Raw genomic sequence first — 72089 nt, forward strand, 5'->3', positions numbered from 1 at the left:
GAAAATACTCTTTATAAAAATAATAAGAGACAAATAATCAGAAATGTATTATTTACATTTGTGTCATACCAATGTAATAAATATGTTACTATGTAAATTAACTTTAAAATATAATGCCATACCCATCAAAATAATAGATTTATTTTTAAAAATGGAGGGGTAATCTGAAGAAACAAATGGTTAAGAATATTGAGGGAAATAATTTGGTGGAGAGAGGAGAAATGATGTGGTTCTAGAAAGAACAGATCTCAAAGTATATTATTAGGCAATTAACACTGAAACTATTTGGTGCTCGAATAGAACAGTTGATCAACTTAACAAAGTAGTTTAAAAAAAATCCAATCTAACATACTAGCTTAGTGTTCAATAAACCCAAGGATACTAATTTCTGTAGTAAGTAAATTCTTTTAAAATTTCTGAGAAATCTGGAGAGTAGTTTAGCAAAAATTGGATTTAAGTCAACATTTCAAGCCCTAAAAGTCAAAAGAGCTTTGTGAATGGTTAAGTGACTGCTGAATCAGAAATGAATGACTTAATGGACCTTTAAAAAGGGTATGTCTGTCCCTGACTTTCTTTCTTCAACTCATCTGGTGGCATCATATTGAGGCATCACCTCAATACCCTCAGCTACACATTGGTTCTCAGGATTAAGCCTCCACCTCTGGCTTCTGCTTTGTGTTCCTTTTCTTGAGACTAGGCAAATGAACATTAAGCTTGGAGAAAATCTTGTGGATTCAAGAGGTCTAGAGAATTGCTACCTCCCCGTCAGCTCCTCCAGAGTTTCTGAAAGCAAATGACAACTGGCATGAAGAGGGGCCTGAATTGGCATTGTACATCTACCATGAGAATTACAATGCAAAGCTGAGGTGAAATACAAACTATTCGGGAGTTCTAGAACTGTTGCCATCAGTGTAAAATTAAATTTCATCTTCCTTCTTACTGATCCAAGAATCGTATGAATGTCTCTAAGCTTCACTTTTGATGAAATTAAATGCTGCCTTCTTAGAGACAGATAAATTTTCCTGTAGTAAACCCTGTGGATTTCTCACTTTTTTTGTTTACTGGCTTCTGAATATCCCCATCATTTTCATCAATCCAATCCCGATGTTTGCAAGTATTCTGGACCAAAAGAGCAAATGCAGTGCTGTACACGAAATCTCTGAAAGCTACACGCCCCTTTTCTATTCCACTATTACTGTATGTGGACTCAGCTTTCTCAACAAGTCAGCAGTAAACTGTTTACCCACAGGAGAAGTGTTCTGATCTGTTGATATTGAGGTTCCTGATATTTATCTTGATTTTGGGCTTCCTTTTTTTGTTGAACATGAATGTTTAGCTTGGAGAGGATAAGTCTGTGATTAGTGCGGCACTCTGCACCACACATCACCTCTCACTCTCAATCCTTTTTGTCTCTTTTACTTACAATGATGTAGTCTATTAAATGCCAGTCCTTTCTGTGAAGGTGCATTCACAATTTTTGTTGCTTTTAGGTAAATGGAAGGCAATGTTGGGGGTGAGAAGGTCATGAGACACAGAAGTCTTCAATAGAAAGTCACTGTTACTGTTACTGTTTCTGACTTCATTCCTCCCAAGGACTTCCTGCCATGTCTGATAGTTTGTGTCAGCTCTGGAGTTAAAGTGACCCAAAATCACAGACTTGTCCTCTTTTGGCACATTGATGATGAGGGCCTCCAGTTCTTCATAAAATTTTTCTTAGGGTTTGCTATGGTAAGAGAATACACACTGATGATGGCTGCAGGGTAATTTCCTGCAAGTAGCATTTGCATTGTCATGACCCTATCATTCACTCCTTTGGGGACATATACAGTCTTATTGACAAGATTAAATTTGGTTGCAAAACCTGCACAAGCTTAATGGTACACCTCATCATAGCAGCCACCCCAAAGAAAAGGTATATCTGGTTCTCATTTTGGCAGGTGACCAACATTAGCCAGCTTTATTTCACTCAGGACTGCTATTTGTATCCCAGACCTTCTGAGTTCTCTCACAAAGAGCTATTTGTCTTTCAGGTCTACTGGATTTTATGTTGTCCATGACCATGGGTGCCTTCCATGTACCAATACTGAGTGGAGTCATCCTGGCAAAACTTCTCGTACATTTTTGTGTTTCAACTGCCAGGTGGAATCCCTGCTTGCAATGGCAAGCAGACCAGTTGGGTAAAGCAGATAATTTTTAGGGCACCTTTTCTAGCCCTTCCCTGATTCCAGGAAGAAAGTAGCATAGTCCTCTGAAAAAGCTGCTCAGATACCCATGGAGTTACCGAACCCCACTGCTGCTCTAGTTCAATGAGATGAACCTATGCCCTGTACCATCTGTGTAGAGGGTTATGACTACACCTCCCAGTGCATTCACTTTGTCACCCAGCTCTTCACATCACTCACTCAGCACCACAGGACTTCAAGGCAGGCAAAATAGTAAAATTATAACATAATAAAGTAATAAATTAGTAAAAATTGTGCAGGTGATGTCTTGACTCATACATAAATTGGATTTAGGTGAGGCAAAGTTGTGCAAAGTAATCAGCCTCATTCCTCTCTACCAGAGCCATCAAAGTCCAGAGGCAAGTCAAAAGTCAAAATGGCTGGCAATTGTCTGGGGTGCAGTCAATGACATTGGCATCTTCAGAGTCTAACCAAATTCTCAGCATTCCATAGCACCTGCTTCCATTGCCTTCATGGTGATTGGGACAAATTGTTCTCACCCATCCATTCCACCAGATGAAGTTTTCACATTCTTGAGGCAGACATCCCCATAACTTGCTGACAAGTTTGAGGACCATCAGTTACTCTCAGCTTGGTTAGGAACATCTGTTGAGATGGTTTCACTGGGATGTGGCCACTGTACAAGCTACAGCTTCTTAGAGCCACAGGTGAGTGTTGAGTAATGGGTGAATACCTGTATCATCAAGGCAATATTCACAGCACTGGTGGTGACTATGAATATGCCGGCATAGCTTTCAATTGCAAAGTATAGATTACTCTCCCTATAGAAGTCAGAAGATAAACATTTATTTAGACACCAGAAAGCCAAATCCCAGAACCAGAAAGGTAAATCTGTCATGGTGACCAAGAAGTTAATAAACATAATCACTGCAGGAGACAAAGCTATTCCCAAGCCTCCTCCCTCCCTCCCCATTACCTCCTCTCAAGCAAACACTCACGACCCTGAGTCTTGCTATGCTTACCTGCCTGCCTGTATCCTCTCTCCTTTGCCCTGACCTCACTCACTCACTTCCTCCCAGTTCTGCTCTACCCCTCCTGTTCCACCTGTTCAGCAAGTTCCCCCCACTACATGTGTCTTAGACTTCCAGGTGATTCAAGCAGGTCACATGGGCCTATTAATGAATTAGAAAGATTATTCCATTTAAATTGCTATTACAACACCAAACGTGGATGAACAACACCAAAAAAAGCTTGGCAAGCCCTCACACCAGAGGTGCTAGTCTTCCCTGAATGCTCCACAAAGCCCACCCTATCATTTTGCAGGTTAGAAAGCTAATATTCAGGGAAGTTAAGTGATTTACCTAAAGTCAAAAAGTAGAAGATATCATGTGTAGAATTTTAATCGTGTCCTCTGACACTAGAACTGGTGTTCTTTTCACAGTGTCATATTGATGATGATGATAACTCACATTTATACAATTACTAAATTAGTTTGCATATATGATTCACCCAAAAATATGTATCCCTAAAATGAAATATCTTTAAAGGAAAAGAAATTAAGACATTTACTGAAAACTATTCCATCCATAGATCAAGATCATTCAGGATTCCTTGGAACATGTAACAACAGAAATAAACCAGTGCAATAACTCTGATTATCAATATCAGGCAAGGCATAAACCTGGAAAATACTAGTTTTGTGGAAGTTTTTGACACTGTGATGGAGGAGATTTGATTCAGAGCAAACAGTGAAAAAAGATTCCCTTCTGGATATGGATTGTGAAAACAATATGTTATTTACATCAAGCCCTACAACACTGAAAAATTTCATGGAAGAGATTTGCAATCAAACAAATTTGGCCTGTCTATCTGCATATGGAAGGTCAAATAGATGAAGGATGTATATTGCTTAGATTACAGCATGCATCTGAATGGAAATCTCATAAAGTTTATCCAACAGTATGTATATCTGGAAGAATCACTATAAATAAGCAATGTGCTTGTCCCAGAGTCTACAAGGAGAAGAGTAACCTGGATTACTTTTCAAAAGCAGTTTTGATCTGCATCACTGGACAGAACTCACAAATCAGTGATATCCCAGATCTATTTGTATATTTGAGTATACCAAAAAATAGCCTATATCACAAGTCACATTCAGTATATATATATTTTCCAAATTATTTTTTCAATGATTTCCTGAATACTATGACAAAATGTACTGTCTTGAAACACATCTTAATGAATTATTATATAGGATGGAACCAGTTCTTACATTAGTCCTAGAACCATGGTCACTGTTTTAATTCTTCCCTAAACATTAGTTTGTTATTGCAAAGATCTGAGATAAATTAGAAGTAGCCAAAGGACAAGGAGAAGAAAGGAAAGGAGAAATTAGAAGTAGTCAAAGGAAAAAGAGAAGAAAGAAAAAGAGAGGACAGGAGAAGGGAAAGGGAGGAGAGGGAGAAGGACAAAGAGAAGAAAAATAAAAGGGGAAGAGATGGAAGGGAAAGAAAGGACAGTATAATGGGCCAGTCAGGAGACAGAGTTATTGTGAGGTACAAATATTTGCAGTCTTAAAGCACTAAATACAAGTTGTTATTTCATTTATAATATACCCCTTCCTTTAAAAGTTCCATGGATTTTTTTCTCCTTCCAGGAGCCAAGATGGTGGAGCAAAAAGGAAGCTGCTCTCACCCCTCTTTATTGATCTCCAAAAGCTCAAAAAATGCCACCCCAGGAAAAAAAATCCGGGAAGAGCTGAGTCAACAGAAAGATGTAGTCTTTCAGCAGTCTTGTAGCCCAGGAAGCTTGGGAGATTAATAGGAAAGGCTCCTCTTGCTCTGGAGTTGGGGGAGCAGAACAGGACAGGAGGCATCCCAAAAAGCCAGAAGCAAGCCCATCTCAGCAAACCAGGGGGAGATCCTGAGCCCACGGTGCTCAAGACCAGCAAGCAAGCACCAACAGGAAGACACCCAAGTGCCTCAGAACAGACAGGAGACCTGGTAGACTCAGAAAACCACTATGTGTACTAGTGTTCTCCAGCAGTCAAATCTCCCAGTGCTTCAGCACAACTCCAAGAAATGCAATTCCAGGAGGCACAGCTCCAAGTTGGCAGACATCCTCCAGCAGTCAAACAGTCAAGTGCTTTAAAGAAGCTCAGGTGAGCAGGCAACCCCTAGGGGTCAGACTCCCCACCCCCACCACAAGAGTACCAGTGTTGCTGACCCCAGCTCAACACCAGGTGAACTGCCAGACCTCTACAGCCTCCAGCTGCCAGCACCTGATGCCATAGCACACAAAACCAGTGACCAGGTCCTAGACTCCCAGCACAAGAAGCTTAAGTCAGTACCCCCTGTGCTCCAGCAGAAAAGTTCAATTTTAAAAGCCAAGAAATAGGCAAACATCCTGAGTAAAATGCAGATAATGAGCATAGATTTTTATTAAGGAGACAGGGAAGATTAAGACACAAATTCAGAAGAGGATAATTGTCACTATATCTACATCAGAAACCTCATATGGACTGTTCTTGAGCCCAAAAAGCCTTCTTGGAAGAGCTCAAGGAGGGTTTTAAAAGTCAAATAAGAGAGATAGAAGAAAAATTGGGGAAAGAAATGAGAAGTATAGAAGAGAGTATTAATGGCTTGGAAAAGGAAGGACAAAAATTGACTATAGAAAACAAGTCCTTAAAAAATACAATTGACCAAATAGAAAAAAGTACACTGAAGTAAACAAGTCCCTTAAAAGTAGAATTGGCCAAATGGGAAGAAAGGACACTAAAAAAAAACAAGTCCCTAAAAAGTAAACTGGACAAATAGAAAAGGAGGTACAAAAACTCACTGAAAAGGAGAGCTTAAAAAGTAAAATGGATCAAGTGGAAAAGGAGGTACAAAATCTAATAGAATATCTATTACATGTTGTATATCTAATACAAAATCTAAAAATCAGAATCAGTTGAACAGAAATGAAAGAATGGAAAAATAAAAGAAAACATAAAATACCTTATTTGTAATACAACTGACCTAGAAAATAGATCGAGGAGAAACAATTTTAAAAATATTGGTTTACCTGAAAACTGTGAGGAAAAAAGAGCCAGAACAGCAACTTTCAGGAAATCATCAAGGAAAAATGCCTTGAGATCCTAGAATCAGAAGGTAAAATAGTCATCAAGAGAATCCACCTATCACGTCCTATAAGAGATTGATCCCAAATTGAAAATGCCAAGGAATACTCTAGGCAAATTCCAAAATTACCGGGTCAAAGAGAAAATACTAAAAGGAACCAAAAAGAAACAATTTAAATATCGTTTAATATTTAATTCCTGAACCCCAGTCAGGATTGTGAAGGACCTTGGCAGCTTTTACATTAAAAGATTAGAGGGTGTGGAATGCAATACTACATAAGACAAAGGAGCTTGAATTACAATCAACAATCAACTACCCAGCAAAATTAAGGATAATCTTTCAGGGGAAGAAATGGATATTCAGTGAAATAGGGGACTTCCAAACCTTCCTGATGAAAAGACCAGAGCTCAACAGAAAATTTGATCTTACTCAAGAGAGGCATAAAAAGGAAAGCAGGAGAGAAAAAAAAAAAACCATGTTATTAATAAGGGCAAATTGTTTACATCCCTGCAAGGAAAAAGGGTACTTGCAACTCTTGAGAACTGTGCCTTTATCATGACATTTAAAAGAGGTATACATAGATAGAGGACATGGGTATAAGTTGACTTTCATGTGATGATAAAAAACCTAATTAAGTGGTGAAAAGGGATTGTACCAGGAGAAGAGGAAAGGAGGAGGCATACAAAGGTAAATTACATCACATGAAAAAACACAAAAACCTATTACAGTAGAGGGAAAGAAGGGAGGGAGATTAACATTGTTTGAACCTTACTTTCATCAGATTTGGCTGAAAGAGGAAATAACATAATCAGTTAGGTATGGAAATCTAACTTACCCTATAGGAAGTAGGAGGGGAAAGGGGGAAAAAGGGAGGAGGTGGATGAAAGGGAAAGCAGACTGAGGGAGGTGGTGGGTTAAAGCAAAACCCTAATGAGGAAGGAAAGGGAGAAAAGAGAGAGAAAAGCATAAATGGGGAGGGGAATAGGATGGAGAGAAATACACAGATAGTAACCATAACTGTGAAAGTGAATGGGACGAATTCTCTCATAAAACAGAAGTGGATGGCAGAGTGGATTAAGAAGTACAATCCTACAATAAGTTGTTTACAAGAAACACATTTGAAGCAGAGAGTAAAGGTAAAAGGCCAGAGCAGGATATATTATGCTTTTAAAAAAAATAGGGAGAGCAATCCTAATTTCAGACAAAGCAAAATCAAAAATAGACCTAATTAAGAGATAAGGAAGGAAATTTCATGCTCCTAAAAAGGTACCATCTACAATAAAGTAATATAATTCCTAAACATATATATATATACACTAAGTGGTATAGCATCCAAATTCTTAGAAGTTAAGGGAGTTACAGGAAGAAATAGATAGTAAAATTATACTAGTTGGGGACCTCAACCTTCCCCTCTCAGAACTAGATAAATCTAACTACAAAATAAACAGGAAAGAAGTTAAGGAGATGAATAAAATTTAGAAAACTTAGATATGGTTTTCTGGAGAAAACTGAGTAGGCACAAGAAGGAATATATATTTTGCTTAGTGGTACAAGGCACCTACACAAAAATTGACCATGTATTAGGGCATAAAACTTCACAGTCTATTGCAGAAATGCAGAAATATTAAATGCATCCTTTTCAAATCATGATAAAATAAAAATTAAATGTGATAAAGGGCCATGGAAAAATAGATTAAAAATTAACTGGAATCTAAATAGTCTAATCCTAAATAATGAGTGTCAAACAATAAATCATGGAAGCAATCAATAGCTTCATTCAAGAGAATGGCAATAGAGACAACATACCAAAACTTATGGGATACAGTGAAAATGGTTCTTAGGGGAAGTTTTATATCTCTAAATGATTATATGAATAAAATAGAGAAAGAAGCAATCAATGAACTATGCATGCAACTTAAAAAACTAGGAAAAGAACAAATTAAAAATCCCCAATTAAATACCAGATTAGAAATTCTGAAAACCAAAGAGAGATTAATAAAATTGAAATTAAGAAAACTATTGCACTAATAAATAAAACTAAGAGCTGGTCTTATGAAAAAACCAATAAAATAGATTAACTTTTGGTAAATTTGTTTAAAAAAAAAAGAAAACAAAATTTCCACCATCAAAAATGAAAAGGGTGAATTGATTACCCATGAAGAAAAAATCAAAACAACAATTAGGAGCTATTTTGCCCAGCTATATGCTAATAAATTTGACAATCAGTGAAATGGATGAATAGACACAATAGTTACTGACTACAGTAATCTACTATTTGATAAATCCAAAAGACTCCAGTTTCTGGGAGAAGAACTCACTATTTAACAAAAACTGCTGGGAAAAGTGGAAAATAATATGGCAAAAACTAGGCATAGACTAACGTGTTACACCATATACCAAGATAAAGTCAAAATGGGTACATGATCTAGATATAAAAACTGATACTATAAACAAAATGGAAGAACAAGAAATAGTTTACCTGTCAAATCAATGGGGAAGGGAAGAATTTATGACCAAACAAGAGATAGGGAACATTATGAAATGCAAAATAGAGGATTTTGGTTACATTGAATTGAAAAGTTTTTGTATGAACAAAGTCAATGCAACCAAGATTGGAAGGGAAGCAGAAAGCTGGGAAGCATTTTTTTTTCACTCGGGGTCTCTGACAAAGGCCTCATTTCTAATATATAGAGAGAACTGGGCTGAATTTATAAAAAAAAAAAATACAAGTCATTTCCCAATTGATAAATGGTCAAAGGATATGAACAGCAGTTTGCAGAGGAAGAAATTAAAAATATCTATGGTCATATGAAAAAATGCTCTAAGTCACTATTGGTTAGAGAAATGCAAATCAAAACAACTGTGAGGTACCTATCAGATTGGATAACATGACAAAACAGGAAAATGATAAATGATGGCAAAGACTGGGAAAATTGGGACACTAATGTGTTGCTGGTAGAGTCGTGAACTGATCCAACCACTCTGGAAGGCAATTTGAAACTATGTCCAAAGGACTATAAAAATGTGCATACCCTTTGACCCAGCAATATAACTCCTAGGTCTATATCCCAAAGAGATCATAAAAATGGGGAAAATATGTACAAAAATATTTATAGAAATTCTTTTTGTGGTGACCAAGAATTGGAAATTGAGGGCATGTCTATCAACTGTGAATTGAAATAATCATTGGAATGGCTGAACAAGTTGTGATATATGAATGCAGTGGAATACTATTGTGCTATAAGAAATGGTGAGCAGGCAGACTTCAGAAAAATCAGGAAAGACATATGAACTGATCGTGAGTGAAATGAGCAGAACCAGAACACTGTGCACAGTAACATTCACTTTGTGTGAAGACTGATTTTGATAGATTTATCTCTTATCAGCAACGCAAGGATCTAAGACAACTCCAAAAGATCCATGATGGAAAAAGCTAACCATATCCTGAGAAACAACTTTGAAGTCTGAATGCAGAGGGAAGCATACTATTTGTTCTCCTTTGCTTTTGTTGTTTTGTTTCTTCTTTCTCATGGTTCCTCCTATTAGTTCTAATTCTTCTTTACATTATAACTAATGCAAAAATGTGTTTGATATGAATGTATAAGTAGAGCCCATGTCAGACTGCATGCCATCTTTGGGAGGGGGAGGAGAGGAAAGGGGAGAAAATTTAAAGCTCAAAATCTTATGGAAGTGATTGTAGAAAACTAAAAATTAATTAATTCATTCATTTTTAAAAATGAAAAAAAAGCTCTATGCTCTATCTCCATGCACTATTAACAGAAATTCTCAATAATTAACCACAAGAAGCACTATATTAGAGATATTTAGAAGGATAAAAGATAAAAGTCAAATAAGTGTTAATATTAGGAACCTAAATTTCTAGCATACTGTTGCCATACAATGTTTATATCTTTATTCTAGGTACTATTTAGATATTTATATAGACAATACAGACAAATTTTGTTTTGAAAGATCAGTGACAGCTAGTTTGCTTTATGATAGCAATTTTAGATGAGAGGTCAAATTGTCACATCTGGATCATAAAGGAAGTGAGTACTCAAGGCTCATATAACCTCTATGATTAAATGGTCACAGAGTTCTTATGGCAGTACAAAATAAACCCCTAGCAAAATTAAAATATTTCCAATAAGATTCATTTCTTCCAAATTGAGTCATTATAAAGCATGGATTATTCAATAGTTTTTAGGTTTCTTATTTTGTATTGTTTAATTCTACAGTCTAAAATAAAATGAAAATTGGATATGTTAGTATAAATAAATCATGTGTGAATGGTAGACATACCCTAACATCATTGCATCAAAAGTTAACAGTTTCCTGTTTCCAAAGCATATAGTTTTTAAAATTGAGTTTACCAACTTCTAGGCAATTCTTTTCTCCTAAAGTGCAGTTAAATATCTACCAATATCAGAAGACTTTTAATTTCTTTTTCCCCTTGCACAGAGGAAGAATTGAGGAAATTATGGTGGTTTCTGAATTAATCTTCTCATTTAAAAATGAATGGGCACAAATTGATTAATAAATGTCATACATAAATATGATTATTTGTTGACTTAGAAAAAAAAGATATTCCAGAAATAATTCAATCTGCAAAATAGAAGCAATGATTATTTTCTTCCTAAAGGCAGATGGCTAGATGAGATAATCTTGTGAGATTCCTTATAGTTTTACGATTCTTAATCTTCCCCCCCATGAGATTTTTGTCTCAGACTATTACAGAATAATGGTTTTAGCAGCACACAAAAGAGTTTTCAATTTAGGAGAGTTATGAGGTACCCTGTGGTCTAAATAAGAGAAGGGAAAACAAACTAAGATAGGCATAATGTGTCAAAGATTACAAAGCTAGTTCATGGCAGAATCAGGACTACACTCCAAGTCTCCTAACTCCCATTCTTGGGTTCTTTGCACTACCTCATTTTGCCTCATATTTGGTCTATGGAAACTTTCTCCTCAATAAAGTACTTCTAGCCTATAAAAGTTTTTGCTGTCAAATAATTTTAAGACAATTCATACATGCCATTCAGAATATAAGAGGCCCAAAATTACATGTCTGTATTTCATGTTCTATTGTGGTAGTTGATTTTGTTTTGTCTTTTGTAATTGGTAATTTCTATAGCTTTTTGAGGAAGATTGTCTTAAATTCCACTGGAAAACCATTCCAAATGCAGATAGTAAAAACCTCGTTTAAAGTAAATACTATATCAGACAAAAACAAGGCAGTTGGTGTCTGATAGTATGTAATGCTCTTTGTTGTTAGAAAGTGACAAATGAAGGTCTTTACCTGGTAGATAGCACTTGGAGAATACTTTATTCTGATCTGCTCCTCATTTGCTCTCCTTTTGGGTGATTTCTATACTATATATGGTTTGAACTGGTATACACCAGCTTCTGTCCCTTAACACTAAAGAAGAAAAGTAGTTGATGGAATTAAGTCAATTTCACAGGGGACAGTTGAGAAAGGGGAAGGAGTGAAATAGTTACCTCAGCTAAACTTGCTCTGCTTTTCCTTTGTTTACCCAAGAAGGACTTTTTTTTCAAGTAGGCTTTGAAGATTGAGGGATCTAATTTAGATATTCTAAAGGGTCTGCTTATTTTTCCATTCTTGTATATATGAAAGGGAACAATGAGATTAGATATAGCAATAAAGATAGAAGAGCAGTGTAACCATCTCCCAATAGATAACAAGAGGAAGGAATAGACTTGTGGTTTAGGGATTTTGGTGCAATATGTTTATGTCTTTCATGCCATATTAAAAAGTGAAAAAAAACGCCAGACTGTGAGAATTTAAGTTCTCTCTCTCTCTCTCTCTCTCTCTCTCTCTCTCTCTCTCTCTCTCTCTCTCTCTCTCTCTCTCTCTCTCTCCCTCCCTCCCTCCTTTCCTTCCTCCCTTCCTTCCTCCTTTCTCCTTCTCCTCCTCCCTCCCCTACCCACCCACCTTACTTACACATGTAACCTTATGCAGGCACATGTGAGAGCCTAGTGGGGAGACAGGCTACTTGAATAGCTTTGCGCAAAATCCACCGTCCTTCCTTTTCCTTCCTCTTCACTCAGTCTCATACCCCTCCTACCCCCCTTCCTGAGCTGAGCTGTGTGTGCACGGGATGGGAGGGGGCTACTAGCAGAAGACAATGTCAGACATTTAGAGCTCCCCTTTTCTTTGGCTTGGCTCTCTTCTCCCTGCTGCAATCGGTTTTCTCCACAAGCAGCAAGAAGAACCGTGTCGGCAGTAGCAGCAGCCTGGTGAGACTAGAACCGCGGTTTTTATCTCGGGAACTTGGACTCTTATACCTCCATCAGAACCATGGACAGCAGTACATTTCCAGCCAATTCCAGTGGCTGCTCTGATCCCGTCTCTCTCGCCTCCAGTTGCTCCTCAACACCGCCATCCGGTGCATGGATGAACTTGTCCCGCCTGGATGGCAACCTGTCCGACCCATGCAGCGGTCCCAATCGCACCGAGTCGGGGGTTGGGGGCGGCAGCCTGTGTCCACCGACTGGAAGTCCTTCCATGGTCACCGCCATCACCATAATGGCCCTGTATTCAATCGTATGTGTTGTGGGGCTCTTTGGAAACTTCCTGGTTATGTACGTGATTATCAGGTAAGAAAGCATCCAGTGGCTCAAGCTACGGGTTCATTGGCCGCAAAGGCAAAAGGAGCACGCTTGAGACACTCTATCCCATTAGTCAACAGCAAGTCGGGGCGGAGGATAGATTTGGTGGTAGGTAGGAAGAAAATATACTGAGAAAGTAGGAGAAAGCAAGGTGGGGTGGGAGATGGGAGGAAACGGTGCACAGTAAAAGGCAAAGCTCGCTTTTCTGTTTCTCTGCCCACTTAAGTGAGAACCAAAATTTGGTGAAAGTCAAAGGTGTACTGGCAAAGGACGAACAGTGACTTTAAAACATAGCCTAGGACAGCGCCTTCTCTTCAGAGTCCAATGAAAGCAGAGTGCTGGTGAGGAGGGAGAGAAGTAGCTTTCGTCTCCCTGAGAAAAGTGACTTGAAGATAATGGTAGTTGAATTCCAGTTGTTCTTCCTTAACTGGAGAGTAGGAGAGGTTTAGATTTTCCAGGTGTGATCCTGGAAGGTGTCACCTTTCCCACAGACAGCCCTTACTACCTTCCATTCCATTGTCAACCTTCCATCATGACCCATAGCCCCTTACCTTTCAAGTTCGTGGGAAGACACTTTGTATTAAAGTTTGTCCTAGAGAGCTTTATCTCAAATATTGATTTTTGTTGTGGACAAGCATGTTAGGGTGTTGTTGTGAGCAACACTGATGCTGGAGAAAGAGGCAGCTAGCAGCTGCAGGGATACTGGAAAACTCTACCTGAAAGTATCATGGAATAAGGAAATATTACAGAGGTTTCAGTGGTATAATTAAAATTATTTTATTTATTTTTGAGTTTCTGAAAGAGATGAAACCTTTTAGAAATAACAAATCAGTGCCAAATTTTTGCTGCTTAAAGTGCCAAAAAGTATTATTAGAGAGAAAATTCCAAATTATACTTTTAAAATTAAGTGCATTTGTTCAATGACCTCATCTTGAGATATGTCTTATCAACTTTCAGAGAAATTCCAGATATACTAAGAGTAGACCACAGTAGTGTGTATGTGAATATTCAGTGCTTAGAATTGCACTGTGGTTGGGAGGAGTGATGAAAATATTTTACAGTTTACAAAGATTTAATGTTAAATATTTCTCTTAAATGAACATTTGAATACCAGTTCCTGATTTGGTGTTTACCATATTGCATGTATGTATTGGCAATGAGTATGACATTTCTGATTTACTTCTAATGTTTGCTTTAACCTTTCAACAGATGATGATTTCCTTCATTGAGGATCTCTAATCACCTAAAAGTGATTAAAGAACACTTTCATCTCCACAATGTTAGAAACTGCCTAGAATAGTTCTTTCTGTACTTATAGATCACATTTCTTTAATTAATGATTGGCTAAGCACAAAATTGATTTCTCTGATCTTCTAAAGAGAAATAAGATGACAGTAACGTCTCCAAGAAAAGAGCACCATCTATTGAAAGTAATACAAACAACAGATGGAATGATGCAAAGAACTGAATCCATCTTTTTTTTTTTTAGAAATTTTTTAAAATGATTTTAATTGAATCCATCTTTTAAAAAGTTAAAATAACATAAATAGAATAAATAAAATAAAATAATAATAATTTTGCATACTACAAAGTAAAACTACATATCAAAGATAAGAACCAAGGAACTTTTACCATCTACACTAACAAAAACCACAAATTGCAAATAGAAATGAGAGATATTTGGCAATTAAATTAAATTCTATTAGCTTTATAATAGAATTAAAAAATTTTAGAGTTGGAAAGTACATTAAAGTTCATTTTACAGTTGAAAATCTTTCTGAAGCACAGAAAGATTAAGTAACTAGCACAAGGGTACATAGCTGATTGGTACGGTGGCACTGAATTATTCTGAGCTATCTAAAATCACTCTCAGTTCACTTTCTCTTTATTGGGAACAGTAACTGTTTTTGTCCAAAAAGTAGAATGATCAGTGAGGATCAAATATTAGGAATGATGTAGAAAGGAATTATCCATATTAAATATCACAGGAGCTGAACAGAGAAAACCTCAAAGCAGCTGACTGAATATATGGAAATTCTCATCCCAAATATGAAATCTCCCTTTTTTGTGACTCTCCCTGGTCATTTCTTAACTCCCCTTTCTCCATTCTCAACTATTCTTTAAATTCTAAAGATAAATTCTACAGAGAAGGAAATCTCTGTGAAACAGCTACAGTAATTCTTTCCCAGTTTGTAACAGTTGAGTAAGTTTGTTTTACCAGAATCACCTCAGAATGTTTGTTGCCTAGGGGGAGAGGGGGAATCAGTACAGCTTATTAAGAAAGTGATATTAAGCTCTATTCCACACAACCCTCGATAACTGAATAGCTTTTTTGGAAGAATCACCTCATACAAAAACCTTCAATAATAAAGTTTAATTGTAAGAATAGATATTTTTACTTTGTTCAATTGATATTTAAGAGAACATACATACAAGTATTTTCATCAAATATTACATTTTATAAGATTAGACAAATATCTGACAATAGTAAGAGCACAATATAAAATCAAAAGAAATAAACATTACGTGTATACACTTAAATCATAAAGTAAGCGACTGGAAAACATCAAAGAACACTGTATATAAATCAATAAGGAAACAAAGTAGCACACTGGTCATTCTGTTATGCAGGAGAGATACAACTAGCACTTTGACAAGTAAATGTAATTTTAAAATACTGACTCGAGGATTAAGGGAGTATGCAGATGCAGGTTTGGATATTTTACTGATAGTTAGCCAGGTCTAGGATACTGAGTGGTAGAAGTGTTACACACACCAAAATGATAATAATCATAATAAAAGGTTCACATATTTCATTCTTTTGGTGAAATATTCATTTTTTGCTAGTATTTTTAATTGTGTAAATAGTTCTGAATGACCCAATAGCTCATCTTCTGGTTCATGTGCAACTAGACCATCTCAGTATATTTGAGTCAATTCTTCTGAGAAAAAGAAAGTATAAGGAACAAATGTAACTCAAATGGCTGCAAGGATGAAATATGGTGGTGTCCTTTTTCATATCTGTCCTAATTCCCTACATTATACTGATTATGACCAAAATCGATGTAGTGGGAAAAGCACTAGACTTGGAGTCAAGAGGCCTGAGCTTTAATTCCAACTCTGCCACTAATTCTCTGTTGTGATCTTGCTCATATCATTTCCTATCCTCAGGACTCAGTTTCCCCACTACAAAAGAGGTAGAGAAGATTGGGCTAGATGAACCCTGGGTTCCTTTACAGTCCAAAAGTTTCTTTATACTCTTTTTCAAAGATCTTAATTAAGCAAACAAAATTAAGTTTTTTAAAAAGTGAAATAAAAGAGACATCACTCCTGACCTCAAGGTGATTACAAACCACAAGTCAAAATTGAGTCATAACATTCCTTGTCCTTGAAATATTTAATAAACAGATGCTCCCCCTCCTGCAACAAAATAAAGAGCATATGTTCAGAGAAGAAGCATCACAATAATAATATCATCTAGATCAGAGTTTCTTGATCCAAACTATATTTAAGTCAGCAAAATTCCCTACCATAGATCCATGCCATCCTCCATGACCTCGAGGGCTATTAGAGGGCAGAGGATAGAGGCTACAAGTTAGAGATTAAGAGAAATCCAGAACTGGGAGAAAGCTCTACTTCAGAAGCATCAGGGAATAAGTGGAGAACAATGCAATTTTTTAAGTTCGGAGGATTCAAGAAGGTCTAATGGTGGTAAAAGTTTTACAGATTAATAAAAAAAATTAATGATGGTGCTGCTGGTCTATGTTGGGCTATAGAACAGCAGTTGAGAAAAATTGATCTGGGTCCATATCAATACAGACAAGAAGAGTATTTGAAAGAGGAATGAACATTTCAGCAGAATCTAAACTTTAGAACTTGAGAGTTTATCTTTAAAATTTAAATTCTATGGAAGTGGAACTTAACAGACAAAATGATGTATTAAAATGTCTCTTCTCAGAAATGCTTCATTTCTTCTGGAAGATATCTAGCTGTCATATCAGGTCAAAGCAAAACCTTGGCTGTTACCACAATCATTTTAAATATTGATACAGTTCCCCACACATTTTAACTAATGACAACAATTAACCCATAGATAATCCACATGTATGAATATCCTGAGGAAAGGTCATTTATTCTGCGATTTATTTTTTTTTCCCAGAAGATTTGTCTGATTGGCTGAAGACAAAGGAATCGAATGGAGATATATTATGAAAATAAGAAAGCAGACCCTTTCTAAATTTATTAGGAGTCCAAAATTTCCAGTTACATTTGAAGATTGAAGATTAGAATAGGGTACCATATACTTCTAGTTATGACAATGACCATTATTAAGTAATCCAGACAGAATACTAGTAGTCATTTGTGAAGGGAATAAAAGCCGAAAGAGGCAAAGCCTATATCTACAATTCATTTATTCTCTCAATTATTCATTTATATTTCTTCATGCATCTCCCCTTACACTTCTCCCACCCAGCACTCACACACAGATACACACACACACACACACACACACACACACACACACACACACAATAGACTGCAAACGCCTCAGGGCAAGACATGGGTCATATTTTTAACTTTAACTTTGTATTCCCTGTACATAACACAGTACCTTGCACATTGTAAGTACTTAACAAATAATTTGCTTTTGAATACACATAACCTCTGAGAAACTGATTATATAGTCAATGAAGAGTGGAAAAGCCACATAACTATCGATTTAACATAAACAGCCAAAATTAAAGAATCAAATAGTTATCTAGTCCAGGTAGTTTAAGGACTAAAATGTAAATTTACATTGCCGTAATTTCTCAGATAACTATTTAAGTTTACTTTAGTTGCATAGAACTGACCAGTTGCTATCATCATTGTGTGCATATATGTGTATGTGTATGCATATATTTGCATATATGCATTCACATATATACATGTACATGTGTGAACATACACACTCATATACTGTATATATGACGCAATTTATCAAAGTAGAACATTTTAAAGAGTTCTTCAGGAAAGTTACATGCCAGAATTATAAAGACTGAGGATTTTATTTCCAGAAAATATAGAAAGCATAGAGAATTTTATCATGACCTCCATAGAACTTATGAAAGAGGTTGAAATAGTTGTGTTGATATAGTGACACTAAAAAGAGTTTGAGGGTGCATGACAAATACTAAAGAGGTTTTCAGTTGATCTATCTCAGATAGACTTCATCTGGTATCAATGGCACCAATGTAAAATAATCGAAACATAAATGTGATACTTACTTTGTACATATATTCATTCAATATATATGCCCTTGCTTTTTTATTATATCTGTGTGTGTATATACGTATTTATATATGCAATTTATTTAGACAATGTATGAATTAGTTAATTTTATTTTGCAAATCAAAGCTTCAAAATATACTGATTATAGTATAAGGCAATCCTAAGTACAATTTGGCACTTGATAATGAATTCAACTGTTTTGATATTGTCACCAAATTTGTATTTGCCTTATATTTTATTGAATCATTATTAATATACAGTATGAAATATGTCATTATACAAGATTCTACAATGAATACAAAAATGAATAAGACACAACATTGGCAGCAAGGATTTTACAACCTAGTAGATAAAATAAGTTCATAAATAAATATAATACCCATCAGCATTAGAGATTTTTTAATAAAAGATGTGTGTTGGAGTTGATGTTAGAAGGTGAAATTGAGATGACTTAGGGAAAACTTCATAAATATGCAAACACAACAGTTTAGGATTTTGGTAAAATAGCATTTGAATTGGACCTTTTGGATAGGCTTTGACAGTTGGTGATATGAATGAAAGACTTCAGATGGAGAGAAGTAAAATCTTGGTGTGTCAGGAAAGTGTAGGCCTTGTTCAGTGTTAATTATTTTAGTGAGATCATGGGGTGTATGTGGGGAGCAGTAGGGAAGAAGATAACAAAAAAAACCTGGGACAGGATGTCATATTCCATAGCCTTAAAGAAATAGATTGAGGAGTTTGGGTTTTATTTTTAAGCAATTAGAAGTAATTTTGAGAAATCTGTGTCTTTCTTTTCTGTTTTCTAAAATAAGAGCGTCAGACTAAGTTATCGCTAAGATCCCTTCATTTCCTAACTTACTAGTATTCATAAGCAGTCATTAAAATGTAAATGTCGATTATTACTTCAACTAAGTTTCTGCCACTTATTTTGAGTTTTAATTCCCCCCCCCAAAAAAAAAATAATTCAGTTTATCCATTAACTTTCCTGCTACTTGACAACTCAAGCCTCTGATGACTTTTCTATTTTTTTTCTGGACTGAAGTATAAAATCATCTGACTTCATTGGTTCTGAAATGCCTTTTAAAAGAAATGCATGCAGACTTGGGTTGATGCTATCTCTTCTCAGCACCAAAAAATGGATTATTAAATTTGTAGTATGGGCATTTACACCTGGAAATCAGCAAACACAACAAATCAAAGGAAGATTTATTGTTTAATTGATTGTCTAGATTTTTAAAAGTGATAGATAAAATGTTAATTATTTAGAAGTCTGTCAGGTATGTGTATACACACACACACACACACACACACACACACACACACATATACACATTATGTGGTGGAGGAGGACTATCTTGGAGAGCCAGTAGTTAAACAGTTACTACTGAATGCACATAGCATAAAGGTTAAATCCTTATCCCCCTTCAGAATGTATAGCAGTAATTTTACAAAATAAATCATGAGGTAATAAGGATAGGTAGGTTTCTTCAAAAGCAATGTAAAAACATGTAAAGAAGGTCCACTTTGATAAATGGCTACACTATTAAGATGGCCATTATTATTTTTATTAGCTGTTATCTGGATAGTCCATTAAAATGATTAACCTAAATGTAAACACATTTCTTGACTCCATATAGACACAGGAGTAATTTCCCCAACATTAATAATAGAATTTCTTATCACTGCCAATGACATTGAGATGTTTAAGAGGGTAATATTTAATCAGAGGAGTCTTTTAAATAGATTTGGGACTCCATAGAGAAAGGTTCCACATAAAGAAATGATATCATTATTATTTCCTCGTATATTCCATATGTGAAATTATTTCAAAATAGAATGCTTTGGAATAAAATAAATAGAACTGATCTACTCCAAGCTCCCTGAATATGCCTCATGCTTTCGCACCTCAACATTTAGGACTCACTTCATTACTTCCTCCATTTGAAATGCCCTTCCATTCTCCTCTCTGCCCATTCAAATCCTTCTCAATCTTCAAGAACCTCCATAAATCCAAGGGTGGCTGGGAGCTACCTTGTACAGGCTCACAAAATCCAATTGTTAAATTCTGAGTGTGGGTATTTGCACCTTGGAAATAAACAAATGCTACACATACAGGGTTGGTTTATTGTTTTGCAGATTTTCTAAACTTATGAAAATGACAGAGAAAATGTTAAGAATGCAGATAAAAATTAAAAGCATGTCATGTATACTTTTTCTTGGAGGACCAGTTTTTAGACATTTACAAGCACACTGCTACCTATGTCCCTTTTCCTTTTTACATAATTCAGAGTAACAGTGAAGTCTCATTTTTGAGAGGAAACTGCAACAGCACATATTCTCTGTACCATTGATTTAATCAGTTATCACTCACTGCCTCAGACTATTGCTGTTACCTTTGGTGGTGGTGGTGGTGGTGATGGTGGGCATAGTCATAGATTGTAAACTTTTCTCAGACCATAAAATCCTTGAGGAAAGGGACTTTGTCATATATCTTTGTCTTCTCCAAAGCACCCAGAACAGTGCTTTTTTGTACATGTTGGATGTTTAATAAATATATTTTATGTGAATGAATGAACTATTATTTAGCTCTGAAGATATTGTTGAAATATCACGTTTCTTCCTTTCATGATACCCCTACGAATAATTTTCTTTCTCAGTCCTGCTTAATCTTATTGCCTTCCTTGTGAGAATAACTTCAATTTTTCATATATATATGATAAAATTATTCCATATGCATTAAATATACAGGTATAGTTGATAAAAATGATTTGTTGATGCTTTTTGTGTATATGTATGTGTATGTGTATATACGTATGTGTGTGTATAAACACAGCTGTTTTTATGTTTCTCCCCTATTAGAATATTAGCTCTTTTAAAGAAAGGACTATTTCTGCTTTCCTGTTCTCAGACCTTAGCGTAATGCCTGGCATATAGTAAGTGTTTCAAAAATACTAATTGACTGATGCAATAGATATCTGTTGACTGGATGACTGTAGAAATTTTTGCTAAACTCCAGGAAAAGGAAAGGGAGATTTTGCATGAATTATCCCACTAGTTTCTTTGTTTTCATTTTGCATATGAAAAAATCAGTCTGTATAGTTTTGCTTTTGAAGCTATGTGCGAGTATTATTTTCACTAACATAAAAATATAAAGCTCACGTTCTATGGAGACATTGGGGAAAATACAGTTTTGTTCAGAGAACTAGCAGTTTATCATAACTACAAGTATTCTCTGTGAGTGTTTTAAGCTAATTCTAATCAGAAAAATAAATTTCAAAGTCTAAAACATATCAGATCCCCAGATGACTCATTCTTTGCTATGTAACCAGCTACATCAATCCTCCTTGTATGTAATCATGAAAATGTACCCTAGTATATATGGAAATGAAAATGTTCCAAGTAAGTTGATTTTTCTTATACTTTTTCTACATCCTCTAGAGTTTGGATTAAAAGTACAATGTGTTCAATATGACACTGTTGAAGTGCGTAAATTCATTTAGTATTCAACACCTGAATGTGAGTTTTTAAATTAGAAGGGAAAATTGCCATCTATAAACACATGTAACTACATCATAACTACATATTTATATAAATGACTTGGTAATTATATTTAACAGGCCTTGGAGTATTTATAATGTTATGTAATCTCTTCTCTGGTTTGTACATAAGAAATGACTTTGTAAAAAATAACTTTGTCTCAAATTAGGTTGCCACTAAATCTATGAGAGTATCTGTTCTTACTTAGGGATAGTTTTGAATACTTTATGTGAAAATGAAGCAAGTGTTTACTTAGTATTTAAAATAGCATTTGCTATACATACTTCCTTAAATAAATATGTTTTATTGGTGCTTTTTACCCTAGAACACTTGTCACTTCTCAGGATTATCCCCTTGCCTCCCAAGTAGAATTCTCCTTTGTAACAAAGAAATACATATAAGCAAAACAAGTCAACATAGTAGTCATGCTGTACAACATATGTCAAGACAAGAAAGATCCATCCTCCATTAGTCTACCAAAGAAAAAATTGGTCACTATGTAGATTGGTACTCTAATGTCTTTCAATGTTGTTAGCCTCCTTTGAAAACCCGGAGGCAAGTCAGATATATAAGTGGGAAATTCTAAAGTTAGAATTTGACATCTGAGTCTTAGATAACATTTGAGAACATTTTAAAATTGGTTTATACACAACTCATGTTGACCTTTGAGAAATAATATCCACATATGGCACAGTATAAGTGAAATGGATATTGATTATCTTTTCCGTAGTCACGAAGTAACAACATATTTTTCCTCACTTGACAAGATTGATTATAAACAATTATACGTTTGAGGACATGATGTATTTTCTTAAGATGATCTAGTTAGATTTCATAAATAATTGAATCAAATTGGCCATGTAGATTCAATTCATACATGAAGATTAAACTAAATAGCACATTTTTTTGGAAAACAATTATATAATTCTTTGGAAAAGGATATTCTAGTTCTTGAAGGACTGTTGAAGTCTTGGTTATCATATTCACAGCAATGTGTGTATGGTGGCATGTCTTAGTTCACTTCTTACTTGATCAGATGCTCTTGGATATGAGAAAGTACAATAAAAATATCCTACTGGGAATTGAGGAAGATAAACTTCTCTCCCACCTCTTTTCCAGTTGTCTCCTCTGGGAGATAAACAAATGAGGGAGGTAAAGCAGGACCTACTTGCTGATTGACTCTCAAGACATGGACCTTCTCAATCTTTGGAAGCATATCTTCATAAGCTAAACCACTCTCCTATAGCTACATTAATTTAGAATTTTAGAATTTGAAAGTTGGAAGGGACATTAGGAGTGACCATTAAGTCCAACCTCCTCATCATATTGATGCCTTGTTTCTTTTTTTCTGTAGAAGACAATGTATTTCATTTTAAGTGCAAATGTTTATAATATGTCTATTTATGGTAGAACTCCAAATTTGCACATTATTATTGTTATTATTGCTACCACTGATCAGATTGTCTTTTTCTCTTTGAATCTTTATTTCTAAGAGGTCAAAATATGTTTTTATCTCAATAATAAGAGAATAAACAAAATAGTTAACATTCATATAACACTTTACCATTTGTCAAAGTGCTTTATTCACATTACCTTATTTGATCCCCACAACAGCCCTATGAGTTAGATACTATTGCAATCCTTATTGTGCACATGAAGAAACTGAGGCTGAGAGGCATTAAGTAACTTGTCAAAGGTCCCACAGCTAGCAAGTATTTGAAACAGGATTGGAATTCATTTTCCTGATTATCCACTATGCCAACTAACTACTGATATTTCTATTTATATATGGGTAAGCGGCGACTTTAGAGAATATTATACAAGTGAGCCCAGGACCATACTAGAGTGCAAATACTCACCTGGTGACTTTCCCACACAGCTAAAACTCTGAAGTCATTAAATGAATCCTGTATTACTGAGATGTCCCCTTCATCAAAATCAGTCTCATCACCACTGAGATATTGTGTGGGAGAGTAGAAAGCATACTTTAACTCAAGGTTTAGAAGGCCTGGATTTGAATCCTGCTTCAGACACTTTCAAGTGGAATAATCCTGGGTATGAACCACAACCTATCTGAACTTGTTTCTTCATTTGTAAAAATAAGGATATCACCATTGTGTCCTGCCTCACAAGATTGTTGTAAAGCTCAAATGGATGACATATGTAAAGCACTATTTAAATATCACTATTCCCAGTTGCTTCAATTGACATAAGAAAGATGAAATAACAAGAATCTTTAGTGCTCATATTATGTCTGAGAGTCAGCAGGCTAGTACTTGATGACAAGCACTTCTTTTTCCTCCTTTCTTCTCTGCTTCCCCTCGCCATCCCTCCGGGTCCCTCGTTCTTGGTACTCCAGTTGGTACTGGTGATTAGTAGCCTTCATTACTGTATCTAGCCAGGGATTAAAGAGAAAACACTTAGAGATAAGAAAAAAATATCAAAACATTTCAGAAGAAGATTTTTTTCCCTCTTTTGAATTTGATATGTGGTTATTTTAAATCAGAGCAATTTTCTAGACTTTCCTGGGCATGTACATCATCAATCATTTGTAGGCTTTTGGGAAAAATTGAAGTTGTCATCCATGTATTCATGATAACTTCTTAGCAAATATGAAATATGCCCTCAAATGAAGCACTATAACCCCTTCCCTTTTCTTTCTCACCATCCATATGCCTACATCCTTAAATTTAACTAATAAATAACAGCTTCCCTTTTGCCTTCTCTACATCATGCATTCACTAAAGCAGAAAATCTGGGTTTTGTTTTTCCCACTGTCTTGGAGCTTATAGAACTAGTACATTTTTAAAGTTGTTATGCATTTTCCTGTGATCACTTTGAAGAATATTGTTCTTAGCATTTACAAGTTCTGCCATGTCTTGCTGGGTAAAGAAGACAACTGAAATTTTTTTATCCCTTCATTTCTGTTGTGGCACACAGAGTGGGACATTACATTTTCCCTACCTTAATATGAGTAATACCATTTTAGAATGTCTCCATTTCAATGTAAAAGGGCAGTTACAACTAATCCATATGTTTTGCCTTATTTAATTGTTCTTTTACAAAGACAACTAAAGACATAGTCCAAACTGTCTTGGATCTCTGAGGTCAGCAATAGACTTTTGTCAGGTAAATGGAAAATGGTAAAGATGTTTCACTATTGAATATCACTTGCAAAAAGATACATGTTCCCTACAATACTCTTAGCAGGGATGTCCTTAATTCATGTATAGATAGCACAAGTTTTGTGTGATAGAAAGTAGGCATGTAGGTTGGTAGTTATTGATATTCACTTTTTCAGTTTTAGTAAGTTCTGAGGTGCTTTTTTTCGTTCCTTTAATATCTTCCCCTCTTTCAGAAATATGTCCCTCAATACACAATTTGACACCTCTGGAACCAACCTTCGCTATACACATTATGGCTCATGCAGCTGCTTTTTCCTATTTCTGTTCTCTCCAATGGCATTTCTACCTCTTCCATAAGCTTATCTGAGACTGAGACGTTAGGGTCCAAGAGTGGTACTTCTCCTATCTTTGTTAAAGAAAATAGTTTGTTAAAATGATTTTTGAAAATCTTTTCCATTTTTCTTCTGTTTTTGATCTTTCTTCTATTTCATCCTTGATTATAGTGCAGAAGTACTTGCATATAATCTATATATGACACTAATGGATGGTGCTGCTTAAGGTATCTTTTCCTGTCAGCTCTCTAGTCCCCTGGGTAAAAAAAAGTAGAACTCAATTTCACCTAGGTTTTTCCTATTTCCACCCTGCCTTATTTCTTTTTTCAAATTGGTGCTTGGAGATGTAATTAGCTATTGTTATAACAGCTAGCACCCTAGGGGCAGTATAATATCCTTCAGCTCCCTGTGAAGCTTTTGTTGCTTTACGGGGTTTATATCAAATGAAAAATTATCAATACAACCACAGTAGCTTAGAGCTCTAATGAAGAAAAATGAGTAAGATTAGAACAAATCTTGGTTCTCTGACCTAACTTAAAATTTTGTGTATTTCTAGCTTATTGCAGCCTCTTTATATTTGAGGCAAAATCAGGATACAGGAAACACCTCAGTAGAAGAAGCAAGATAAGTATATTGAAGTGTCTGTACTGGACAGGCAGAGGGATGGGAAATTGAGGAAAGAGTGGATTTTTATGTGAAAACATTTTTCCTTGATCCTTGAAGAGGTGAGTGAAGCCAATAGCCTTGGTCACATCTTCTGTTCCTAGATTCTTACAGGATTTAATAGGTCACCTTGATATCTCCCCTTCTCTACTCCAGTTAAATCTCCTTTCAGTTTTTCCCTTTCCACTTCCCCTTTCAATTTTTGCCCCTGTACCTCTGCATCTTTCCATCCCAGTTCATTAATTCAAAGATGGGAACTGCTGTGCCTGATACTACTTACTACTCAGCTCTTACAATCCCCAATCCTTTTCTTTTCATAAGTATGCCTTTCACAGGCAACAGCCTTTAAGGACTCAAGGAATGACTCAAACCCATCTTCTGTAATGGTTCCAAATCTTTTCCAAACTGAGAGGGAATTCTTGTCCTTCTGTATAAATCCAAGTTTACCAATAAGATCTCAAACTTCTATTCCATTCCTTCTGTGGTTTGGAATCATACAGCTTCATGCAAAATTGTATATAGTACACTTGACACCTAAGATTATACAATAAATAAACAAAATTACATTGGTACTTAATAGAACAAGGATAATTAACCCAGCATCCCAGGTAATCATCTTAGGATGTAATTCACAACAAATATACATTCAGCAATACATTCACTAGATCTATGCGATACAAAGAATCTCTTAGGCTGTTTGGCAGCTCCAGGCTTAAATTATGAGCAGGAAATATTACATATGTGTGTTTCAGTAATACATACTTGTCCATATGCATGATAGTGAATCAAAGCAATAAAAACATTGGTTGGTCATACAAAACAGCCATATAACAAACTATGTGATCCATGCATAGTGGTAGTAAAAAAAAAAAATCATGTAAGTATATGCAAGAGAAAAATATAACAGAACAGGAGCACATTGAACATGTAGCAATTAACAACTGCATTAATAAACATACATAATTACATGTAAGGTGTACATCACATGGATAAACATTAGCATTATCATTTGACTACATGTGTAGCCATTTTACCTAAGATATTATAAATTATTCTGACCATTGACCCCTTCTCTTCTTCAATTTTCCAAACTGCCTTTCCCTACATGAGTGCTAGTTGATGTTATGCATTTATCATAACCATATCATAAGTCCTGCCTTATGAAATCTAAGCCTAGAAAGGGCTCAAGCTGGCTAGCAGGGTGCTGCTCTCTGTAGGGTATATCTATATCCTAGGAGCCTGTATGGATGAAAAGGTTTTACTTCTGGGTTCAGTTTTCTTTCTCCTTGAGCTAGTTGTTGAAATAAAGTATACAAAGTCTTCTTCACTTGAAATGAATGTTTTTGAGCTACTATCCTTTTTTTTCCAACTTTGGGTTAGAAAAGTTTTTTGTAGGCACCAAGACAAATGGTAACCTAAGAAAAGTTTATCTTTTCATTAAGTTGTTCTATCATGCATTTGAAGATATAGAAGAAAGGTGAACCGTGCTACCATCCTGGAGTGATCCAGTCCCTGGTAGTTTATGTCCAATATTAGAATGAATTAAGAGACTCATAGGTCTTTCTATAGTTATCAAAAGAAGATTTATTTAGTCATAGCAGGAAAAAAATTTCAACAAAGTCATGCATGAAGGACAGTCCTTGCTTAATTCAACTTAGCAAAGTTCCCCTGCCTATGAGTTGCCCTTTGTGTTCTGCCAGCCAAACATCAAACAGCATTTGCGTCTCTTTACGACTGCTATGTACTCAGGTGACCAGGAAGTGCTGGAAATAGCCTGAGCCATTAGTTACCCTGAGACAATCAAGTTTCAAGGAAGATTTCAATTCCTTTTAAGAAAAAACTCACCTCGCTTGCCTGGAGAGAAGTGGAATTAAGGTGCGGCTCCCATCCCAGACTCATAGACTTTTCCTAAAATATTTTTTTAGTATAAGACATTTGGCAAAGCACTTGAAAAGGACAGTATTAAACTTCCCAAAGTCACTAGAGATTTGGGACTATGGATTTTTGCCAAAGTACTCCACTTGATATTGTGGGGATAGAAAATGCTCAACATGGAGTATAGTATAAAGGTGAGGCTCCCCATCAAGCCAATTAATCGAATAAAAGATGCTAAATGTAAGGGTGATCACATCTGATGAAGTTATAAATGTGTAAACAAGATGGTATACACCCTGTGATCTCTTTATGAAGTGTGAAACACTTTTAATGGGTAAAGAAGGAAAAATCTGACTAACTAAAATGTTACCTCTGCCCCCAGTGAGCCTTAAATAGAGCAGAAATTTGAGCAGCTAATTTGGTTCATCAGTAACTCAATGAAGAAGCAGAAAACTATATACTCAACAGTGCCTTAAGGTGGCAAACCCTTTTGTCTGTAACAGAGAGCAATGGAGTAAGGCCAGAGGGAGTTTTAGACTTCATCTTCTCCCATGAATTGAAAAGACTGGACCATTAGGAGACAGCAACTGGGAGGTAGCATTGCATGTTGGATAAAGTGGCAGACCTAGGACAAACATGAACAAATCCATACCCATACAAATTGACATACAAATGCAAGAAGATAGCCACAAAGTAAAGAAGGAAACGACTTGAATGAGTATCAACAGAGAAAAGTGTTACCTAAAGACATAAGGAAGCGCTTTCAGTAACCAGAAGTTGTCTGTTTACCCTTGGGATGCACCTATTCCCTTCAGTTAATGTCCATTCTCCCCACGTATCTATGTGTACTTGTTGGACAATATGCCCCAAATTTTCTTTTGGTAGGGAGAAGGTTTTGTACTAATTGTTCTTCCTATGCCTCATTTTCTCAAAGATAGTTGAGATCTGGATCATTGATGTTGATAGGAAGCACATCAGTTCATAAGCAACACTACAAGGAATATATTTGGAATCAACAGGTTTGGGCCCCACTTTATAACCTTAGGTAAATTATTTAATCTCACTAAGCTTCAGATGCCTCATCTCTAAAACCAAAAAACCAAAAGGATTAGACAAGATGTTTGCTAAGGCCTCATCTAACTCTAAGTCTTGTGATCTGATCAGGGGTTGTTTGACTCACTTTTTCCCATATTAAAAGGTTTTATATAATCTTTTAGATAAAACTTATGTCTGGAATGTTTTCTCTAGGTAGACAATTTTTTTATTCCCTTGGATGGTTAATGTGGACTGAATGAAAGACCCTAACCATAACACCTCCAAAAAACTAAATAGTAAGTCTTGAAATGGCCAGGCATTTTACTGTATCATCCTTCCAAAAATCCTGGCCACTTAACGTGAATCAAATGTTTTGAGAACAGGAAGACTAAACAATGATAAAATTCTGTGTCTGGGCTTCATAAACAAATTGCCCCAAGAATTGCCTCAATGGGACCTCCATTCTCCACATCTTCCTTAACTACCTTTTCCACAAGTTTGCAAAACAAGACCTGTTAACTTCCTGAGCTTGAAGGATTGCAGGAACCATTCTAAATGAAAGGAACACACTTGGCCAGATTCCATTGTCACTAAGGACTTGAATCTGTTGGATGGGGCAGGTGTTCCTGAGCAAAGAGTTAAAAGAAAGGAAGAGACTTTTTTATCAAAACAATGTATTCAATTATATGCTAACAAGACCTGTCAAATTCCTAAATTAGAAGAGTTGTAAGAACCATTGTAAATTAAAGAAACTCATTTTGTGGATTCCATTGTCACTAAGGACTTGAATCTGTTCCAAGAAGGCAGGAGCCTTCCAGACTAAAGAGTTAAAAGAAAGGAAGAGACTTTTTCATCAAATCCATGCATTCAACTATGTACTGGGTTCAGTGCCAGTAAGAAGTCGGGTGTATTATGAGGGAGTATTAAATGTTAATTGAAAAATGTTGGAGGCAATCTAACCTGAAAAGCCAACCCTGGCAGTAACTGCCAAGGAGAACAAGGAGAATTATTATCGACATTATAATTTAATACTTACTCAGCCCTACCAGTATGCTAGTCTCTGGAATGGCAACAACCTGAAATAAATGAAATTAAATATAAGTGTGCTTCTGATAATGTGAATGTTCCAGTACAGCTAGGGAGAAAATGATTAAAATTAGGTATTGTTGATTGGAGGTCTTTCATATAGCTTCAACGCTTTTGTTGAAAAGGTGTAGTTTATTTACTCTTAAGGTAAAAATCAAGAGATTTGTCAGTTTAATGCAATAAGCATTAATATCATATTTATTTAGCCATAGCAGGAGAAAGATATTCAACAGGGATAGGCCTTAAGGACTCTTCAAGTTGATCCTGCTGAGTAAAGCTTCCTTGACTGTTATCCACCAGGATCTACCAGGCAAGCCCCTGAAACACTTCATGTGCCCAGTCTTTGTGGCTGCTTTTGTACTCAGGAGATAAGGAAGTGACATCAACAATCTGGGCTCTTAGTCCACCGAACCAGCCAAATCTTGAAGAATGTCTCAATACCTTTTAAGGGAAAATTGGTCTAACCTTTATAGGGATGTGGGATTAAGTTATTGCTCCTACCACATAGTGGTGCTAATTTCTGTTCCAGAACGTCATAAATTATTTTAAAATATTACTGTGGTTTTCTGTTTATTATCATGAACATGAGAAGAAATGTGTCATAGCAGATAGAGAGCCAATCTCAAAGCCAGGAATACCCAGGTTCAAGACCTGTCTCTGATACGTATTCCCTCTGTCACTTTAGGTAGGTCATTTAATTTTTCAAAAAAAAAATGATAAGCTGTAAAAAAAAAAAAAAATGATGCTGACTTGTATGGGCAGAGGGAATGTTCTCATCCTAGGATTCCCTTTACAAATGATATCACAGGCACAGTTCCTATACTCCATAATGGACATAGTAAACATTATTTTCCTGATAGAAAAGTATTAAAGTGGATTTTTTGTGGAATATATTTTTGGTATGGTAACATTTTATGCAATCTATGGAGAACCCAAGGATTCTCAGCATGAAAATCTTTGTGTATGTCTCCAGGAGTACATTTAAGGATACATCAATGTGCCACTGAAACACTATCTGTGAATACATATATTGAGGGCAGTTTTCTGAAACATTGTGTACTAGATCATAAATATGAATGCATTTCATAAATAAGTATATTGTTCATAAATTTTCGCATCTTGAAACACAACTAAATTCTTTAAAATATTCAATTTAAATAGGCACTTTAAAGATAGGATATAATTCAGCTCTGAAACTTTATTTTTTTATTGGTGTCCTATTTTTTTTTTAATTCGGAGAAAGAGAAATGGAATGAAAGCAATGGAATCTCTTCAGTTTACAAGACCATTAGACACTTGAACAATGGAGAATTGAATTCACGTGAGCAAATGTGTCATATTCCCACAAAAGCCATTGAGATACTCAAGCCAATGCTACTTAATACATATTAAAATACATTAACCACACAGATCTTATACTCAACAAATGAGTATTTTGTTACTTGGCAATTCAGAAATTAACTGTAATATACCATATAAAGCAGATATCTAGGAAAATGGTAGAGATTGTTTCCCATCAAAACCCTGACTTTCACATTTCAAAACCCCTCAAATTCGCCAAATAGAGTAATTAAAAGTACAGCATGAAGATAAAATGGGAAACACATCCAAACAGCATAAAGTCTTTTGAAATAATAGTGAATGGCTGCTTGAAAAACACATGGCCTTGAGGGAGTAGGCAAAAGTAACAAGCATTTATTAAGTGTCTTATATTCTAGGCACTGTACTAAGCATTTTACAAATATTAACCCCATGAGATTAACCCTACAAGTCTAAATTTAAACATATTGACATACCTCCTTGAAAGTGACTCTGATTCTTAAAAAGTGACTCTTAAAAGAAGAAGAGCATAAAACTTATCAAGACCTCTGATAGGACAATTCAGGTTGGAGGAGAATGCCGTAAGTACAAACAGAAGCAGAATTGAAAGGAATTCCATGAGAAAAAGAGATGATAGAATAACTAAGCTCTAGTTATTTTCCTATGAGCTTTCTCTGTGTCAGGAATCTAGTCAGAACCGATCATACACATGTATAATGCAATAAGACTGTCAAAGTCAATGCTATCATTAAAGTCAACCAGTTCTAATCATAGGAACCCAGAACAATGAGTGGCAATGCATGGGGTCAAGGGAGGGAGCCAGATAGTGAGGGTTCATGATACAATGCCAGATGGAACAAAAAAGAAGGGGGCAGGGTAAACGATAAGGTACATGCCAACAAGTAAAAAAGAAAAAATGAGAAAACAGAATTATTCACCAAATGATATGAGACCTGAAAACTTTTTCTACTGAAAAAATGAAGCCAACAAATTATATGCAACCACCAGAAATACTGGAACAATAGCAAGAAAACTTATAGGACAAACAATATGATTCTAAAATAATCAAAAGAAGAAATAAGTAAGAAAATTAAGGCAGGCAGAGTATAGGGTAGAAATCAGGATTCTCAGAAAAGAAACTATTAAGTAGAGCTGAAGAGTAGATAATTTAGAATAGCTAGTAGATAAGCTCTCCAAAAGAGTGGATTTTATAAAATAAGAAAATGGCATCTCTTAACTATGGGAGAAAATTTGAGAGAACAGACTCAGAAAATAACAGTGTTGGAAGCACATTTTGACTTTGCAAGTCAAAATGAATATCTAAAGATAGGGTGAGCTAAGATAAAGGAAATTTTTTAAAACTCCTTTTGGTGGGGTAGGTAAAGGTAATCATAGTTAAGTGACTTACCTAGGTTCACACAGCTGGCAAGTGTCTGGGGTGAGATTTGAATTCAGGATCTCCTGACTCTAGGGTCATTACTCTATAAAAATCTCTTAGAAAATCATGATTAATTAAAAATTCTGACTCTCCTACTTCAGAAAATAGTTCCCAAAAAACTGCACAGAAGTAAAATCAGAGGGGAAATTTAGATGTTGAAATATACAGATTGCAGGAAGAGAGGATTCCCAAAGTTAATTCATCACAAAATGTGGTGGTAGAACTTTAGAATTTGAATGTCAAATTAAGTGTTACAGGTGATAAGAAGTAATCCCTTCAAATATAAAGAAAAATCCATTTGTATGGTCCACTGTATATGAGAAATTAAAGGAGGGATTGAAATATATTTCAAAAAGCAAAGGAAATAAGACCTAAAACATTCCCAAAGGACTGTTGAGACAAAATGCTATCCACATCCAAAGAAAGAACTTTGGGATCACAATGAAGAATGAAGCACACTATTTTCTCTTGTGTTATGTTTTGGTTTGGTTTGGTTTTTCTCATGATTTCTCTCATTCATTTTAATTCTTCTATGCAACATAATTAATGTGAAAATGTGTTTAATAAGAATGGATGTGTAGAAACCATGTAAGACTGCAAGCCGTCTCAGAGAGGGAGGGGTAAGGGAGAGGGAAAAAATTGAAGACCTGTGAAAGTAAGTGTTGAAAACTGAAAACAAATGATTTAACTGATTTTTAAAAATTAGTATGAGTAAAACAACCAGAAAGGTGGATGAATATAAAATGATTAAATGTAAGAAAACAAAAACCAAAGAATTTTAAGCTTAGATGTGAATAAATTGAACTCCTCAAAAGGGGCATGGTATGGATAAAAGACAAAACCCAAACATTTTTTAAAATAGAACTACATGCAGAATTTCAGTACGTAATTAGAACAAAATTTTATGTGTTAAGTGAATTTAAAAAGCTGTAACTGTAATCATAATTTCAGATAAGTCAATAAAAATTCACATTTAAAGAGATGAACAAGGAAATTACATTATCCCTAAAGCTACAACAATGATGACTATACACACACACACGCACATATATATATATATATATATATATATATATATATATATATATATATATATATATATATATATATATATATATATCATTACCAAATACATGTCCACCAATTGGCACTGCACCTACATCTTTTTTTAAAAAATAGTCAATTAAATTGGGAAAAAGATAAATAATATAGTTCCTCTTTCAGAGCTGAATCAATCTTATAGAAAGATAAATGAACAAGTAAAACAACTTAACAGAGTACAGTACTGAAAACAATCAATTGGAAAGACTTACGGAATCTTCTTGATGTGAATATTAAAGAATACATATATTTTCCTACGTCACAGGGTGCCTTTAAAATTATTACATACTAGATTGTAAATATGAATGTTTCATAAATAAGTATATTGTTGATAAATATTCTTAAGTATAAAGTCAAAATATAAACTTTAACCTTTTCTGATCATAACAGAATGCAAGAAGTCTCCATGACTTTGTCAACTGGTGAGCTCCCAAGTATAAAAACTCCCTGTACCAAAGAGATGCATAATCTATTATTTAATAGGTAAATTCTAGATAAAATTACAAATTTAGTAAAATTAATAGGTAAATCCTAGGATCTTAGGCACACAGGAAGAAAGATACTTGCCCAAGGTCACACAGCTAATTGTTATCAAAAACAAGTTTAATTTGCCAGGAACAACACTGAATTTGAAATCAGAGGACTTGGGTCCAAATTCAAGCTAAACTATTTACTAACTGTGTAATCTAAATCTAGGACAAGTCATTTCACTTCTCTGAGACTCAGTGTACTCATCTATCAAATGAGTGGATGGACTAAATGGTTTCTAAGGTCTCATCCAGCTTTAAATCTATAATTCTATGATAGTATAATGTTCTCTCTCTCTCTCTCTCTCTCTCTCTCTCTCTCTCTCTCTCTCTCTCTCTCTCTCATACAAATACATATACACACAACATATACATATTTATGTGTATATATATATGTATATATATACATATATATACACATTTCTAATTATTTTATGTTATTTCACAACATGTACTCTCATGTACTCTCCAATATAGTGGCACTGACCTCCTGGCTTTTCCTCAAACAAAACCCTGCATCTCTAGGCTCCTGATATTTTCTCTGGCGGTCCTGCCTACCTTGAATGCTCTTCCTCCTCTACTCTTAGTGCTAAAATTCCACCTTCTATAGAAAGTCTTCCCCAACCCCATTAAATTCTAGTGCTTCTCTTTCTTAATTATTTCCTATTTATCTTGTATATAGATTGCTTTATATAGATTTGCTTACATGTTGTTTTTCCCACTAGATTGTAAGCTTCTTGAGAGTAGGGACTGTCTTTTGCCTCTTTTTGTATCCCTGTCACTCAGCACTGTGCTGGTCACATAGCAAATGTTTAATAAATGTTCAGTAATTGATCAATAAAAAGTAGTAAAGGGAAGATAAGTGAAAGACACAGGCCATAAGCCTATATCAAGACTGATAAATATGGTAAGTAATGAATAAATCAAAGAATAAAAAAAGCAATGATAATATTAAAACTAGTGGTACCATGAAACAAATTTTAAAAAATGAAACAAATAAACAAAAGCAATTCTCAGAGGAAATATTGTATCTGAAAAACATATTTTAGCAAAATAAAAAATTAATGCTATGAACATAAAAATAAAAAGCTAGAAAGTCAATGAAATATTACTGTAAAAGATAAATGAAGGAAACTATGAAATTAAAGGAGAAATAGATCCACTTGAAATAAAATATTATAGAAATTAATTAATATTAAGAGCAATTTTTTAAAAGTTTAATAAAATCAATAAACCATTGGTAAACTTAGAAAGAGACATATATAGGAAAATAAGGCAGGTAAGTAGCAAACTGAATGGAGTCCTGGGTCTATAGTCAAGAAGATATGAGTTCAAACCCAGCCTCAGACACTTATTAGATGTGTGATCTCAGGCAAGTTATTTAACTTCTATTTGCCTCAATTTCAACTGTAAAAATGGGATAATAATAGCATCTATTTCCCAGGGAAGCAGTAAGGGAAGAATGGGATAATATTTTTAAAGGATTTAGCACAGTTTCTGGCACATAGTAGGCATTATATAAATGCTAGCTATTATTGTTATTATTATAGAAAAATAAAAATTAACAATATAAACTTGAAATCAACAGAGAAGAAATAAAAAATTACCAGAAAGCAAAATGTGCAGTTATAACCCAGTAAAACTGGTGATTTAAAGGAGTTATATATGATCTACAAAAATCTTTTGTGAGCTGGCTTTAAAGTATAACGGTACCAAGAACTAGGAACAAAGAAAGTTTTGAGTAAATCTATCTTCTTGTGATGAGAAAGAGAAAAGGAGCACATCACCATTTTTCTCAAATGTCTCCAAGAGAAACAGTGCAGCAAAATCTAATTTAATTGTAGCTATACCTCTGCTCAGGATCTCAGCAGGTAGAAGAGCGTCCAATTTAGCCAAACAACCCCAATGCCTAGATTCCACCCCCTTCTCCTTCATTTTCACTCATTCTCACTTGTTCAACTCAATTCAGACTGCTGACTCAGAGTGTCTCCTCTACAAAACCAAAATCAGCATGCATGAATTTCTGCTTCTCTGCCATTGCATTCTGTTTAGAGCTCTCGATAATCTCAGTCCCTCCCAAGACAGGAAGAACAACACTGTCTATATGGACTACATTTCCCAAAAGTTCATACAGCTAGTTTGGGAAGACTTCTTTCCCCCTAAAGAAATTCACCTCAAAACAATCAAGGAATATTCAGTACTCATGGCTGGGTCAGGCCAATATAATAAAAATGCAATATTTCAAAAATTAATTTATAGTTTAAATTTTATACCAAGCTATCGAAAGGATACTTTAAGGAACTCAGTAAAATAATAACACAATTCATCTGGATCAAGGGAAATAATATTAAAAGGTAGGGATGAGGAGTAAATGTGATTTCTGGACCTTAGACTATTTGATAAAGCAGTATTTATTCAAAATCCTATAGTACTGGCTAAAACATTAAGTTAATCAATGGATAAAACTCTATAAATTAGAATCAGAAACAATGAAGCTTAATTCATTATTTGATAAACAAGATAACCTAAATTACTTAGGAAAGAATGTATTAGATTAAAAAACTGATGAAAAAACTAGAAAATCAATCTGACATAAATTAAACTTAAATCAATATCTTTTTTTAGACCAACCTAATCTCTCTTTTCTGAGATCACCAACCTTATTGATAGAGGTGGGGAGGGAATATAAATATGACTTTATTAAAGCTTTCATCTAAGCACAACAAATGTTTGATTCTTACAATAGCTAACCTGAGTATGAAATACAGAAATATAACTTGTATAAATCAGAAAAGGGCATTGTAGACAATAACTATAAGGTATCTTGGGATTTTTTTCTAAGGTTTGATATCAACCAATATTTAATTTAACAATGCTGCACCCATAGTTGAACATATAACCAACTAAGGAAAAATCTTTTGTACCTTTAATGATTTGAATGTTTTATATGATAGATGAAATGACAAATGGCTGCAAAGAAAATTATGCACTCTGATGGTTAGAGAAATGCAAAGTACTATAATTTGGAACTATAATAACAAAATTAAAAAGTGAAAATATTTATTCACCACAAAATGTAGTCCACAGGATATCAAAATGTGTCACTCAGAAGGTGTTTTTGCCATTCGTGTAACACCCAGTAAGACAAGAGGAATGATCATGGTACAAGGCTGTGGCAGAGCCACAGAGGAAGTTCTGTACCCCTTGATTATTTGCTTTTCACCTCCCTAGAGATGTATGTATTCAACAGAACTATTAAATTATCAAAATACAGTGAGGTTTAACTATATAACATATACAGGAAGATATATTAAAATATTAGAAATGTTAAATTATTAAAGATATATTTTTAAAAACAACTATTATGGGTTGCTTTCCTACAAATTGAAAAGTCTTAAGGCTATTATCTTTTGGAAATAGAGTCTAAAGGCATTATATTGACATGTATATAGCCTTAAGACTTAAAGACCTATGAGAACTAAGTAGCTATTTCTATCTTATTGGAAAATCAAATCAAGTCTTGCTAAATATATCAACTTCTCTTCCCCAATAATTAACAGGAAAACATATTAACTTTATTCCTTCTTCTCTTTCAATGTTGGTGGGTTAATTTTTGTTCCCTGAAGAAGTTTTCAAAACACTTGTTTAGTTTGGGGCAGGAGGTGGGGGAAATGAAAGGGTGGAGAAAAGCATAATTTAGCTGTAAATACAGGGAAAGTCTATGGTGGCAATATCATAATTTACCACCACCTCTCTTTCCCTATTTCACTAAACTTTTTGTCTTGTTAAGATATCCATTTCTCCTAAAATTGCAGCCTTTCCCAAAACCTATGTTTCCTATTGTGCAGTTATTAACCTATCTACTAGAACTGAAACCACTCTTAAAATCAACTCTCATTCATAGTGCCTTATTTCTTTCCTAGGAAGGTCAGCAATTGTAAAGGGTATCTTGATACATGAAGCTGGGAGTTGTGGTCACTGGAACAGGAAGCACTAGTCACAGATAAGACTTGAATAAAAGGTCTGTCTTCAACATATGTAATATTTCACATCCAAAGTCAAGTAAAGAGCTATGGAAACAATCTACAAAGAAGTAAGGGTGGAAACTGATTACAGTTTTCATTTAAATTTAACAAGTTGGACATTGATTTTCAATGATGGTAACTCCAAATGCTATTTGTTATGACAGTTATTCTGGCAAAGAGCCCATCCTTCTGAGTTTAGCTTTATTTCTAAGTGAAAATAGATTATTGAAATTTTGTTCTAGGTATGTGAGGGCCAAGCTATTTTTCCCTAAGAGCTTTCCTTTGTCAAATCAGTTATTTGAGTCACTTGCCTTCCAGGCCTGGGAAATAAGTTCTTGAAATGGAAGAGGGAGTAGATCAATATCTTAAGCCATATTCCACAATATACTTTAAATAGATATATAATCTTAATACCAAAGATCATTTCATTAAAAAAAATTAAAGAGAAGCAAATAACATAACTTTCAAGACTAAAGGTAAACAAAATATTCTTAACCAAACAAGAGATTGAAAATATTAAATAAATTTTGATTATATGAAGCTTCTTAACAAACAAAATCAGTGCATCTAAGATAAGAAGGGACTCACTCGATCATACAACAAGATGGAGGACTAGATATTTTCTCTAATCCCCCCAACCTCTTAAAACTTCCGCTAAAAAGAAATTATATACCAAAGATAAAGCAACTTTGGCCGTTTATGTGGTCTAAAATACCCAAAATCTGAAAGAAAAATCAACTCACTGGCCCTGAGTTCTCTGAATTGCTAGTGCTGGGTCAGAACACTAAGGCAAAGAGGGAGCCAGACAAAACACCAGGACGAGACACTTTGGGGGGGAGGTTGGACATTTCAAGATTAGCGAGAGGGATTGCGCAGCAAGCATTTCACTAAGCCTCAGGTAAAGCACAGCATCTGATCATCCAAAAGTCACTTGGGGAAGAGACCTAGGATGGTGAACACTGAATTGCTCAGCATGGCAGGAGACTAACATTCTGAGATTTAGACCCCAAAAAAAACCACCATTAAAAGAGACAGAGTCAGAAAGTAAGGAATGTAAAAAAAATTGGGGTGTTAGGGGAGACAGAGAGAAACTGAAATTATCAAAGATTTCAGCAAGAAGGAAACTTGAAGACATGAATAGATTAAATCAAAAAGGAAAACAATAATAATAAAATGAAATATGACTTTCAGATCTAACAAATGAGTGCAAGCATCTACAAATAATTACTGCAAAAAAAAAGGAAAATGATTCAGCATTTGATAAGTTAGAGGATCCTGTGGAATTTAGGGAAAGTTTAGAATGATGACATTCCTGATAACCATCATTCCTGAATGCTTCAAAAGAGAAATGAGAATTATGAGAGCAGAATTTTTGGCTTGCAGAGAAAAAATAATAGTCAAAATAGAAAAAAATATATTAATTGTGATGATCAATCTCACCAAAGAAACAGAAGAAAGAACAATAGAATAGGAATGCAAATAGACAAAAGCAAAGGACAACCTGGAAGATAAGCAAAAAATAATATTAAAAGAAAATATGCTCACTTTGCAAGCAAAATGTACTGATTTTGAAAACAGAATACTTAGAGACATAGATCACTAGGGCTCACAGACTGCTCAGGAGAGCATGACAAGACAAATAACTTTAACACCATAATGCAAGAAATAATAGAAGACAATTGTCTTCTGATCTTATGAATATAGAAAATGAAATACTAATTGAAAGAATTCAAAGATTACCTCCAGAATAAAAACTAAGGCTGTCAACTCCAACACACATAGTGGTTAAATTTAACAACTCAATTCAGAAACAAATTCTGTAAGCAACCAATAAAAAGAATGTCAAATAGAAATGAAAGGAAATTAAAATAAAAACAAGATTATTCTTCACCCATAAGAACGTGAGGAGGAAAAAAAAAAGGAATGGGTTCCTAAGAGCGACAGAGCTCAGGATACAACCCAAGGTGATCTATTCTGAAAATATGAACTTAACCATAACTGAAAAATTATGGAATTTAATAATAAAGAAATGTTTTAAGCATTTTTTTAGAAAGAAAACCTGAACTGAAGAGATTATTTGCTTTTCAAAAAAACCCCTAAACAGAAATGCAGGAGGAGTAAATAAAGGCAGTAGCCAAAGACAACAACAACAGAGTACAGCAGAGAGATCGGTAAAAAAAAATTCTTTCTAAATGTACACAAGGAGACAATGGTGAAGATGACAGTACACTTGCCAACCACTGTATCATTTTTTGTGAGACTTCATTACAAAATGGTAGTGTACATGAAAGACAGAGAATGAAGCAGAGAGATTGAGAGGAATATGTGATTTGTGGAGGTCAAATCAAGGGTAAGCAATGAGGGGAAGATGACCCCTGTGGTCTCAGAAAGATAAAAGTCTATAAGAGAATGAGTGAGGAAGAAGGAGGAAGGATTGAAAAAGGCAGAAATGGTTTATTAGGAGAGAAAAAAGAGATGTAAATGAGCAGGGCCCAAAGGAACTTGAAGTATAACTACTTGTGACAAAAAGAGTTATACTTAAAACTAAACTCCACTTGGAAATTCTTAGATATTCCTTGAAACTCTAACAAGTTATATTACAGTTTCAAGTTTTGGTCATATTAGGAGTTTCCTTATTTTAGAAAAATTAAATAAGTCTAAGTCATCTTGTGAACAAATGTATCTTTTTGGATAAATTAATCTGCCCTCAAATGTGAAAACACCATCATTAATGTTGGTTCAGTAGAAATTGTTTCAGCATATAACTAAAGAACAGGGCTTTGAAGACTAATGAGGATTATTTGCTTCACCAAATTAGTGGTTTATTCATGACTCCTTTTTTTCTCCCTACAAGTTGCTATTGAATTCTCCACAGGAAAAGCAAGATATTTTCCAAAATATAGCTGTGCCTGAAAATACTTAGAAAACATTCAACAAGCTGCTTTCGATTTCTTAGAAAAGTCCCAGGTCACCATGATGGCTAAAATATAAAAGACTATGCAATTCATGGATGGAAAACAACCATTATAAATACAAGGCTGTAACGAAGTCAAAATCTGTGGGAGCTAATGACATTAGATTTCATTTTAGTCTGATTAAAATTCGGGGAATTAAGTGCCCAAGTATTTGGAAAGAAAGAAATTTTTGCAATAAGGCTTCAGAGAATGGGTAGCTAATATTTGTCAATCAGGAGGTGAATTGGAGTCCTCTTGGATCTCCTTTAAATATGTATAACATTGACATAAGAGAAATTTAAAGAGGAAAGTATTATAATGGTATCATGGTACCTTCTAATTTGAAACGGCCCCTTAAAAATTGTCTTTAATACTGTCAATAAATCTTGAATGCTGTCAATATTTATGATAAATACTGTTAACACTATTAAAATACTGCACCTATAGTAGGATAGACAAACAAAAAATGCTCAGAAGAGAAACAAAATGTTCAGTTATCCCCTTTTGTTGCCCTCAAGTTACCAGACATACAAGAGGCCAGTTCTGGTTTTATTTAGCTAGGATCTCTCTATCTCCAGAAAAAAAAACAGTATAAGAATTTTATCAAATTCTGAAGTACTAAAAAAAGGGGTGGGTGGAAGTTTTCCATTGTTTTATCAATCTAATATTATTCTTCCTACCCAATCCATCTCATGGATTTCAGGAACTCAGCGTTCTGCAAAAAGAAGTCAACTCTGAAATTCATACCTCCTTAGCCCTGCCTCTAGGGTTCATCCCTCCATCTGGTTGGAAGAGGTAGAGAGTTGACATGTAAGCTAGAGCCTCTGTTTGAGGACAGCCAGAGAATTTACCTCATCATTTTCCACCTAGCTAATCTCCAGAAACTCATCATTCTCTAAGATCAAATTCTCTGAGATCCTTTCCCACTCTGGCTGCAGGACTCTGTCATGCCCCTAGACTGGTACTGTCCCTCTCCTCTTTTCAGCTTCTTTGTGTGTGTTGTCTTCTCCCATTAAAATGTGAGCTCCTTCAAGGTAGGGACTATTTTATGCCTTTCTTTCTATCTCCACCACTTAGCCCAGGGCCTGGCACATAGTAGATATTTAATAAATGTTTATTGACTCTGACTGACTCTGGCTAATATTGTGCTCTGAATTACTTGGGGCAAGCAATAGTAAAGGACAAGCCTTGGTGAGGCTTTGGAACAGGACTTTGGTGAAAACTCTGATTATTGTTGTCGAAGATGATAATATTAGTTAAATATTTATTTCTTGAATGGAGCTTTATTCAAAACAACACAATAATACATCATATAGTTCTTGTCCTCTAGGAACTTACAATCTATGGTACACATAAATGTGAATTTTTATATTTGTATGTATGAAACAAAGACAATGAGAAAGAGAGAAAAAGAGAAGGAGGAAGAGAGAGAGATACTGGTTTCTTTTATGTCCTTCAAAGATAGTAGGTAAATATCTACTTCAAGTTCATCATTGGTGAAGATAAATATCCTTTTTTTAAGATAGAATTATAATAAATTATTGAAATATATTGAAGATAGTTCAAGTTAAAACTTCCAAATATATATTTAAAAAACTGAAACCTTTGAGAGTTCATTTAGAGTAATTACAAACAGAGGCTTTAAAGTTTCAAATCTCATGATATTGATATTTTAACATGGATTTGAGACTTTTGATTAATTACTTTGATAATACATTTTTTTATACAAGAACTCATTTTAGAGATATAAGTAATCCGTCTAATTGAACAACTGATCACATTTATCAGTGTTGGCTATACAATTATATACTTTCTTATAATGTGAGAGTTTATAAATATACTTCTAGCAGAAGTCGGGGTGTGGTGCTATGCTGTGGTGGTGAGCAGGGTAGATGGGCTGTCAATCACTTTTACTCCTAAAGGCACTGGATCATGACTCCTATCTATTCTGTCACTCCTTTTCTGTCTCCTTTGCTGGATTTTCATCCATGTGATACTTGCTAATAGTGAGAGTCCCCCAAGTTTCTTCTCTTCTCCCTCTATTGCAGCCCTCTAGTCACCCAGATTCATTATTTTGGAGTCAACTTTGCAAGAGTATACTGATAAATGCTTAACAACCAGATATGACGTGATGTATATCATCAATATGTCTATATGCATATGTATATATCCCCACATATACATGTATGTATACCATATATTCTATACATATATAGTGTGTTTATAATCTCCAGTGCATATATGTGTGTGTATTTTCTGCATTTCAGTGATGGAGAAAATGTTAATAATGTAGATTAAACTTTAAAATGTAGGATCCACCCATATATATTATGTTATATATGGAGGACATATAACATATGTAATATACATATAGATAGGACACACACATATATATATAATATTATAAAAGCAAGATGCCCTTTAAGTTTAATTTACTTCATTAATATTTTCTGCATCACTTGTGTAGACAATCAACAAAACAGCAGATCAAGCCCTGATTTGTAGCTTTTGACAATTTTCAGAGTAAGAGCTTCCCCAGAAAATTTAATAATTGGCTCTGGCAGACCCCATATCTTTGTTCCTTTCTTGTTCCCCACCTCTTGATCTAATCAGTTGTGAAAGCTTTTCAATCTCCCTTTTACATTTCCCTTATTATCTCCACTTACCTGCACTCACAAAGCCAAGACTGAAAAGCCCTCATCACTGTCTACATGGAGACACATTCTATTGAAATAACCAACTGGCTGCTCTCTCTGCCTCCAGCTTTTTTTTTCACTTTTATGTATTTTATTTGTAACTTATGGAATAAAACAAGCATTTCCATGACATGATATCATAAAAAATGATTGTACATGAAACTGCAAATCTATTATGTGAAACTTGCGATTCTGTTTAAATATATAATGAAGTAATCATGTAAATTTCTTTTTCCCCCTTTTTTCCCTCTCCTCCCATCCTAGAGATGGCTACCATTAGACAAAAATATGTGTGCATATATGTATATATATCTTTATATATGTATATATATCTTTATATATGTGTATGCGTATATATGCTTCTATTTCGTTTATGAGTTCTCTGCCTCCAACTTTTGCCCTCCCCACCACACAACGGACAAAGGAATATTCCAAAGTCAAAAGTAAGATGGATCCTACCCTTTGCAAAAATATTCAGTGTTTCAGTGAAACAGTAACTAGGTTTCAGTGACAAGGCACATACTATTCAGCTAGACATTTACAAACCTCTACTGTCTCAATTTTATTACTTCTTTCACAGATTCCATGTTCCAGTCAAACTGAATTTCAAGCATGGAATGAGCTCCCTATTCACCTTGCTTCATAGAATCCCTCTTCCTTCAAAGCTCAGCTCAGAAATTACCACTTACAAAAAGTTTTTCCAAATCCTCCCCAGCCCTCAATTCCACTCCCAACCTTTTAGTGCTCTCTCTGCCCTGAAAGTCAGTCTCTATTTATTCAACAGTAATATATTGTGAGCAGCTAGGTGGCAACAGGAATAGAAAAATGGGCTTAAAATCACCAAGACGTCTTCCTGAGTTCAAATCTGGCCTCAAACACTTACTAACTATGTGACCCTGGTCAAGTCACTTAACGCTGTTTGTCTCTGTTTCCTTGTCTGTAAAATGAGCTGGAGCAGGAAGTAAACTACTCCGGTATCTTTGCCAAGAAAACCCCAAATGGGGTCACGATGTTCCTGAAATAACTGAATAACGCCAACAAAAATATGTTCTCCAAAAGGGGCAGGAGAATATTGTCATTTTCTCAAAGGACAAAGATCTTTATTTTTGTCTTTGTATTCCTAGTGACTACCACAGCACTTTGTATGCAGCTTCACTAAAGCCATGTTGGTTGAAAGACCCCAAAAAATCATTCAGCAAGATGTCCAAGCTAATATTGAACCGCCTCATGATTTCATCTGGAATTGAATCAAAATGAATTCTAATTCTTCCTCCCACACACTAGTTGTATAATTATAAGTCACTTAACCAACCACAGCCTTAATTTCCTTATTTATAAAATGGGAATAACAGTAGAACTTGCCTCACAGAAAGATGACACAGTGGATAAAGACCTGGACCAGGAGTCAGAAAGATCTGAGTTCAAATCTAGCCTCAGTTACTTAGTAGCTGTGTGACCCTAGGCAAGTCACTTAATTTCTCCCTGCCTCAGTTTCCTTCTCAGTAAAATAGGGATAATATTAGCACTACCTCCTCATGGTGATTTTGACAATCAAATGAGATAATATTTGTAATGCACTTTGCAAATCTTAAAGCACTATAAAAATGCTAGCTGCTAGAAGGAGCAATTGAAATGAGAGAGTATCTCTCAAATAGAGCAATTGAAATGAGAGAGTATCTCTCAAATACTCTGCAAACATTACAGCACTATATAAATGTTAGTTAACGTTGATTATCTTCTGTCTGTGGAATATCCTACGTTCACTATGAAGGAGTAACATTTTTCCAGGTATTCTCTCCTTTGGAGGCATGACGGTGTTGGAGTCAGCTCAAACAGGCTCAAGATAGCTGACTGTTAAATTTTCAGTGTGTATGCATCTTAGAAATTGGCAGCAAATGCTACAAATTAGGGCTTGAGTTACTGTTTTCTTGGTTGTCTAGATTTAAGAAAATGATAGAGAAAATGTTAATGATTCAGATTAAGCTTAATATATGTATACATATGTATACATACATACATACATACATGTATATATCCTGCACCAAAGAGCCAGTTGTTAAACATTTACTAGCATAGAATTCATTAAAGCTCTTTAAGTAAAGTCTGGATGACCATTCAGGTATGTTGTAGTGAGGATTCATTTTCTAGTATTTGTCAAAATAGATGGCCACTTAAGTCTTTTTAAATTAGCCCTTTGTCTGGTATATAGTAGGCACTTAATAAATGTTCATTGAATGAATTCTGAAGTTCTGTGTGTGAAAGTATATGAGAAGGGGAAGAAAAGATAGAGAAAGAGGGAGGTGCAGAAGCACAGACAGACAGTCAATCTCAATAACAAAGTGATATTTCTCTATTTCATGTCCTGTTCTAGATATCTAAACTTCCCTGTGAAGTACATACAAAAGCCACAGGGCCTGATAACAGCAGTACTCCTATCTACAAGACTAATTGGCTTATCTGAAATCTGATCCCTTTATTTTTCATTCTGAGACATAGAAATAAGAGAAATGTCTCCTATTCAATCGTGACATAAAGTATGTATCTACCCACTCTCTTAATCAACTAATCAGTTAACATGCATTTATTAAGCACTTACTGTGTACCAGACCCTATATAAAGAACTGGAGATACAAAAATAAAATGACTGTTCTCAAGAAACTTTACATTAAATCATGGCAGATACAATGGACATATATATATATTATATATATATATACACATACACATATATAGAGTAAATGTAAAATAATCTGATGAGGAACAATCCCAAACTAACACTGGATAGCCCCTTTCTTCCACTACATCAATGGCTGGCTTTTGTGTAGAACAACCTATTTTTTTTTATGATCTAATAGATAAATGGTTTTCTTTTTTCCCACTTAATAGTATTTTTTTCCAATTACATGTAGAGATAGTTTTCAACAATCATTTTTATAAGATGTTGGTTTCCAAATTTCCCTCCCCAAGACAGCAAACAATCTGATATAGGTTATACATGTGTAATCATATTACATATTTTTCCATATTAGTTACGTTGTGAAAGGAGAATAAGAACAAAATGGAAAAATCACAAGAAAAAAAATAAACAAAAAAAGTGAAAATAGTATGCTTTGATCTGCATTCAGAATCCGTAGTTCTTTCTCTGAATATGAATTGCATTTTACATCATGAGTCTTTTAGAATTGGATCACTGAATTGCTGAGAAGAGCTAAATATATCATAATTGATCATTGTACAGCATTGCTGTTACTGTGTATAATGTTCTCCTGGTTCTGCTCACTTCACTCAGTATCAATTCATGTAAGTCTTTCCAGGTTTTTCTGAAACCTGCCTGCTCTTCATCTCTTCTAGCACAATAGTATTCTATTACATTCATATACCACAACTTGTTCAGCCATTCCCCAGTTAATGGGCATTCCCTCAAATCTTTGCCACCACAAAAAGAGCTGCTATAAATATTTTTGTACATATGGGGTCTTTTTCCCTTTTTTATGATCTCTTTGGGATACAGACCTAGTAGTGGTATTGTTAGATCAGAGTATGCATAGTTTCATAACCATTTGTGCATAGTTTCAAACTGCTCTCCAGAATGGTTGGATCAGTTCACAATTCCACCAACAATGCATTAGTGTTCCAAGAACAGCCTATTCTTGACATGTATTCACATTTTTCAGACTGGATAATCACAGGGTAGTCTAGGTGCTTATTTGACTATTCTTCCCCTCTACATTTTCCCGCAATTTGGGGTAACACATTTTTATTTCATTAAACTGAATCTGCTCCACAAATCCTGGGCATTAAATAGGGATTCTCTAGGCCAGCTTGGTGATGCAGTAGATAAAGCACTGGCCCTATAGTAAGGAAGACTCATCTTCTTTAGTTCAAATCTGGCCTTAAATACTTAACTAGCAGTGTGACCCTGGGTAAGTCACTTAACCCTGTTTGCCTCTGTTTTCTCATCTATAAAATGAACTGAATAAGGAAATAAACTATTCCAGTATCTTTGCCAGGAAAGCTCTAAATAGGGTCACAAAGAGTCTGAAACAAATGAACAGCAATTCTTGGAACTCTCTTGTCATTCTTATTCTCCATTTTAAATAAGAGATGTGCTTTGGTTTGTTTTGTTCTTTCTGAGAGGTAAAATCTACATGAAATTTGAGGCAGATGTGAGAAACTTAAGTGGCATATGGTACATAACAATGGTGCATGCACACACACACACACAAACACACACACACACACGAAATACTAAGTGAGTTCAATAAAAATACAGCCTCTCTTTGAGTAATGATAGGGAAAAGCTGCAAAAATATCATTAGTTACACTGCCCTGGCTTGACAACAGCCCAGAACATAAAGGGGATCCAAAGTAGAGCAGGTGTCCTGCTACACTTCCTATTCATTTCTACTTTTACAATGAATTCCATACCTAGGGGACAAGGCTATTTAAAGAACTTGTTCCAAATGGCCAGCTGGGTTCTAAAATAGTTTTTCGCTCATTTCCAAAATTTTCAGAAGTTCATCCTTAGTCATAAAGAATTTTTATTTCTAGAGTCAGAAAGAGTTCATGGTCAATTCAAAGTCAGATTCAAAAGGAACATTTTGGGGGGGAAACTGTCTTGAACAGACTTTTTTTTTCTTTTCATGAATCAAATTAAGTTCAGTTAAAAAGGAAACAGAAACATATCATGAATCTGGACTTAAGCCTGGGCTGGATTTTGAGTTAGAAAACCTGGCTTCTGTTGCTTCCTACTTGTGTGACCTTTAAAAAAATTCACTTTTCCTTAGCGTCTTCCTTTGTAAAATGAAGAGGTTGGACTCTGCTCTCCCAGATCCCTATCAGCTCAAAATTTATGCTTCTATGATCTTAAGGTTCCCCACTCTTCCATGGATTATCTGTTTGGTCTGTAAAAGAGTAATGATAATTCTTATAGTTAGTCACCAAGGCTTTCTTAAGTGCTTACTATGTACCAAGCACTGTGCTAAGCACGAGGCATAAAAAGAAAGACAAAACTTTGAGCTTGCAAAGAGCTCAAATTCTCTCTGGAGAGAGAGTGAAAAAAAACAATGTAAATAAATGTTATACATACGTGTGCATAAGACTGGAAAAGTATGAAAGGATCAGATTGTGAAGGGTTTGAAATGCCAAATAAGAGTTTATATTTTATCATATAGGTAATAAGAAGCCACTGCAGTTTATGCAGTAGGATGACATGATCAATCTTGTCCTTTGGGAAAATCACTTTAATTGTTAAATTGAAGATTGATTAGAATGGGAAGAGATTTGAGTCAAGCAGACCAATTAGAAAGATGTTGCAAAAGTCCAAATGAACGGTGATGAGGGCTAGTATAAAGATGTTGGCCAACATTTAATCAAGAAGTCAACAAATATTTATTAAACACCTATTGTGATTCTTCTTTACTACATGACTAATGTGAAAAATATGTTTAATATGAATGTATATGTACAGCCTATATCAGATTGCACACCGTCTTGGGGACGGGGGAGAAGTGGGAGGGAGAGAAAATTTAAAACTCAAAAGCTTGTGGAACTGAATATTGTAAGCTTAAAATAAATAAATACATTTTTTAAAATTGAAGGAAAAATAAAATACCTATTGTGCACCAGACACTGTCCTAGGTATTGGAGATATAATGAAATTGTTGCTGCTCCCAAGGAGCTTACATTCAGTTGGGTGGACACAACATGTATCTATAAGTATATACATATTTCTGGAAAGGAAAGGACATATATGAGAGATATTGTGAAGATAAAAATGACATAATTTAGCAACAAATTGGGTATGTGGGATGAGTGCTAGTGAGGAGTTAAGGATGATGATGAAGTTATAAGCCTGGGTGACTGAGAGAATGGGGTTATCCTATGTAGTAATAGGAAAGTTAAGGAAAAGATGTTAAGTTCTGTTTTCAGTTTGAGAAACCTATGAGGAATCCAGTTTGAGATATCTAAAAGGAAATTGGTGATGTGGGCCTAGGAGCTAAGGAGAAAGATTAGGGATGAATTTATAGATCCAGGAATCAATAATCTGCACAGAGATGAGTTGAACCATGGGAATTGATGAAGTCATCAATCAATACAGTATAGATTAGGGGGAAAAAAGAGGTCTCAGGTCAGAGTCTTGAGGTCAAAGGTCCCTATCAGTCCAAAGTCTATGATCCCAGAGTTACCCTGGTTAATGGACATGACCTGGATGAAAAATCAAGAAAAGGAGACTAAGGAGAGATAAGACAGATAGAAGGAGAACTAGGAGACAATAGTAAGAACTAAGAACATTAGGAGAGTATCCAGTAGGAGAAAGTGACCAATAGAGTCAAAGGTGCAAAGAGATCAAGAAGTATGAGGCAATTAAATGATAACTGGTAACTTTGAAGAAAGAATTTCAGTTGACTGATGCACTACACCTCTCAGAAGGTAGTGCCATAGACAGAACACTGCACCTGGAGTCAGAAAGACCTGACTTCAAATCTGAACTCAGATATTTACTAGCTGTGTGACCCTGGGCAAGTCACTTAACCTCTGTTTGCCTCAGTTTCCTCAACTGTAAAATGGGGATATTCATAGCATGTACTTCCCAGGGTTATTGTTAGGATAAAATGAAATAAAATGAAAATGCATTATAAATAAATAAATAAATAAAATGATAAAATGAAAAGTGCTTTGCAAACCTTAAAGCACTATATGAGTGCTAGCTGTTATTACTATTACTGTATAAGAACATGTCTTAAAGCTGCAAAGCACCAAATAAATGAACATTATTGTTATTATCACTACAATTGGCAGGGAATTGGGGGAGGGGATTGGAGGTAAACAAACCTGTGGTTTCATTGGTATAAGAAACTCCCAATAAGAAAACTCTCTCTGTCAAAGAGGGTTGACACATATTCTACAATTTACAATCTTAGAAATTTACTTGGGAGCATTGAAATATTAAGTTACTCAGGTTTACACAGTCAGTATGTTTTTGAAACAAGGTCTTCCTAGCTCCAAAGCCCACTCTTCATTCATTTAATATTATTATTATCATCATTATTATTACAAGAACCATTCTGATCATTTACAATCAAATATGTGCATATAGAGCTAGCTTTCTCATCAATTTGTTGGTTATGTAATATCTATGTAATATCCTCTAAAATGTGTCCCATCATCTGACACAGTCCCCAAAATTCTAACCATTGGACTCACTCCTAGAATTGAGGGACTTTACTAAAAATCAAACTTATCTGAGAGAACTCACTCATAAGTCCACTGACACATTAGTGTGAATTCATTTATCAGTTTACCTAGTCACCTAAACAAGACCCTTATGAGGATGGAAAACAGAATAGTTAAGTTTTGAAGGGGCTAACATGGGTGAGGAGAGGAAAGAACCGTGGACCACTGCCTAAGAATGTTGGAAGATTCTATGATGATCAGCCCTGAAAATCCAGAGTAGAGCATGAAGGCAGGTGCGTACCACAAAACAATTTCGCACAAGGCTGGTCTTAGATTATTTATGGCCATACATTCCAAGTATAGAAAACCAGATTGAGATCCAACACTTAGCACAGTATCTGGCATGGATGAAATGTTTAGTTAAAAGTTTATTAACTGATCAGTTGATTGAAGGTCCACTTCTATAACTTTTTATGTCTGCCAGTAACTTGACACAAAATTGGAAACCACTCACATGGTGAAAAATAAAGAAATTCTCACGGAGATTCTATAACTACAGGGATAAACTTACTTAAAAATTTGAGAAAAGTAAAATCTTCTGTCAATTTCCAATGATGTTATCCCAGATTAGGCACTTGGCTGCTGACACATATTAGTCTGAGTTTTTGTCAGGATGTTGATCTGGACATTCCCGAACTAACAACAGCATCCAAGGGTCCCCACTTTCACAATCACGCTCCTTTCTTCTTCCTCTCCTTTCCTTCTCTCAAATCTCCATTCTATGGTCCATAGTATTGGTTCCCACTCAGTTTGCAGTAATGAATTCCCACTCTTGTCCAAGCATTTCACAACATGCATACATCATTCCATTGTGATCATGTTCATACAACTATGACAGGACTGGAAATAATTGAAACAGTTCATTGTTCTGATCAGCTGCATTTTTGTAGTGTTTGGGGGTTTGCAAAGCACTTTGTAAATATTATTACATTTGGTCATATTCCCACTTTTCAGATAAGGAAATTGAGAGAGACTAAATGATTTTCCCAGACCCAAAGTAAGTAAGGTAGGAAATAACTTTGACAGGGATTTGAACTCAGGTCTTTTCTTGTCCAAGTTCAGCATTATATCCACTATACCACCTAGTTACTTATGAGTCTGGGAAAGGAGATGTGGAGGTACACACTCTCCCCTCCCCAGGCCTGCTTAATAAACCACAAGAAATTAGAAAGACTGAATCTCTGGAGCACGACTGATTATATTTCAGCAATGTAGACAAAGACCAGTGACTCAATTTGTGAGTAATTGGAAGAAGAAGAAAAAAACTTGAGTCAGTTCTGAAAAGAGCTGTTTGGCTTTAAATGAAGAAAAATTAAGCAGTGCCTTAGTTATTTTTTAATGCCAATTGGGATAGTTTCAGTAGATAAATATGCAATTTACTTTGCATGACACATAGGACAGAGAACCTAATTTTGTTCAATTTCATCTCAGTGAAGGAGAAAATGATTTTTAAAAAAATTAAATAACCATACAGCAAGAAGCTCTGAATTCCAAGATAAGAGAACAGGCTGAGATGTGTTATGATGAGTCACCAAGCTAACAGTGAAGGAGCTGATATTTAACATAAAACACTCTGTTATAGAAAAAGATAAGGTATAAAATGTAGATTCTGCTTGGTAGAAAAGTGACTAATGCAGCAGGAAAGTCTTTAGACCAGTCATGTCTATAATAAATGGCTACCTAGCAATAGTGTTCTTTCTCTTCTGCTCAGAAACACCATTAAAACCTGCTTCTGATCAAGGCCAGTGATATCAAAGCTTAAAGCTACACAGACAATTTCTTTTTATCTAAAAAGAAACTCTTCAAAATTGTGTTCCTTAGTTTGTTATTTTTTAAAACCTCATAAAAATAAAAATGCTCTAGCTACTTAAGTTAAAGACAATTTATTCCTTTCTTTCTCTTTATGAAAGATTAATTTCTGAAGAAATTACCTGAGGTAATGATGTAGGTTGTAGAGTCAAAGAAATCCTGGCTTCTTATCCCATTCAGAAATATACATGCTGTATTACCCTAATCTCTACGTGCTTCAGGTAATTTAGTAGAATATATCTACTAAGTCATGATCAGGTTGGAATGGAGTAAGTTCAAACACTGAGAAAATCACAGGGTCTTTTCATATTCTAGGTAATTAGGTGGTACAGAGAACAGAGCATTGGCTATGGGATCAAGAAGACCAATTCAAAGACTGCCTCAGACACTTTCCAGCTGTGGGACACCAGTCAGTAAACTCTCTCAGTCTCCGTTTCATTCTCTCTACAACAGGGATGCTAACAGGATCTACCTCACAGGGCTGTGATGAAGATCAGATGAGATAACAAAAGTAAAGCACTTTGCAAACCTTAAAGCATCGTATAAATAATAGCTACCATTAGTTTTACATTGGCTTTCTAGATTGCCTAGTCCAAATATTTGCTTCATGGATTCACTATTTCTTTCATAGAGTCAATTCAGTACAAGTTTTTCAATATTACCCTATCACTGAAGGTTTTTAAAGGGTTTCTGATAATCAGAAGAAAAAACTGAGGGGGAGAATTCTTACAAAAATTTGGTTGACCTCAGCCAGTAAGATTCGGTTAACTTCATTTATTTATTTAAATAACTTCATTTATTTACTTCATTTATTCTTTACATCTGCAACGCTTAGATTAGATTACAAACTGCACTATACTTCAGCTGCCTTGTCTTAACTATAAGTTTATTTGATGTAAAGATCATATATAAATTTCAAATGCTACAGAAAAAAATTATAATTATTAGTCTATGTCTGTGAAATAGAATTTTTACACACACACACACACACACACACACACACAGACATTGCAGCAAATCATTAACTCTTTCTAGGTCTCAATTTCTTTGTCTGTAAACTGAAAGCATTAGGCCATATTATCTAGGGTCCCCCCAGATCCAAGATTCTGGAGTCTATCAACTTATGAAAATGTTATTATAATAATAACTACCATTTTTATGGTGTTTTAAGGTTTGGAAAGCACATTATAAATATTTTCTCCTTTGATCCTCACAACAATCCTGGAAGATAAGGACTAGCACTGTCCCCATTGAAACTGAGGCAGGCAGAGGTTAAGTGACTTGTCCAGGTCACAGAGTAAGAGATCTTCTTGATTTGAAAACTGATTCTTTATTTATTAAGCCATCTTATAGCCTTGTCTGACAAGCAAAAATAATGCAAGATTTTCTCTTTGCACTCTCATGAAAGTAGAATTTTTGTTAAATTACTTTGGGTTATTTCACTGAATCTATGATCACTCTCCCTTCATTTTCCAGATACACCAAGATGAAGACAGCCACCAACATCTACATTTTCAATCTAGCCCTGGCAGATGCCCTAGCAACCAGTACACTGCCCTTCCAAAGTGTCAACTACTTGATGGGCACCTGGCCCTTTGGCACCATCCTCTGTAAGATTGTAATCTCCATAGACTACTATAACATGTTCACCAGCATCTTTACTCTCTGCACCATGAGTGTCGATCGGTACATTGCTGTCTGCCATCCAGTCAAGGCTTTGGATTTCCGTACTCCCCGAAATGCCAAAATTGTCAACGTCTGCAACTGGATACTTTCCTCAGCCATAGGTCTACCAGTCATGTTCATGGCAACCACAAAATACAGGCAAGGTTGGTAGTGGTTTGGAGGGTGGAGGTGCAGTATAAAATGTGGGCAGATTTGATTAAAGCAGATTTGGAGGTGGCAATATGCTTTGATCAATGTTTGATCGTGTACTTGCTCTAATTCTCTGATAGGCAAAATGATGTAGAAGAGAGATGGCCACCCCTGAATTTAGGAAGACTTAGATTGAATTTCTGCCTGTGACATAGGCTAACTTTGTGACCATAAGGAAGTCATTTAACCTTTCAGTGTCCTAGACAACTCTCTAATTTACAGATTAATGGCCAACTTGTATTGGAAAAAGAAATTGTGATATCCTTTTTTTCTAAGCTTATAAAATCAAAGATCCAGCCCAAAGACAGTAGCCAAAGGAAATCCAATATTCTAGTAAAACTAGAACCTTGTTAACAATGGGTCTTCTCCTCTATAGGTTGCAACTGATCCATGTTCATCAATCTTAAAAAATTATTGTCCATGTACTCCTATAAAACCACCGTAGGGGATCTACCCAATGTGCTGGTGGCCTTCTCATTTTTGTGATATCATATTAATGTCAATAAAACACACAAACACAATGAAGCCATGAAACAGTCATCAGAATGAAATGTTATAGAAATAAATGCATTTACTTCTTGGTTGCCAAGAGCCTAAAAAGGATTTGGGGCAAAAGATTTTCTTTAATTTTTTTAAATAATTGGCATATAAAAAGGTAAATGTATTATCTTCATTCCTGAGGATATAGAGGAAATAAACAAGAGAGGAAAGGTACCAGAGAGGATGGAAAATGTTTTAAGAGGAGCTTAATAGAGAATGGAAAAGGCTTCATGTAGATTGTGGGATTTAAGTCCCCCTTAAAGGAAACTAGGTAAACCTAGATAGAGATAAAGAGGGAAAAATTCCAGGCATGAGAACAGCCAGAGAAAATGCCCAGAGAAAAAAGATGGAGTGTCTTGTTCATGGAACCTCAAGGAGGCCAGTGTCACTAGACCAAAAAGAACATGGAAGAGATTGGAAAGATAGAAAGATTAAGAAGAACTTTAAAGAGCAAATAAAAAAATTCATATTTGTTCCTGGCGATGATAGAGAGCTACTAGAGTTTATTGAATAGGGGATGATATGGTTACAACTGTGCTTTAGGCAAATCACTCTGGTGGTTAAATGGATGATAGATTAAAGTGCAGTGTATCAGGTAATAGAGGGCCTGAACCAGAGTAGTGGCCAATGTAAGAGGAGAGAAGGTAATGAATTTGACAGATGATGCAAAAGTGAAATCGATAAATATTAGCTGAAGATTAGATGTGGGGGGAGGGAGAGGTAAAAGACAGGCGTTCAAGATGACTTCTTACTTGTGAACCTAAGAGACTAGGAGGGTGATATTAACCTCTACAGTAATAAGAAAATGGGGGGTGGGATTTAGGGAGAAAGATAATGAGTTCAGTTCTAGGTATGTCTACTGGACATCTTGTTTGAGACATCTGAAAGGCATTTGAGGGCACAAGACTGAAGATCAAAGGAATGATTGGGGCAATATAGGTAGATTTAAGAACAGTCAGTATTGAGACGGCAATTAGATCCATGAAAACTGATAAGAGACCAAGTGAAGTAGTATAAAGTGCAAAGAGGGGGTGCCAAGGACAGAACTCTTTGAGATACCTACAGTTAAAGGATGTGTTTTAGATAAGCATCTAGCAAAGGAGACTTAGAAGTAGTGATCAAATAAGTAGGAAGAGAACCAGAAGAGAGTGGTGTCTCAAAAATCTAAAGAGAAGAAAGTATCAAGGAGAAAAGGTTTTTCAGTAGTAGCAAAGGCTACAGAAATGTTTAGAAGAATGAAGACTGACAAAGGGCCACAAGATTGGGCAATTAAGAGATTATTGGTAACTTTGAAGAGAGGAGTTTTGATGGACTGATAAAATCAGAAACCAGATAATAAGAGGTCAAGAAGAGAGTGAGAGGAGAGAAAGTGAAGGCACCCATTGTAGATAGCTTTTTAAGGCATTTAACCACAAAGGATAGAAGAGATATAGGGTTATATTTAGCAGGATAGAAGGATCAAGTGAGGATTACTTGCCTGTCATCAGGATGGTAGAGACATGGGCATGTTTATTGACAGTAGAGAATGAGTCAGTAAACAGGAAAAGACTGAAAATGAGTTTTTTTTCTGTAAAATATGAGGCAAGTTTCTCAGCTGAGAATGTGGGGGAGGTAGAGGGAAATCAAGGGAGGAAGAAAGGATGTAAAGATTTGGAAGAACTGCAGGGGAGAATGGGATAGTGAGTTACAAGGCAGGTTTTAGAAGGAATCCCTAGCAGCAATTTGAGTCCAGGTGATGTCATGTAACTTAAACTTGTGGTAGATCCAGTCAGGACAGTTACGTGATTTTCTTTACTTTCATTCAGCAACATGTACATAAAAGCAAAAGTGGTGAATGATGGAAGTGATCCAAGCCTGAGGTTTGGTAGGGCATAATCAGTGAAATGACAGGGGGAAGAAGGATTCAGGAAATAAGGACAATAGAGTTGTATTGTTTCACTGGTGGGTAAAGATGGGAAAAATAAGAAAGAGTGGCTAAGGCAAGGGAGATGGCCTGGGAGAGAATTAAGCAATAAGAGATTGGCCGTCAGGGTGCAGACAAAGATCGTGGTTTTATAAGGGAAGGAAGAGAGTGGGAAAGGTGAAAAGCTACAAGATTATAATCAGAGAAGGGGATTTCAGAATTCTTGAATGTTAAATTTTGTGGGTGATGGCAAGATTAATGGTATGGCCATCTTTGTGGTGACTGAGGTGGAGTGGAGACATGAGAAATGAGTAGGTTGAGGAATTAAGTGGTTAGAATGTTTAAGAGGGAGTAAGTATATATGTTGAAGTCCCTTGACAGGAGGCAAGAGTTGGGAAAGAGAGAGACATGAGCTAAGAAAGGAGAAAGTAGGAGGAGTGTCGTGGAGTGCACTAAGTTTCTGATTGATTTTTGGCTAGAACCAGAGATGCTGATGAATGTTTAACAACTAGCTCTCAGTGGGGGGACATATTCCACACTTCTAATTTTAATTTGTATTATTAACATTTTTCATCACTTTCTTGAGTCCTGATTTGTAGTGCTCCACTATTTCCAAAGTGCAAATGCTCACAATGAAATTTTACCAATAATTTCATGAGTGGTAGGAACTGGCTCCAGTACACCCCTGGCTAGAACCCTTGTGCCAAAATTATGGAAGGACATAGACAAGACTTACACAGGGTTGAGAGGCATGGATGGATTGGAATCTGAATCACTGGAGGGAATATCCACATCACCAAGATCACAGATACTTTGAATATCTAAGAAAAATCATGACATAGACAATTCAAACCAAAACATCTTTCCTTAAATATGCAGATAAGTGAAACATTTCATTATAATATGTAGGCATAGCCTTAGCTCTTATCAAGAGTCCTTATCAATAAACACCTGTAGCAATGATTAAAAACCACCAAAAATATTCAGCAATGCCATTGCTTATTCTTCTTTATAATTCTTGCATTCTAGGTTCCATTGATTGCACACTCACATTTTCCCATCCAACTTGGTACTGGGAAAACCTGCTGAAGATCTGTGTTTTCATCTTTGCCTTCATCATGCCCGTCCTCATCATTACTGTGTGTTATGGTCTGATGATCTTGCGCCTCAAGAGTGTCCGCATGCTGTCTGGCTCCAAAGAGAAGGATAGAAACCTGAGAAGAATCACCAGAATGGTGTTGGTGGTAGTAGCTGTGTTCATAGTCTGCTGGACCCCCATTCACATCTATGTCATCATTAAAGCCTTGGTTACCATCCCTGAAACTACTTTCCAGACTGTGTCCTGGCACTTCTGCATTGCTCTAGGGTATACAAACAGCTGCCTTAATCCAGTCCTGTATGCATTCCTGGATGAAAACTTCAAGAGATGCTTCAGAGAGTTCTGCATCCCTACTTCCTCTACAATTGAGCAACAAAATTCAACTCGAATTCGCCAAAACACTCGGGACCACCCCTCCACAGCCAACACTGTGGATAGGACTAACCATCAGGTATGACTAGTTGTTGAGATGTCATCTCCAGAATCACTTATTCCCCTGAGGGTGACTTGAATTTGAAAATTTCATAATTTACTACTGAGTTCCAATTGTAAAGTTTCAGATGGGGGTCAAGAGTGTGTGTGTGTGTGTGTGTGTGTGTGTGTGTGTGTGTGTGTTAGGATAAGGCAGTTTATCTTTCCAGACTTAGTAAGTCCATATATGTTCTTGTGCGTAGTCACACAAGTACAAACATACTTAAATGAAAAAGAAAGTAGCTGGAACAATCATTTTTTTCTATATCTCAGTTTCCAAAGTACTTCTTTTTTAAATCTATGGCATCCTCATATCACTAGCATAGCTAGAAAAATAGTTCCAGTCTAGGGTTTGGTTCCAAATCTCCAATATTAGAATGAGTCTATATATTTGTAATATATTGAAATGGCCCTGGACTCAAAATTTTAAGAAAAAAAACACCTTGAATTGTAGCCTTGGTTTTGTTACTGACTAGGCTTAGAGTGAGCTATTTCATCATTCTGGGACTCAGATTCCTCATATATCAAAAGAGAGGTTTGAACTAAGTGACCTTCAAGTTATCTCCCAGTTCTGAAAACCCTATGAATCTATGTCTCCTTTCCTCAGAACTTTATGAATTTTCATGCATGTCCATGACCACTGTCATTTTCATCTGAAATCATTCTGACCTTGATGCTGTCCTTGGTGACACCGTATGACCTCAATACTCATACCCAACTAAAATTGTAGGAATAGGAACTCTCAAAATCACATTGTACCTTTGAATTTGCTACAAAGAGGTATTGTTTTCACTTCATGTTAATGACATTAACCAGTTCTCAAGGAAATAGAACTTTTGTTTCCAAGAGAGTCTATAGAATAGACTGCTAACTTGCAAAAATGAATGAAAAGAAAGGTATGCAGGTGTGTGTGTGTGTGTGTGTGTGTGTGTTTTAATGTTATTTGTTTCAACTTCTATTTCAAATATTAGAAACTAGGCAGGTGGTAGAGATGACTTGTTTCCAGGATGTCTCCTATTTGCCTCTTTGGGATACTTTTAGCAGTCCTTTCAATCTAGTTCCTTTTTCTCTGCTCTCTTCTTTTCCGGGAAAGTTTGAATGGATCTTCCAAAACTCAGTACAGTGCAGAGATTATTGACCTAGGGAATAAGAACTTATTTATGTACACACACATATAAGCACATACACATATATCACTATATAATAACACATGTGTAAATATAGCATATAAATGCAGTTATCAAATGTACATATGTAACTCTATGTGGCATATATAATCTTAATATAATTAGCTTTTTAATCCTATATATTTTATTTTATGCACTGAAAAATGTTACTCTGAGAAGGCATCCATAGGCTTCTTTAAATTGTCAAAGGAGTCCATGTCACACACACATACACACACACACACACACACACACACACACTATACAAAAGGTAAAGAAACTTTACAGTAAAAGGTTATTATAGAATGCAATTTGTATGATTAGACAGTAAGGCAGTTCTGTGGATAAGGCACAGCACTTGGAATCTAGGTAAACCTGAGTTCAAATCTCCCCTCAGACACTTACTAGCTATTGTAACCCTGGGCTAGCCATATGATCATGGCCTGACTCAGTTTCCTCATCACTAAAATGGAGTTAATGATAATATCTGCCTCCCAGGATTGTTGAGATGATATTTGTAAAATGGTTTGTAAACCTTAAGGTGTTATATAAATGCTTGCTACTACAACTGTTATGATGATCCAACCCCAAGACCTAAATTTAAGCTGAATTATTTTATTCCATTTAAGTGGCATGATAATAGCATGTTGTAAGCATCAGAGTACCCCATGTTCTGCTCTTTCCCTTTTACTCCTGGCACAAGCTCTGTCTCTATGAAGACTGAGCTCTTTGGTGGAGTATAGCACTTCACTACTAGGAGCTCTTCACATCTGAATTCCAGCCCCGGCTCCCATTCTGTTCTGTGAGTCATGTGGCCTGGCTACAGAAGCATTACCTAGGCTCCTGGCAACAAACAGGCTCTCCTTATGTTGACGACGACCTTGATGTGCTTCTGAACGGAAACATTAATTCTGATACGGTCCCAGCACAGTGCATATTAAGGGGGAAAATAAGCTAATTGGAGAAGTTTAGTTCGAGGTAACTAAAAAAGTCTGCCTTAAAACAAAATCCAGTTATGGTTTAATCTTCATCATGATCTCTTTGGAGTTACAGCAGTGTCAGATACCAGTGGAAATGCATTAGCCCAAGAATTGGCTGCCTTCCCAAACTGTCCAGCTGGGAAAATCAGACGGGGAGCAAGGCCACCAGGAAATGAGAGAGGGAAATGGAGCAATATTGGCAAATTCAGAAAAACCCAAGATTCCTTACTCTAATCTCTAGTGAAGTTTCATCATTATTAGTACTGACACAGCTATGCACAGACATTTATTTGGAACAATTTTCTGAGGCTTCAATACCAGTTGAACCTATATACCAAAAAAAAATATGACGTAGGTAGAATTAAGGTGCTTATATCAGTGATCAGACAATATACCATATGTAATTCCGTTATCTGCATAAACAACCAGCCAAATCAGTTGATTTAGTCCTCAGAATGAAATATGGAGACATAATTGCACGCACAAGGATCTGTGGCAATGAAACTAAATATTTCATGGCACAGCAGGACATGGAGATAACAACGCAAAAGTAGCCCCCACCTATTCAGATGGCCAGTCACCTGGATGTGCACTAGACATCTGTATTCTGAAGCAGGGGACCTGCATCTGTCATCTAAATGTGACCTTGGGTAAATCATTTCATTTCATTCCTCTGGACTGTCTCTTCATCAATAAAATGAGATGGTTGAACTAGTCACACTTAACTCATCTCATAGCTCTAAATCCTATAAATTTCCCCTCTGTATTGTCTTCTCCAGTCTAAATAATCCTGGTGACTTGAGTCTCTCTTCTAGCTTTGTATATCCCATCATCTTAGTTTAACCTCTGGATAATCTCCAAATTCTTAGCATCTCTCTTAGACTGTGAATCTGCAGAACTAGTCATCATACTCTAATGAGGATATGCCTCAGGCTAAGCACAGTGAACAGGTTGCCTCATAGTTTTCCTATGCCTGTCAGTCACATTTTGGTGCAGTCTAGAATCGCCTACTCTTTCAGCAAATGCTAATACATGCACAGTTCTATCATCTTTATGACCCTTAGATCTTTATTAGATGTATTTGCACATAACTCCTCATTTCCCATATGGTATTTGTGCAATTGATTTTTCCCCATAAAATATTACCCCTCACTTCCCCTTTATTAAACCTCGTTCTGTTCCTGAATACTTCTCCCATTCACCAAAAATATTCTCAATTGTAATTCTTCCTTTTGGCCATCATTCTTGTTTCTCTGACACCTCCTTATCAGCCTTCTCAGTTTAGTTTCAGACCAAAACATTCTTATTGAATATACTTTAGTTCTATGCTATAGTAGATCTATGAAAATATTAAATACAATACCTGGAAAATGATTGATCCTTGTGAAGCATCATTTGATTTCTTAGGTTCCACCAGAGAGACAAGGACCCAGAGACAAGCATAACAAAGAACTACGAGCTAGGGTAGCTAGGTGGTGCGGTGAATAGAGTTCTGGTCCTGGAGTCAGGAAGACCTGAACTCAAATCCAGCCTCAGAAACTGGCTAGTCGTGTGACTCTGAGCAAGTCATTAACCTTGTTTGCCTCATTTTCCTTATCTGTAAAATGAGCTGCAGAAGAAAATGGAAAATCATTCCGGTATCTTTGACAAGAAAATCCCAAATAGGGGTCCTAAAGAGTCAGACACAACTGAAAAACAATTAGCTATTTTAACTGAAATGGATTACTCATTTAAGTCAAATTCTTGGTCTTTAGCATCATTTTCCCACTGAATTCACTAGTTATGCTAATAGATGGATCAATTTTTGTTGTTAAACACAATCTTAGGACCAAGTGCTAAACTAAGTCAGATTGTTTAACTATTTTACAGGCCAAGTTCTACCTCCTAACTAGCAGACTGAGCTTGAGAAAGTAAACTGAACCCTCTGTGACCAAGTTTGCCTCAACTATAAAATAAGGGAGTTAGATTAGATTAGGGGTCCTTATCATTTTGTGTGTCATGAAGTGCTTTGAAAGTCTGAAGAAGCCTTTGGAACCTTGGCCAGAATAATATTTCCTAATACATAAAAGAAAATACATAGAATTAAAAAGGAAAGGAAATGAAATGCAGTTATCAAAATATTTTTAAAGAAAATTTAGAGACCTAAGGTTAGGAATTCCTGACTACAATTTATCATGTCTTGTCAAATTCTAATGTGACATTCTATGATATTAGATTACTAAGTAAATGAATTGATCAACAGGAAGGAAAGGAAGGAAGGAAGGAAGGGAGGGAGGAAATATTTATTAAGCAATTGTTATGTATCAGGCATTAGGCTAAGCATTTTCCAAATATTATTTAATATTAACCACATAGCAACCCTGGGTGTTATTATTATTACCATTTTAAAGATTAGCAACGTAGGTTATGCATTTTGTCAAGATCACCTAACTAGTAAGTGTCCAAGGCCAGATTTAAACACTGCCCCAGTAGAGTATCCACTATGTCACCTAGATGCCCCAGGTCAGAACAACACCTTTGACCCAATTAAGATATGGTACACCTAGCAACTAGTCCTTTTCTTCAATATACCATTGTTTTGTTTTTGGTTTGGTTTTTTACAAATTTACAAATCTTATAAGCAAATAGTTTGTTTTGGGTTTTTTGTCCTTTCAATACCAGGAATAAGACTTGAGAAGATAGAAAAGGCTCTCTGAATTAAGATTGACTCATCCAGCTTTACTTCTATTTACAGATAGGAGATGACTTAAAACAGAGATGAATTTTTAATGGCTACTTGAGTATTCCCATATCCTGGGTCTCTGCTTTCACTAGGCATCTGCCAAGGGCTAAATGGTGGGGAAAGATGTTTAAAGCCCATGACAAAAGCCCTAAATGAGAATGGCTCACAAATTGCAGAGCTAGAGTATAACACACATTAGATCCACAAGGCCAAAATTTTCATCCCTTCAGTTTTGTAATGTAAAACCATGGTAACAGCTGTTTCTCTCGCTCTCGCTCTCTCCCTCTCTCCCTCTCTCCCTCTCTCCCTCTCCCTCTCCCTCTCCCTCTCCCTCTCCCTCTCCCTCTCCCTCTCCCTCTCCCTCTCCCTCTCCCTCTCCCTCTCCCTCTCCCTCTCCCTCTCTCTCTCTCTCTCTCTCTCTCTCTCTCTCTCTCTCTCTCTCTCTCTCTCTCTCTCTCTCTCTCTCTCTCTCTTTCTCTCTGTCTCTCTCTTTCCCTCTCTGTATCTCTCTGTTTCTCTCTCTCTCCCTTCTCTTTGTCTCTGTCTCTCTCTCCCTTTCGGTGTCTCTCTCTGTCTCTGTATCTGTATCTCTCTATCTCTCTCTCCTTCTATGTCTTTCTGTCTCTGTCTCTCTCTCCTTCTCTCCCTCTGTCTTTCTCTTTCTCTCTTGTCTCTCTCTTTTTATCTCTCTGCTTCTCTCTCCCTTCTCTGTCTCTGTCTCTGTCTCTGTCTCTCTCTCTCTCTCTCTCTCTCTCTCTCTCTCTCTCTCTCTCTCTCTCTCTCATCTCTGTCTCTATTTCTCTCTGTCCCTCCTTCTATCTCTTTACCCCTGTTCTTTCTGCCTTCCCCTTCTTCCCTCCCTCCTTCCCTTTTCACCCTCTTTCTTCCTGGTATAATAGTATTAGAGCAAATTTAGTTTTAAAATGAATGATTCAGCCATGGAAAACTTATTTATATTAGGTATATCCCAAGTTCTGAGTTGAATATAAACAGAACTAAAAAAAAAAAGTTTTATGGGGTTACAGGATTTAGAACTAAATGGAAACTTGGAAATCATTAACCACAAACGCTACCTTTGACTGATAAAAAAGAAGAAGGCTCAAAAAGCTGACAAGATTTATAAGAGTTATTTCATTAAGAGTCTTAGGTGGTAATGAACTTTAAGATTAGTCTGGTTTAGATTTAGGAAATTGAGGAACATTAGAGTCTAATTAAGTCCAATAAAATTTCAGTTTAAGATTGATTTATTCAAGGACCAGTTTTCAAAAGCCTTGGTTCAGTAATAGTTGCACAGAGACAAGAGAAAAACAATATGAGTAAAGACCTAACATAGACCAAAACTCATTCACAGTGAAGATTCATTAAAGTGAAAATTCTATTACTAGTGTCAACTGCAATTATTAGTCTGTGTTAAAAAAAAATTTTACTAATATATACATTCATAGGGCTCATCAGTTTCATTTCCACAAGTAGGGATTTCACACTTTTTAGCAATGTTTGTAAAATAAATTAACATTTACAATCAAGATAGATGGTCTAACTTAATTCAATAAATTATTATTGACAATAAAACTAGAAACCGCTCCTAGGATAGACTATTTCTAGCATGTATAATATGGACATTTGAAGACAGTTTCTTTTTTTGAATGTAATAAAGGCAGTGTACCGATTGCACTAGTTATTATAATTTTGTTCAGCCATTGCTATGTTTAAGATGTGGTTCCAGAAAATATTAAATATAGGGATAAAATACAATAATTGGTATTTCTTTGAGGAGCTAATTAAACTGAGGTTTTTAATTTTTATTTAGATTAAATTAAGATTTCAGTTGGAATTTTACTTCATCTCTTTTCATTGGCTCCATCAAAAATTGAGGTTTGGGAATTAAAACCAACGTTTACCTTCTATCTGAACTAAAAAATAAAATTAGAAAAATAATCCACTAGTCATTTTAATATTTTACTTCATTTAGGAAAAGATAATCTAGTAATAAATACTGATGATAAAAAGGAAGTTAAAAATTGGAGTAATCAGATACATAATCAACTTCACTTCTGATGGTCTTCCATTTCTTTAGGGTTTTTCCCAGGCCTCTTGGTATTATTTGTTTTTCCCCATGACACAGAAAGGCAGTGAGGAGTAGTGGCTAGAGAGATAGTGTCAGTATAAGGAAGACCTGGATTCAAGTTCTATGCATAATATGCTGACTGTGTGACCCTTGACAAGCTACTTAATGACTCAGTGTAACAGGAAATCCTTTGGAAGTATAAACTGCAGGAAAATTGTTGATTCACACTAAAAAGGGAGGAAATTACAGGCCTAGACCAAAAAAAGAAAAAAAAATCTGTCCTGCTGCCTCTGCACATAAAAGAGCTTAGAAATAAAATCACTAATTGGTTATTGGTCTGAACAGATTGGTCAGTTTTTCTTAGTCCCAGCTGTTAATCAGGGAGTGCGTGCGTGTGTGTGTGTGTGTGTATGCATGTGTGTGCGCACGCATGTGTGTGAGTATATCCAGTAAATAAAGTTCAAATTGTAAAACAAAGGATCATGAAGCAAGGCAATAATTTAAGGCCCTTTTCATTTGGTAAAATAAAATAATTTTCATGTTCTTTTCTTTCTAATAATAATCTTAAAGAATGTGGGAACCTCACTCTTCACCTTTTCTCCTTGTTTCCTCCCTAGGTATCTCTTTTCTATATAGTAGACTCACTGACTTCAAGGTCCCTAAGAAATTTTCATATTTAAGAGCTAGAAGTGATCTATATAAATGATATCTTTCATTTTTTTACACATAGATTAAGTGTCCTCATGCAAAGGAAGGGAAACAAAGACAGGGAAAGGGAAAAAACAACTATGATCAGGATCTTATCTATTGTCTGTGTTAAAAAATTTTGTATTAAAGATGAATTTTTATATTAAAGATGAATGATTAAGTGGTCCCTTCCATTCTGAAGTTGAATATGTAATAATGTAATAATATAATGAATGTAATGTAATATATAAATGAATGAATATGTAACTTCAAGAACAGAGATACAGAAAAGTTGTAGGGAGGTAAAAAATATAGAAATGCATGCAGTTGTAAGAAAGATTTAACATTTTTAAAAATTGGAGCCCAGTGTACACAGTATTTCCAGTCCCTAGTATACTACTTCATACATAGTAGGTCCTTTAAGAAAGTTTCTTGGTGGATTGACAAGTCAGCTATATTCTTTCTTTTCTGCCTCTGAATTTTACATCAGAGATGTAAAGAAACCTGAGCTTTTGCAGAATTCATCAATATTTGGGAAGGTTCCAATTCAATGATCATCTCATTTCTTTCTCCTGTCCCAAGCATTAGGGAATCATTGGTTTTGGTAATTAATCTAGTAAGGAGTTTCCCGGAATTTCTGATCAGTTGAGTTTTCCATTCCACAAATTTCAAACGGACATGCTCTCATACATCTTGGTCTCAGTTGTCTTATAATATTATTAAGTGGATTTATGGGATCCAATTAATCAGGAGTCTACTGATCAACTCCTTGACATAAATGTTAGTTAATTCCCCAAACACTAGGTTTAGTTACACAAAAGGCCTCAAAAATGCTTGACCAAAGTAGAAATTAACAAAGAAAAATGTAAATAACCAAACTGAAACAATTATTTTCTTCAACAATTAAAACTGTTCACACCTTCTACATGCTCCAGGAAAGAATATTGAAAACAAATTCACCATAAGCACCCTCTTGTCTGTAGAAAAACACAGTGAATTCAATAAGTTCTGTGATTCCTTTGCATTTCTGACAGAAATAATGTGCATTTAACAAACTATAATTATCTATTTAACCATATTATGCTACTCTTATTCTTTCTCCTGCCTTTTCCTTATTCTTTGTCATGTTTGTTAATTTATTTTTTTAGTCAGAAATCCCCCAGCATGATTAAATTTGAACTCATCTAGACACAAAGCTACGCTCTTAAAAATTGTCTATGTTTTGTTTTTTTAATTTTGTTTTGTATTTTTTTTTTTGAGAGTGAGAGAGCTATTTAATTCTGTCTGCATGGAGCATTTACTGTGCCACAGATGGAAACTTGCAGTGATGGAAGTTTGTGTTTTAATCCATTAAAAAACAAGTCATTGAGCTCTCTCCTTAGGGTTTCAGAATGCTTTAGCCATTATCAAAGAGTCTATCTAATATCATCATTCAAATAGTTATAACATAGTTTTCAAAAACCATCAGCAACAAATTACTGAGATTAGCTTCATTAAGCAAGTCAGAATGGTCCTGGGATGATGTGGCTGCAAGGGACTTTGAAGATTATCCAGTCCCACTACCTCATTTTACACAATAGGAAAATAAAGCCTAGAGGGTTATTCAAAAATATTTTATGATTTTGTTCAAAATGTAATGGATGGAACAGATGGAGGATGGAGACTTTTCAAATATCTGTTTCTCAAATAGCTTTCAGAAAGTTGCTTGGTAGCCAGGGCAAAAGCAATATATGGTTTTAGTTCAATAACATTAAAAACAAAACAGTGCTGGGTAAAAGCTGGTTGATTTCCCTAAACACAATCCTACAAAAGTGGAAACTGTATAATTATCCAATATCCTCAGACGTTAGATGACCCATTTGTTATATATATGAACCTAGTGTTTGGAAACTTGGTTAATGTTTGTTATTGGGGGTTAATCAGGGGATTCCTGATCAACTGAATCCCACAAATCCACTTAATGATATTATAAGGCAACTGAGACCAAGAACTATAAGAACATGTCCCTTTGAAATATATTTTTTTTCAGCTATCCCTTAAGACATAAAAATTTTTCTTGGTCAACTAGTCAATACGCATTTATTACGTGCTTACAATATGCCATGCACTGTGCTGAGAATACAAAGAAAGACAAAAGACAGCCCTTGTTTTCAAGGAACTTACAGTCTAAAGGGGTAGAGGGGAAGGGAGGGAAGAAAACCATGTACAAATAAGATATACACAGACTAAATTGGAGATAATTAATCATTAAATTAGAGATAATTAATAGAGATCACATTGTAATGAGGGATACAACATGCAAAAAAAATTGTATCTACAAAATATACAGTATGAATGTAAGGTAATTGCAAAGGAAAGGCACAAGCAATAAAGTGGAGAGACATATCTCTTCCTGTGATTGAGAAGGCTACAAGGGTTTGCAAAGAAAGAATGGCAAGGAACAGAAGAGCTTCCTTAGTTCTATCCTGTACATATCAGTTCCCTTCCTAAACTCTATGGTCCAGTCACACTGGCTTTCCTACTGTTGTTCACACATACAACACACCATCTCCCATCTTTGTGCCTTTGCACCAGACGTCACCCAGGCCTGGAATGCACTCCATCCTCACCTCAGCCCTTCTGCAGCACTCAAATAAGCATACCTTTAACATGAGGACTTTCCTGATCTCTTCTCCCCACCATCCACCAAACTACTAATGGCTTCCTACAAAAAATTCCCTCATATTAATTTTATTTATGTGTTCCTATTGTCTCCCCAGAATGTAAGATCCTTGAGAGCAGGCACTATTTGATTTTCATCTTTATATCACAAATCTACTTCAGTGCTTGACATATAATAAGTGCTTAATTAATGTTTGCTGATTAATTGAACTATTGATAAGAAAACAGGAGATCAATTAGGCATGGTGACAGCAGTGAAAGAGCTCCAGATCTCGTGTTGTACTTTTTCTCCCCTACCTCAAGAGGAAAATTCTTCAGAAATCATTGACCTTCATTCAGTTCATGGAACGACTGGAGACAGATTATGGTATATTCCTTCACTTCTGAATTTGCCTGATAGCCTAAGTTACCAGGACCATCTGGCTGAGAATTTTATTATTGTTATTGTCATTATCATTATTATTTAGAACTGAGCAAGAGCTAATGACATAAATGGCAAGGCTGTCTGTTCGTTTATTTTTTTTTTATCTCAACAGTTTGTCCCCAAAACTCATCTAATAGAAGCATTAGAAATCTAATACATGTAGTATTCTATCAGCCCAAGTAAGACTTTAATGACAATGGTGAAAATACATTCAAAGTTATGGCTCTACTTTTACAGAGGTCATTCTCTTCATAGCAACAAAGCTCCCTCTTTATACCATAATTTTTCTCATTAGAAGATAAATATGAAAGGCAACATTTGGATGATGGATGAGGAAGACATACTAGTTGGGTTAGCATGACCAAGTTAATTATCCTCTTGGTGTCCCCAAGCAATTTATATAGACTATAAGTTATAGAAGAGTTGCCAATGGAACTACAACTTACGTGCCTATTTATTCCTAAATTCAGCTGGTCTATGTCAAACAGAAACTCAGAGGCTCCATTTGTAAACCAATATCTTAAATTATAAATGTGTTTAAACTCTCTTTTAATGAAGCTGACACAAATGTTCAGGAGCAAATATGAAGACAGTGCAACTTTGGGGCCTTAAGTTTGTCCCTTTTTGGTTTCTAGGTAAGAAAAAGAGCTGTGGCTGCTCCGAAATGACTGATGTACAATTGCTTCTTTATGGAGTACTCAGAAACCAATGAACCTGAAGACTTACATTTTTCTTTTTTGGATATTTGATTTATAAATTCATTGGCCCCTCAGAAACCCAATCCTACTATTGATTAATATAGAAGCTTTGACCTGGTCCTTTTCCGACTTTGGTTGGGTCACCCCAGCCTAGGCAGTTCCTTGATCCCAATGTCTTATCATATTGGTGGTAAATTTAGTACAGACATCCAATGAACTTTAGCCCTGTTGGTGTTCAAATTCTGGAATTCAAGGGATCCACCAGTCTCCACCTCCCCAGTAGCAAGGATTACACATATGCATCACCATGGCCTTATATACTTATTAAAATAAATTGCATTGATGTCTTTTATTTTTATATAACCTATATTCCCAGTTTCATCCTCCTCAATGAAGGCAACAAAATAACAATAATAGTAAAAATGTATATATAGCACTTTAAGTTTTGGAAAGGACTTGGCATATTTTCTCTCATTTAATTTGATACAATATACCTATGAAGTAGATGTTATTATAATCCTTATTTTACAGATGAGGGAAACTGAGGCTAATACAGATGTAATGACTTGTACAGGGACACACGAGTTAGTAAGTGTCTGAGGAAGGACTGAATTCAGGTTTTCCTGACTCCAAGTTCATCACTTCATGCACCAATTTCATGTGACAAAGAATAAAAAAGAGAGAGGAGATAGTTCAACAAAACAAACCAACATCAAAAGATTCTGTCATTATATTTAGTGTTCCACCCTCCCATGCCCCCACCTCTGGAGGAGGCTTTTCATATGTCTTCTTTGGATGGTTCCCATCATGATATCAATAAGAAGGGTTTGCACTTCATCTGCTAATATTCAGAGAACTTGTTCACAATATCTACAATTTCTTTCTTTTCAGCTAGAAAACTTGGAAGCTGAAACTGCTCCACTGCCATGACAAGGTCTCCTGCTCGTGCTCAAAGCAGTTGGACACCAGCACCACTGTCTGAGCAGGTTGCTATGAGAATGCGTAGAAGGGACTGTTGTCTGGAAGGGAAATGCCTGCTTCCCAAGGCATCAGACTTCTGTTCCTCTCTGATGACTCTTCTTCATACATCTGAAGGGTATCCAACCTATGACAGGCAATCAGAAGGAAGGAGACAGGCTATTCAGTGTTCTAGGAAAGTATACATAATCATGACGAACAGACCCACCAGGGCCAAACCATGATGTGGTATGTGAATTATGGTCATCTCAGCAAATGAATCTAATGCCTGTATATAGTCCTTAGTTTTCATATAGATATATATGACCACATCACTGAAAATGTCATTCATTAGTGTATGTACCACAGTAATGTGTAAGGTAAAAGCTACCTCTGAGCATAAAAGAACCTTTTTATAGAAAGGCCAAATCTTATTAGTGTGTGATGAACAAATATATATGTATATACATATGAGCCTTCAACACTGACTGAGGATGGGCTTTTGGTTAGTGTCAGGATTTTTGTTTGGGATTTTTTCCCCTCCATTACTTTATTGTTGCTTCCCCCCACTCAAAAAAACAGAGTATAGCTTCATGATTGCCCCAGAGGGAGAAGACCACACAAGTGGCAATCTGGAAAAGGACCACGTGTCAGCAGCAGAAAGGGAAATTCCCAGGGGCATTCAAAGCATTAATCTTTTGCATAACAGCCATAATGGGTATTTTTCCACTCTTACCCTTATGGCATTTTTGCTTCCCAGTCCCAAATGTACAATCATTTCTCTCCCATGGAAGTATACTCAAAAACCCTATCATCAAACTTATCACTTCATCTGTGAATGCAACCAACCATTACAGTGCATTCTTCATCTCAG

The 72089-nt window shown here is 35.6% G+C and overlaps 1 protein-coding gene across 1 annotated transcript; it reads left to right on the forward strand.

Moving 5' to 3' along the window:
- The first annotated feature begins 12623 nt into the window (after positions 1–12623).
- OPRM1 (opioid receptor mu 1) lies at positions 12624–58838 on the forward strand. The gene is made up of 3 exons (XM_072643750.1): positions 12624–12922; positions 54441–54793; positions 58312–58838. Exons 1-3 carry the CDS (start codon positions 12624–12626, stop codon positions 58836–58838), a joined length of 1179 nt encoding a protein of 392 aa, XP_072499851.1.
- The last annotated feature ends 13251 nt before the right edge of the window (positions 58839–72089 follow it).

Source organism: Notamacropus eugenii, chromosome 2 (assembly GCF_028372415.1).
Source record: "Notamacropus eugenii isolate mMacEug1 chromosome 2, mMacEug1.pri_v2, whole genome shotgun sequence".
Classification (NCBI taxonomy): Eukaryota; Metazoa; Chordata; class Mammalia; order Diprotodontia; family Macropodidae; genus Notamacropus; species Notamacropus eugenii.

Excerpts from the sequence above, each read along its gene's own strand:
- OPRM1 (XM_072643750.1), top strand. The coding sequence starts at position 12,624 with ATGGACAGCAGTACATTTCCAGCCAATTCCAGTGGCTGCTCTGATCCC. Across the intron at positions 12,923-54,440 it reads GTTATGTACGTGATTATCAG|ATACACCAAGATGAAGACAG; the intron begins GTAAGAAAGCAT and ends TTCATTTTCCAG. Across the intron at positions 54,794-58,311 it reads AACCACAAAATACAGGCAAG|GTTCCATTGATTGCACACTC; the intron begins GTTGGTAGTGGT and ends CTTGCATTCTAG.